The 72,089-nt window shown below is 40.0% G+C and overlaps 2 protein-coding genes across 2 annotated transcripts; one reads left to right on the top strand and one right to left on the bottom strand.

Annotated features, from left to right (window-relative positions):
• Positions 1 to 35,842: 35,842 nt before the first annotated feature.
• LOC120851305 (lithostathine) lies at positions 35,843 to 38,381 on the top strand. The gene is made up of 6 exons (XM_040223992.1): positions 35,843 to 35,862; positions 36,159 to 36,266; positions 36,817 to 36,935; positions 37,147 to 37,284; positions 37,891 to 38,017; positions 38,314 to 38,381. The coding sequence occupies exons 2-6, from the start codon at positions 36,191 to 36,193 to the stop codon at positions 38,379 to 38,381; spliced, it is 528 nt and encodes a 175-aa protein (XP_040079926.1). The 5' UTR covers positions 35,843 to 35,862; positions 36,159 to 36,190.
• A 2,906-nt stretch (positions 38,382 to 41,287) lies between these two features.
• On the bottom strand, positions 41,288 to 42,874 carry LOC120851304 (elongation factor 1-alpha 1-like). The gene has a single exon (XM_040223991.1). The coding sequence runs from the start codon at positions 42,810 to 42,812 to the stop codon at positions 41,424 to 41,426; it is 1,389 nt and encodes a 462-aa protein (XP_040079925.1). The 5' UTR covers positions 42,813 to 42,874; the 3' UTR covers positions 41,288 to 41,423.
• Positions 42,875 to 72,089: the final 29,215 nt, after the last annotated feature.

The raw sequence follows: 72,089 nt of genomic DNA, 5'->3' as shown, positions 1-72,089 counted from the left end.
TCCTTAGGTGAAAAAGAAAAAGCTACATTAAACATTATGAAATCAGAGGAAAAGGGTAATCTTACTGGTAAAAGAAAATAAATACTACACTGTGCAACAACCACAAAGGCTAATGCATGTGTGCATGTGCCTGGTGGGTCACTCAGTCATGTCTTACTCTTTGCGACCCCATGGACTATAGCCCACCATGATATTTTTCCCATCAAGAATGCATTCAGTCAGTCAGTTCAGTCGCTCAGTCACGTCCAACTCTTTGTGACCCCATGAACTGCAAAATGCCAGGCCTCCCTGTCTAACACCAACTCCCAGAGTTCACCCAAACCCATGTCCATTGAATCGGTGATGCCATCCAATCATCTCATCCTCTGTCATCCCCTTCTTCTCCTGCCCTCAATCTTTCCCAGCATCAAGGTCTTTTCAAATGAGTCAGCTCTTCGCATCAGGTGGCCAAAGTATTGGATTTCAGCTTCAGCATCAGTCCTTCCAATGAACACCCAGGACTGATCTCCTTCAGGATGGACTGGTTGGAGTCTCCTTGCAGTCCAAGGGACTCTCAAGAGTCTTTTCCAACACCACAGTTCAAAAGCATCAATTCTTCAGTGCTCAGCTTTCTTTATAGTCCAACTCTCCTCCAACTCTCACATCCATACATGACCACTGGAAAAACCATAGCCTTGACTAGAAGGATGCTTGTTGACAAAGTAATGTCTCTGTTTTTCAATATGCTGTTTAGGTTGGTCATAAGTTTCCTTCCAAGGAGTAAGCGTCTTTTAATTTCATGGCTGCTATCACCATCTGCAGTGGTTTTGGATACCAGAAGAATAAAGTCAGCCACTGTTTCCACTGTTTCCTCATCTATTTCCCATGAAGTGATGGGACCAGATGTCATGATCTTAGTTTTCTGAATGTTGAGCTTTAAGCCAACTTTTTCACTCTCCTCTTTCACTTTCATCAAGAGACTTTTTAGTTCTTCACTTTCTGCCATAAGGATGGTGTCATCTGCATATCTGAGGTTACTGATATTTCTCCCAACAATCTTAATTCCAGCCTGTGCTTCCTCCTGCCCAGCGTTTCTCATGATGTTCTCTGCATAGAAGTTAAATAAGCAGGGTGACAATATACAGCCCTGATGTATTCCTTTTTCCTATTTGAAACCATTCTGTTGTTCCATGTCCAGTTTTAACTGTTGCTTCCTGACCTATATACAGGTTTCTCAAGAGGCAGGTCAAGTGCTTTAGTGAGTTGCCATTTCCTCCTCCAAAAAATCTTCCTGACCCAGTGATTGAACCTGTGTCTCCTCCATCTCCAACATTGTTGGGTAGATTCTTTACCACTGATTCTAAAAGATAATTAAATTGCAAAGTCAATTATAAGTAAAATAAAGAGTTAAGTGACGTACATGAAGACCTAAAATATGACATAGAAAATGCAAAAAGTTGGGTTGGAGAGACCTTTTAGAATGAGTTTAAACTTAAATGACTATCAGTTTAAATCAGGTAGATATACTTATAGCTCAGCATATATGAACTTTATGGTAATGGCAAATATTGCATTGGCCAAAAAATTTGTTCATGTTGAATGACCTTCCAACCTAATAAAAAAACAACCTATCATAGATATACAAAAGCTTAAGAGAAAAGTAACACAAATACTAGACTAAATAAAATCACCAGGTCACAACAAAAGAGATTAAAATAGGAAGAAAAGCAAAGATATACAAAACAGTGGAAAACAAATAACAAAATAAAAATAAGTATGTTTTCTATCAATAATCACTTTAAATGTCAATGAATTGAATGCTGCAATCAAAAGATATAGGGTGGGTGATTGTATTTAAAAAACAAGACCCATAGATAGGCCGCCTACAGGAGATTCCCTTCAGAGCTAAAGACACTCATGAACTAAAAGTGAGGGGATAGAAAAAGATATTCCATGCAAATGCAAACAAAAGAAAGCTGGAGTAGCCTTACTCATTTCAGACCAAGTAAATTTAAACAAAGTCTATAATGAAGGACAAAGACAGACATTATATAATCATAAAGGAATTAATAAGAGGATACAATGTTCATAAACGTATATACACCCAGTATAGGACCATGAGGGCTTCCCAGGTGGTCCTAGTGGTAAAGAATCTACCTGTCAATTTAGGAGACATAGGTTTGATCCTTGGGTTGTGAAGATCGCCTGGAAGAGAGCATGGAAACCCACTCAAGTATTCTTGCCTGCAGAATCCCATGGACAGAGGAGCCTGGTGGGCTATGGTCCATAGAGTCACAGAGTTCATTAGAAGGACTAATGCTGAAGCTGAAGCTCCAATACTTTGGCCACCTTATGCGAAGAGCTGACTCATTGGAAAAGACCCTGATGCCATGAATCAAATGGGCTGGGATGTTATTTGTAGAGACAGAAATACTTGTAATCAAATGGACAGCTTTCTTTTTTTTTTTTTTTAATTTGAGGACTGGAAAAGTACTGCCTCATTCGAAAGAATAAGTCATTTCAAAATGAAAAAAAAAAAAAAAGAAGAAGAAGAAGAAGAAGAAAATTCACTGATGACTTTTCCTCTGAAACTTGACTTTAGAAAGAGGCTTTTTCTCTACTGGAAACCTTTGATGATAAATGAGTTCAAATTTCACTGTGGAGGGATCATATTAATCAGGAGGAAGAATCTGCAGGTAGTGCTAGTGGTAAAGAACTGCCTGTTAATTCAGGAGACATGAGAGATCTAGCTTCGATCCCTGGATTGGGAAGATCCCCTCGAGGAGGGCATGGCAACCCACTCCAGTATTATTGCCTGGAGAATCCCATGGACAGAGGAGCCTGGCCAGCTACACTCCACTGGGTTTCAAAGAATCAAACAGGACTAAAGCAACTTAGCATACATGAATCAAATGAGCTTTGCTCTTTTTTGTCTCCCTTCTTGCTTTGTTCTTCATTGTAGGAAACAAATTATGAAAATGTGTAATTTATCCACTTTGTTCATCATGCTTAATTGATTTTCAGCATGTATTTTAAAAAAAAAGGATAAGTTAGGAAAAGGAAACCTCAAGCCTCATGAATATCCTCTTAATAACCATTTAATCTTAAGTTGCTTTCACAACTGCTAATTATAAACACGTCTAATTGTACATGTCACCCACCGTGGTTGAGTGCACATCCATTTCTTGGGCTTTGACATAATGCTCTATTACTACCCAGTCTGCCAAGGAGCTGGCAGGAATTAAGCCTTTTTACTTTCTACTTGAGAAAGCAAAATTGGTCAGCTGTTTAAGCCTTATTAATCAGCATTCATCAGTGAGGAATGTGTGTTTGGATGTTGGAGCCTTTGCCAGAGCATAGGATAGGACCCCTGCAGCTGTAGCTCAATATTAATTAATAAATCTGTGGAATTAATTAATTCAGTTACCAACTACAAAGAGCTGCATGTAGTTTTGGAGACTCAGAGATGAGTTAAGATAAAGTTCCTGAGTTTTAAGTCAGTTTTTTGACTTTCCTCTTTTACCTTCATTAAGAGGCTCTTTAGCTCCTCTTCACCTTCTGCCATTAAACTGGTGCATATCTGAGGCTGTTGCTTATTCTCACAGCAATCTTGATTTCAGCTTGTGATACATCCAGCCTGACATTTCACGTGATGGAATCTACATGCAAGTTAAATAATCAGGGTGACAATATACAGCTTTGTCATACTCCTTTCCCAATTTTGAACCAGTCAGTTTTTCCATGTAAAGTTCTAACTCTTGCTTCTTGACCTGCATACCAGTTTCTCAGGAGACAGGTAAGGTGATCTGGTATTCTCATCTCTTTAAGAATTTTCCACACTTTGTTGCAATCTACACAGTCAAAAGCTTTTGTGCAGTCAATGAAGCAGATGTTTTTTTCTGGAATTCCCTTGCTTTCTCTATGATCCAACAAAAGTTAGCAACATGTTCTCCAGTTCCTTTGCCTTTCCAGTGTGTACATCTGGAAGTTCTTGATTCCCGTACTGCTGAAACCCATCTTGAAGAAGTTTGAAGATTACCTTACCAGCATGCAAAATGAGTGCAATTGTCAGGTAGCTTGAAAAAAGTGGCTTACAATTTGACATCAAAAAAATAAGATCGTGGCATCTGGTCCCATTACTTCATGGCAAATAGAAGGGGGGAAAGTGGAAAGAGTGACAGATTTTATTCTTTTGGGCTCCCAAGTCACTGCAAATGTTGACTGAAGCCATGAAATTAAGATGACTGCTCCTTGGAAGGAAAGCTATGGCAAACCTAGACAGCTTATTAGAAAACAAAGACATCACTTTGCTGAAAAACATCCATATAGTCAAAGCTATAGGTTTTTCCAGTAGTCATGTATGGATGTGAGAGTTGGACCATAAAGAAAGCTAAGCACTGAAGAATTGATGCTTTTAAACTGTGGTGTTGGAGAAGACTCTTGAATGTCCCTTGGACAGCTGGGAGATCAAACTAGTCAACCCTAAAGGAAATCAGTCCTGAATATTCGTTGGAAGGACTGATGCTGAGGCTGAGGCTGAAGCTCCAATTCTTTGACCACCTGATGTGAACAGCTGCTTCACTGGAAAAGACCCTGATGCTGGGAAAGACTGAAGGCAAAAGGAGAAGGGGGCAGCATAGAACGAGATTGTTAGATAGCATCACTGACTCAATGGCCATGCATTTGAACAAACTCCGACAGGGAAACCTAGCATGCCGCAGTCCATAGGGTTGCAAAGAGTTGGACACGCCTTAGCCACTGAACACAACACACCTAGTTCCTGACATCAGAGACAATTCACACTAGAAAGGGAGACACTTTTTCCAACTTACCAAGGCAAGCTTTGTCAATAGTCGTGATGCTGGCTCAAGCAACCATTGGTAGAGAGCAGAGAATTCTTCAGGCAGTAACTAATCAGAAGGAGAAGGAGAGGCTGTTCGAGGCAGAGGGATGTCCAGAATCTTGGAAATGTCAACTGGTTCAGGGTAGATCTATACTAGCTTATGATGGGGTTACATCTTGATAAACTGGCTCATCATAAACTGAAAATATGATAAAATGCAGTTGATGCACCAAACACCATAGCTTAGCCTAACCCACCTTCAACGTGCTTCAACTTATGTCATCCTACAGTTGGGCAAAGTCACCTAGGACAAAGAATATTGTACGATAAAGTGTTGAATGTCTCATGTAATCTTTTGACTATTGTGCTGAAAATGAAAAATACAATGGTTATCTGAATAAAGAATGGTTGCGAATCTATTGGTCATTCACTCTCCTGATTGCATGGCAGACTGGGAGTCATTGCAGCTACCCAATATCATAAGAAAATATCATACCACATGTCACCAATTTGAGAAGTGATCAAAATTCAAAGTATAATTTCTTGAACTATATCACTTTCACACCACCATAAAGTTGAAAAATCATAAGTTGAACCATCCCAAGTCAGGGACAGTCTATATCCCTGTGAGGTTGAATATAGAGCTATGCCAGGGAGGGTTCCAGCAATGTCAGGGTAAGATCCAGGTAGAGAAGACCAGAGGTGTTTCCCTAATGGGTCTGGAGTTCATCCATTAGAGAGGGAGTCATTTATTCTGGAGATAAGAATTAATCTTACCTGAAATTTGATGAAATCACACTCCCATGGCAGATTTATGTTGATGTATGGCAAAACCCAGGGACGGGGGAGCCTGGTGGGCTGCCGTCTACGGGGTCGCAGAGAGTCGGACATGACTGAAGCAACTTAGCATGGCAAAACCAATACAATATTGTAAAGTAATTAGCTTCCAATTAAAATAAATAAATTTAAATTAAAAAAAAATAAATAAACACAAAAATTCTGTGGGCAAGTAGAATGTTCAAGGACAAAAAGGAATGATAGAATATTTCCAATTATTAAAGATGAACTGATATATTAATAATGAAGGTTATCAAAAAAAAAAAAGAAAGAAAGAAATCACACTCCCATTCACAGATGCTTCAGACTGCCCTGCGGCTCATTTGTGTAGGTGATGCTTGTCACTGAAGCCTCAAGGCTATTGTTCACATCTTCTCCTCCCAGTTCTCAGACCTGGCACGCTTGCCTCCTTGTGGAAGTCCAGCTGGGGCCCCTTTCAGAACATGCAGGTTCTCAGCAGACCCTGGTTCATCACATAACAGCAATAGAACACAGCTCAGGGGCTCTTAACCTTCTCTGTTTGCAGAATGCTTTCATTTTGGACTTACCTGGTGGCTCAGATGGTGAAGAATCTGCCTGCAATGCAGGAGACCCGGGTTCGATCTCTGGGTTGGGAAGATCTCCTGGAGAAGGGAGTGGCTACCCTCCAGAATTCTTGCCCAAAGAATTCCATGGACAGAAGAGCTTGGCAGGTTATAGTCCATGGGGTTGCAAAGAGCTGGACATGACTGAGTGACTTTAACTAACTTTTCATTTTGGAAATGAAATGGGTGTAAGTCAACAGCATGGGGAGCTGTTTGTGTGAAATCAGAGGGACATAGTCCACCCTCCATCTCCAAGGAAGAGTCAGAAGTGAAGCCAGACTGCTGAGGTCCTTGAGCAGGTACTATCTGTCACCAGCACAGCAAGGGAGAAAGGACGATGCAGGAGGCTGAACACAAACCGAGTCCCAAACTCTAAGAGGCAAGGGACTTCAGAGAAGGAGAGGTACAGAAAATTAGGTCATGGAGCAGAGAGATCAATTTCCTAGATACCGTTCTGCTTGCAAATTGTTCTGGTGACATTCTATGAACTAGAGCTCAGAAGTAGAAAATCAAGTAGCTTTCTTTGTCTGTAAATCTCATCTTGCTCTTGAACTCTCATTCCTAATGAGGGCAGAAAAGAAAAATAAGGGAAAACTTAAATGTCACAAAGATATTACATTTATTCCTAGTGTAAAATTTATGTTTGAGGTAAATAGATAACCAACTTGTAATGATGTAAAAATACATTTGTTTTTAGAGAATGTTCATTTCTTTTTTTTTAATTGAAATATAGTTCATTTACAATATTGTGTAAGTTTCAGGTGTACGGCAAAGTGATTCAGGGTTTTTGTAGATTATATTAGTTTCTATCATTGAAGATGAATTTCTGTAAGACATTCATCTTTGATAATAGAAATAGTTTTGTTAAATATACTAATATTAATGGACATGAGTTTGAGCAAGCTCCAGGAGTTGGTGATGGACAGGGAAGCCTGGCATGCTGCAGTCCATGGGGTCATAAAGAGTTGGACACCACTAAGCAACTGAACTGAATAAAATATTAATAGATAATGCTTGATAAATAGAGCATGTGTGTGTTAAAAATGGATAGGAAGAGATGGGAAAAGTAAAAGATACCTAGCAGTCATGAAGCACCTGGGTAATAATGACTGTTGCACACTAAGTATGTATCAGATTTACAAGGTACTGAGTAGATTTATAAGGTAAATGTATTGAGACACTAAGTATACATGAAGCTTTGATTCAGTTGCCTACTGGAGATCTCCATTCTGGTTCTATGTGTCCTGTTCCCAAGAAACAAACATGAAACTGTTCATCTGGCTCATTGCCAAGCCGCAGTGGTCAGCCAGGTATATTGTCCCAAGTCTTTTAGTCTGTGTTGTTGGCCTAGGGCCACTTCTGTCCATGGCCTCTTACTTGAATGTCAACTCTGATCCTTGTAATGATATCATCATTGGGGGAGGTTGAAGGCCATAGACAAAGACAGGAGATGCAGACATCCTGGGTCCCAGGATTCAAGTAGTGTGGTTGGTCCTTCCACCCTGCCTACAGCATCTCTAAACTGTATTAATTTGCCGCATATTTTCCCTTCGCTTCATTCTCACTGGCAGTTTCCATTGACTTAATGAAGACTGTGATTCAAGCATTTCAATTTGCTCTGAGTTCCTATGTTCCATGGGTTTGGGGATAGCCTGGTACTGAAGTTAATGCAGCATCAAGTTGACTGTCCACATGGTACAAGTCAAAGTTTAAATGGCATTTTTTTTTCAATACTGTCTGAAGTAGTCACTTTTTATCCTCCTCAGGTGGAAGCAAAGATTAAGCAGCATCATGGCTATAAGTAAGGGCTGCTGGTTCATAAATGCCTTTGGATCTGTTCTTCCCACCTTGTCTGGACACTGAGCATCCTTTCCTTGGACTGAATAGGTATGGCTGCCTCTGCTTGGTTTCCCTACAGTTAACATGGTTCCTGCTGTTAAAGACCACATTCTGGATTTGCCATTTTCCCTCAGTCACCAGGTTGTCACACACACCAACCTCCTCATCCCAAACCCAGGCCTCTTACACACCCTGTTCCTCCCACAGACATATGAGTAGCATTCTATGGGCTCCCTGGGTGCCAATACAGACTGAGGAAATTAGGAGAACCACATGAGGGTCACTAGGGGCAGAGACTGGTGCCAAGTGAAGAAAAGTCCAAGTAGACGTCACTGAATAAGCCACATTTAAGTGCAAGTCTGAAGGGTTCAAAGGAGAAAGTCATGCCAAGAGCAAGGGGAGGGCAGGACAGCCCAGAAACAAAAGGCGGCAAAGCCTAGACATGGGATCCTGCCTTTCTCAGGATCCAGGTCTGAGATATGATCAGGAGCAAGGTGATGTGAGGTGAAGTTGAAGACTCAGGTTAGGAACAAGCTAATTCAGGCAGAGAGTTGTTGTTTTTGGTTTTGTATTTTCCTCAAGTGCAGGCAGAAGCCAAAGAAATGAGGTAGCCAGTGGGGCTGATCTAGTTTAAATCTTTCAGAGGTCATTTTAGCTTCTGTATAAAGAACAGAGAAATTATGAGTAGAACTAAAAGACCTCATGGGGGGTTACAGTCCAGGTTCCAGTAATACTGGCCTGGACCAGGATGGTAGCATTAGAGATGGGAATAGTAGTCTGATTCTAGATCTATTTGGGGATGAGGGTGTAGTTGACCTTGAGTGAAGGAAATAAGGGCCTCAGGAGCCCTCTCAGGTCTTGGTTTGGCAACTAGGTAGACAGTGATGTCACTTACAGAGATGAGGAAGACTCATTTGAAAGTACTGCAGTGGTGGGGGGTCAAAGTGTTTCAGAATGACATCTTAAAGATGATCTTTGTACATCATGTTCTGGCGAGACACTGTGTGAGGAGACTTTCTCACATGGAACTCCATAGGCCCCTGCACATAAGCAATGGCCCCAGCCCTCCAGGAGTTGTTTGGACATACTGTTCTATCCTTCCTCTGAGGGCAAGTCAGCCAGCAGTTTGCACAGCCTCTCCTCCTGTGGCTTCTCCTGAACTTGCCCACTACTTCTTCATTATCTTACACATTTTTTCCTTCATCTCTGTAAGAGTCGTCCATGACCCATATGCCATCCTGGGAGTGGGGAGGCCCCTTGTCTTCAGGCCTTCAACTAAAAGCAAAGGCGAACAGCAGCAATCTGAATTGTAATTCATTCCTCTCCATCTGCAAGCTGGTCACCCGCCCTATCTTGCCTGGCCTTGCCCAGAACAAGTTCCCAGCAGAGGACTGAGGATATATTTTAAACCTAAACCTGTTTTCCCAGTTTCTTTCCAGGATCCGGGAAAGGGAGTGAATGATTCTGTGATGGAAATTGATAAAGAAATTGATTACCACACACACTGTATTTATCAGCTTCCTTCTGCCAGGAATTCCCACAGAAGGTTCTCACCTCCCCTTAGGTGACCCCCTTATGATCTCAGTGACCCAATGGGGCCACTCACCTGTGTCGGGAAATGTGTTGTTAATTACTCTTTGATTATTTTCCAGGTGAATGCTTTCATTTATTTAAATATATTTACTGAATGTCAGCACGTTCAAAGCAAACATTTCAGGCTAATGACACAGCACTGAACTCGCAAGGCCAGGCCCTAATCTCTTGGGGTTCTCACTCTGCCAGGAGTCAGGCCATAGAGAAATGAACAAGCAATCAAACCAGCAAATAAAGGTAATCTCAGATAGTGATAAGAGTTTCCAGGAAAGTAAGGCAGCAAAATGTGAAGTAGACAGAAGGTTAGAGCAGGTGAGGGTCATATGGGGAGGATGAGGAAGGGTTGCTGAGGAGGTGAACTCTGAATTAAGAATGAATTAGCCTGCACAACTCTAGGCAAAGTATGTTCCAAGTCATAGATCAGCAAGGGCAAAACCCGTCAGAAGAGGTTATAATCAGAATGACGGTGGTCTGCAGCCTGCTGAGGTCTGGTCACAGCCCTGGTGAGCCATCACCCTGGACTCTGCATGTGCTCAGGATGCCCTAAAGCAGAAATCACATCTCATGTATTAGCTCTTTTCCCCATAGAACTGAGCATGGGGTTACACTTAGAGGAAGTAAAAGACACAGTTTGGGGGAAAATGAAGCAGGTCAAATGGAATTGTAGAGGACCGACTTAGGGTCTAATAGCAAGTTACACTGGTTGTTTCTCCTGGCATCACAGTTATCCTAAAGCTTCACCAGGCAGCTTGTCACCCCCTGCACACACCTACTTTGCTCTTAAACCCCTGTTTCAAATGTTTCCCTCCTCACCCCTCGTGGGTGGCTAGCTCATCTTCACTCTTTAAAGCTTCTCTCAATGTCACCTCCTCCAGAAAGTGGCAGCATCACTGCTGCTTTAGTTGTGACAACCAAAAATGTCTCCAAACATGGCCAAAAGTTTGCAATGGGGGTTTGTGGGGTGAGTCTCCACTCCATTCTTCCTTCTTCCCTCATATTCCTGCTTCTCTCCTTAGGGAGAGAAGTAAAACAGGAAGAAGCAAGGTGCTGGGACACAAGCAGCCGCCCCACATCAAGTTTTGTCATTACAAAGCAGTTCTGGGTTAAGCCCACCCACAGCCTGCAACATTTCCAGAGCACAAAAGATACCACCGATTAAAAGAAAAAAAAGAAAAAAGAATCAGAGAAAAAGGGAGCAGTTTACCCAGATCTACTGAGATGCTGTCTCCTGGACTCAGAGTCCTAAACATTCCCACCAAATAAAATAATTCTACTTTCAGATTATGACTATATTTTTCAGTAGACAGTTTTGGTGACCAACACAAAGGGACACAGAGCAGAATTCTCTCCTTCACCTGAACTTCACAAGAAACTTGATGGGGGTATCAGCAGAGGCCCCTTGTGCCCATCCGCTTCATCAGGAGTTCGGGACAGATTTATTGTTCTACTCTGTTGCTTTTGCAAAAGTGAAATCCATAAAAAGGACCCTACCAAGTACTCTTGATCTCTGTTCCGACTGACAAAGCACAGGGTGAAAAACCTCCAGTGCATATTTCACCAGTGAACAAGACTTCATCTGACATCTAATCCCAGGCAAACACTGAAGTCTCAGAATCAAATGCACTAGGAAGAGAAGTAACTGATATGAAGATTATCTCTTGACTAAACAAGGATGTGTCTGCGCTAAGGTCAACACCACTTCTATTTGCATTAACATTTCTGCGACGTCATGTTTCAAATATATAACTTCTAAGAAGCCCGTTGGCTATAGCAAATGCAATCAGCTTCATCTTGGAATTTTGATTTATTTAGCTGGTTATCTACAGGATTGGGCTCAGGGTTTAGATCTATACTTCAATTTGGTCTCTCTGTTCTATTTTCAGTTTATTTTGTGTTGTGGTTTTTAACGTATTCAGTTTTTGTTTATTCAGACTTTGTAAAAATAATAAGTCTGACACACTGATGCCTGCACCCATGCTTTTGAAATGATATCTAAAACCTGTATCTTTGACAAAGTCTTCCAGCTTTGACCCTCCACTTTGACTCAATATAAGAAGTTGTTCAAATATGGCCTTTTGGTTGCTTGTAACTTCAAAGCTTCTCTCAGTCTGCAGAAAGATGTCTAATTGTGTCAAGATGTAGAAAAAGAAACAAACAAGATGATCAGTCAAATAATGTAATCTGGGCAGAAGAAACACTTAGCAATATGTTGGGTTATCAAACCCCCTAATGGATACTTGCTCAAAAAGGGGAAAATGAAACCAAACTGAAGTGGAGTTACGTATGGCAGGAAAAAAAAATGAAGTTGGTCAAGGCAAGCTCATAAAGGAAACTTAATCTAGCCTTATAGGAATTTGCAGCTCTTCTCAGTAAACAGCAAAGGATACCAACCAACTCCCGACTGCCAAGTCTGTTCCTGCCACCTCTGGACTTCCTTGTTTCTCTGATTCAGCTATCCTGATTCAAGTTGATGTTTAAATTTGTTGTTTCAGTTCAGCTCAGTTCAGTTGCTCAGTCGTGTCTGACTCTTTGTGACCCCATGAATCACAGAATGCCAGGCCTCCCTGTCTATCACCAACTCCCGGAGTTCACTCAAAGTCACGTCCATCGAGTCAGTGATGCCATCCAGCTATTTCATCCTCTGTCGCCCCCTTCTCATCCTGCCCTCAATCCCTGCCAGCATCAGGGTCTTTTCCAATGAGTCAACTCTTCCCACGAGGTGGCCAAAGTACTGGAGTTTCAGTTTTAGCATCATTTCTTCCGAAGAACACTCAGGACTGATCTCCTTCAGAATGGACTGGTTGGATCTCCTTGCAGTCCAAGGAATTCTCAAGAGTCTTCTCCAACACCACAGTTCAAAAGCATCAATTCTTTGACGCTCAGCTTTCTTCACAGTCCAACTCTCATATCCGTACATGACCAATGGAAAAACCATACCCTTGACTAGATGGACCTTAGTCAGCAAAGTAATGTCTCTGCTTTTCAATATGCTATCTAGGTTGATAGTAACTTTCCTTCCAAGGAGTAAGCATCTTTTAATTTCATGGCTGCAGTCACCATCTGCAGTGATTTTGGAGCCCCAAAAAATAAAGTCTGACACTGTTTCCACTGTTTCCCCATCTATTTCCCATGAAGTGATGGGACCAGATGCCATGATCTTCGTTTTCTGAATGTTGAGCTTCAAGCCAACTTTTTCACTCTCCTCTTCACTTTCATCAAGAGGCTTTTTAGTTCCTCTTCACTTTCTGCCATAAGTGTGGTATCATCTGCATATCTGAGGTTATTGATATTTCTCCTGGCAGTCTTGATTCCACCTTGTGCTTCTTCCAGCCCAGTGTTTCTCATGATATACTCTGCATATAAGTTAAATAAGCAAGGTGACAATACACAGCCTTGATGTACTCCTTTTCCTGCTTGGAACCAGTCTGTTGTTAAAGGGAAGTCAATAAAATTCAGTTGTCATTTCCCTCCATGGTGGGACAGGGCAATTGAAATTGGTTTTCCTCATTCTCAAGAGCTATGTACTCAATATAAGAATGTCTTTGATGAAAACAAATTAACAAAGAAGGAAGGAAAACAATGTCTACACTAAACATTTGATCAGCAATGTCTTCTGTGAAAGCTCTTGATCCAATGGGGAAAATGTAGAATGATTTCAGCCTAGAATTGAACTTGAGAATATGAAATGGTAGAACGTCATGTATCTGCCCTCAGAAGAACAGAACATGAGACTGATCTCTGTTAAATACCTAATTTACAGAAGATCAAGCATTATTTCCTGATCCATGGACATTCACCAAGAATCTCTCTCCATCTTCAAGCCCAAGAACTTACTGCTTGAACTCTGGTCAGACTCCTCACTCTTTGTACTCCTTGACTGTAAATACAGCCCAACCCAAATCCTAAAAAAGACTTTACTATAACATGTGTTTCCCAACTTTCAACCCCTCTGCTATTCCCGAATGATGTCAACTTCAAGTAATTAGAGCTTGCCTCAGTTTACTACTACCCAATTGCAGGAAGAGTTCTGAGATACTCATTCCCTAAGGAATTAAGCACTGCTGCTGGCATAATATACTGTGCCACTCAAATGAACTCACAAAGTAATCTTCCATAGTGTAAGCTGGGGAGAGGAGAAACAAGTTCCTTTTCATTTTTTTTTTTAACAACCTAAATGTCCATTGACAGATGAATGAATAAAGAAGTTATGGTGCATATACATAATAGAATATTACTCAGTTATAAAAAGGAACAAATTTGAGTCAGTATAACTGAAGTGGATGAACCTAGAGCTTGTGAGTTAAGTGAGTCAGAATGAGAAAAACCTAGAAAAACACTACTGATGAACCTATTTGCAGGGCAGGAACAGAGACACAGACATAAAGAATGCACGTGTGGACACAGCAGGGGAAGGAGGGGAAGGGGACAAATTGAGAGTGGCTCTGACATGTCTACACTGCCATGTATAAAATAGACAGCTAGTGGGAAGCTGCTATAGAACACAGGCAGCCCAGCCAACGTGCTCTGTGATGACCTAGGGGGTGGGAGGGAGGCTCACATGGGAGAAGATATATGCTTATGGCTGGTTTCACATTGTTGTACTGCAGAAACCAACACGACATTGTAAATCAATCATCCTCCAGCTGAAATTTTTTTTAAAATCTACATGATATTGTCACTGTTTCCTCCATTGGTAAGCCCTTACCTTGTTTTCTTTTAAAGCACTGTTAATAATTATGTATATAAATAGCTGTTCTCATCCACATTGTAGCCTCTAGGCCCTAGTGAGTAACTGAAGGTGACTAGTCTGAACTGAGACATGCTGTCGGTATAAAGTGCAACCGAGGTCTTGAAGATTTAGTGTGAAAAGCTATAAAATAACTCATTACTAATTTTATGTTGATTACATATTGAAAGGATATTTTGGATATATTAGAGTAAAATATATAATAAAAATTATTTTCACCTGTTTCTTTCTGCTTTTTATGTAGTCACTGGAAAATTTTAAATTATGTATGTGATTTATGTTTAATTTCTATTGGATATTGCTTATATAAAGATGTGTGCCTCATTAAAGTAATTTTATCCTCATTTAATCTGTAAGAGACTGATCATTCACCCCAAAATATTGAAACTGAGGTTAACAATTGGCTCTTGATCACACTAGCAGCAAAAACAGATTCAGAGTTTGCTACCTACAAGTATCCTCTATGTAAAAATTCAAGGATAACATCAATCCCTTTTGATAAACAATGGACTTTGGTCTCAAGCAGGCAAACTTTAACACAAAGCCCCCCTCCTTTTTTTTTTTCTAAAACTTTATGTTCCTCTTAAAGCAATTTTTCAATTTTTAAGTTAGAACAGCAAAGACAGATTGAAAGATAAGGAAATCTCACTGCTCAGAAGGCTCAGTGGGGCCCATCCTAGGAAATAAACGGTGCTGCAGGAGAGTGAAACAAAAAGCACTGCGAGAGAAGGCCCTATTGTAACAAACCAAAGAGGGAAAAAAAGAAAAAAACAATTAAGTCCTTTTCTTCAAAGAAAATAAAGTACTTGAGCTGACTGTCTGGTAATTTGCTTCAAACCCTCCTTCCCTTCCCGAGCTTGGCAGAGACTAATTACTCACATCTTGCACTTTGCTATGACAAACTGAGGGGAGACAAGCTTTGCTTTTCTTCCCCAGAACACCTGCCACATCCTTCTTGCATCAGCAGTGATAAAGTAAGATTAGGCTGTTGTCATCCTATCCCAAAGTCACCCTATCCCAAAGTCATCCTCCTGTGTCCTTCATTCCTGGCCAGAACTCTTGATGTCCTGTCTCATTGTCCTGGGTGAACCCAGAATGTGGGGCAGACAAAAAGCTGGGGCTGGGATCAAAATGTTTGTCTCAGGAGACTAAGTTTCCCCACAGATGATACTTAGATTTTACACAGAGTTGCTTTGGATCAAATTTAGTGTATCTTCCAATCTTGTGTGTGTGTGTGTGTTACTCAGTTGTGTCTGACTCTTTGCTACTCCATGAACTGTAGCTCACCAGGATCTTCTGTCCATAGCATTCTCCAGGCAAGAATACTGGAGTGTGCTGCCATGCCCTCCTCCAAGGAATCTCCCCAATCCAGGAATCAAACCAGCATCTCCTGCATTGCAGGCTGATTCTTTACCCACTGAGCCACCTGGGAAGCTCTAATGCTAAGACTCAATAAATTTATGGCAAGGAAATTCAGCAGAGGAAAAACAACCTTTCAAACTTCCAGATGGTGGGCCTATCCATCCCCCACTCCTTCTGCCTCTGGCCATTGCTTCTGAGATGACTATTCCATTGCTGATGAGGTGTCCTTTCCTGGTTCTGAGATAATAGAGTCTCAAAGGCTGAAGATAAAACAGCAAGCTCGGGCTATAAAAAAGCAGCCTTGATAATGGTGCTCAATGGAGATAGCTGTGCCAAGAAATATTTAGGTGTTGAATGTGATTTCAAAGGTCAATAAATATGCCACGTTGATGCATCCTGACACTGAACCCACAGTGATAGCAGAATGAGGAACCCCTGCCTCTGTGCTAAAAGAGTTTAAGTGTCCCTTTGTGTTATTCTTGTATTTGGACATTTTTGCAGCAAGTTAACATTCTTTAAACTTTTGCTTCTTTTTTTTTTTTTAATAATTGAAGATTTTCTCTGAAGCATGACAAGGAGCAATAAATCACACAGTCTTGATATTTATTTACATTATTTTACTTGTCATAGACATTTGGGGCTAGAGAATTCAAGTTGTTATCTGGAGGCCTATTTTCCTCTCATTTTGAAGTCCTCTGTGCCCAGCCCAGTGCTAAGTACTATGGTATATGAAAAGTAAGGCAAAGACACAGCTCCTGCCCTTGAAGAGCCTTGATATGGTTGAAGAGACATGTGGATTCACGAATAGCTCAGCATTTTGCCCACATGGCAAAAGGCGTTATTTGCCCTGCCTTTGCTTGCTTTGCTATCTTCCTTGCCGTCTCACAGACACTCAGGCTTTGACCATTTCAGCACTATAGGTTAGCTCTTTCCTTCAGTCACCCACACCAATGGATTCAGGAATCTTGTCAAGTAGATGCTTCACTGTGAAATCTAAACCTAACCATGTTTCTGACCTTCAGTATCACATGTCCTCCTGGAATTCCTACCAACACACCTTAAACTAGCATATCCATAACCAAAGTTCTTTCCACTTTTAATCTTAATTGTCTTCTGTTGTTGTTCAGTCACTAAGTCAAGTCCAACTCTTTGCAACCCCATGGACCGCTCAAATTCATGTCTAGTAAGTTTGTAATGCTATCTAACCATCTCATCCTCTGTCGTCCCCTTCTCCTTTGCCTTCAATCTTTCCCAGCATCAAGGTCTCTTTCAATGAGTCAGCTCTTCACATAAGGTGGCCAAAGTATTGGAGCTTCAGCCTCAGCATCAGTCCTTCCAATGAATATTCAGGGTTGATTTCCTTTAGGATTGACTGGTTTGATCTCCTTGCTGTCCAAGGACTCTCCAGTGTCTTCTCCAGCACCACAGTGCAAAAGCATCAATTCTTTAGCTCTCAGTCTTCTTTATGGTCCAACTTTCACATCTGTACATGACTACTGGAAAAATCATAGCTATGACTATTCAGACTTTTGTCGGTGAAGTGCTAGGTGTATATATCACTGTTACCTAGCTTCTGAGTGTGCTTTATATCTCACCAGATATGTACACTTGAACAAGTCATGTTTCCTCTCTAAAGTTCAGATTTGTCACAGGAAATTTGGATTACTAGCATCCATTTGACCCTATCCCTCCTTTAATCCACTTTCTAGGAAACCAATGGAAAATAATAAGACAGTGAAATTAGGTACAAGCATCATTACTATTATTGTGACGGTAGATACACATTTGTCCACAGAGCATTTTTCAGCTCCTAACTCGTCTCCCATCTCTAGAAGATCTGACACATTTTAACTCCTATTCATATCACTCCTCTACCAAGGTAACTACACAGAATTTATCCTGGATTTCAGCATTATCTCCCAAGTATCAGACTGAGCCTAAATTGTACCTACAGATTGGCTTCAGATGTGTCTCAGCATCTATATGGAAATGCTCAGGCCAAACAATCTTATTTATTTATAGTAGGGTAAGAAGAATTGATGATGCTTTTGAACTGTGGTGTTGGAGAAGACTCTTGAGAGTCCCTTGGACTGCAAGGAGATCCAACCAATCCATTCTGAAGGAGATCAGCCCTGGGATTTCTTTGGAAGGAATGATGCTAAAGCTGAAGCTCCAGTACTTTGGCCACCTCATGGGAAGAGTTGACTCCTTGGAAAAGACTCTGATACTGGAGGGTATTGGGGGCAGGAGGAGAAGGGGACAACAGAGGATGAGATGGATGAATGGCATCACTGACTCGATGGACGTGAGTCTAAGTGAACTCCGGGAGTTGGTGATGGACAGGGAGGCCTGGGGTGCTGTGATTCATGGGGTCGCAAAGAGTCGGACACGACTGAGCGACTGAACTGAACTGAACTGAACTGAACTGAAAGAGTGTTTTGGGAAAGACTTACCAAGAAGAGAGGATCAGGCAGACACATCTGACTCTCACAATGCCTTCACCATGAGAGCAAAGGAGGGACGCTGAATACAGCACCATGATCATCTCACAAAACCTGCCCCAACCCTGTCACTCAGATTCTGAGAAAGAGAAAACTGTCTAGTCACACAAACTTCTTGTTCAGTAGAAAAGCATTGGAACAGTATGTCTCAAGCAGGGGCCACCTCAATGAAGTAGGCGCCTTGGCATTCCTTTGCAAATCCTCTCACAGGATGTAAGTTGGAGTAGGGAGATCCATCTTTCTCTCATCTTCCCTGCACGTGCTTCTACACAGTCCACATCCAGGTCTAGAGGGCTGTCATGTGAGCACTGGCGACCTTGTCCATTTGCAAGCTATATATCAACGGTAATGCCCTGTTGCAGACTTCAGTGGACTCCTTACTAGAAATTGGAATTGCAGCATGGGCCTACCCACCGGCCCTCATGAGGTACCCCTTAAGCTTGCAGAAGCTCTTGAGGTGGCATGAAGGATAGGGAGTTTGCAGAAAGCCCTACATCAGCAGAGGTGGTCAGAAATTAGTGAGATGTAAATTTTTATTTCTAAAGGGAATCCACAATTATAACTCAAATGCATGATTAAAGATATCCAGGTTGCAGTTACAGGTCCTCCAGTCACATCCAGAAATTCCCATGTACAAAAACACAGTTTAAATATGATGAGCTACACATATACTAGCCAAATAAATGTTGAATGAACTCCAGATTTCTGATGTCATATCAGCATTCTGTGTGGCCCATTTTAAAGGTCCATGGAAAACCATCCCCTTCATAGGTACCTAAAGTCTAAATACGTATACACAGAGAGAAAGAAAGAAAAAACTTCCCAGGTAGTTTGCCTTGGAGGATAAAATGAGCACACTTTGAGACTGTTCTTGCATAAAGAATGATGTCTCCATAAAGAGCTTTTGATTTTTTTATTTAGTCTTATAATATCTTTTTAGCATTTAATCTGAAAGAATACTTAATTTTTACCTCAAAGAAACAAAAAGGGGTCTATAATTGGGACCAAGAATAAACAAACTCTGGTCCCAGAGATAGATTTCAGCTGGAGAAGTTTAGACGAGATGGTGGGATGTGACAGATGGCCATAGGCCTCAATGAGGCAGCACAAGCACCTAAGGCTGATGGTCCAAAGGGGTATGGGAGGAAAGAGTGGGCAGAGCATGCTTGAAGATGAGTTATGATTCGAAAGCTGTTAGGTGGCAGCAAATGTTTGTTCGTCCTAAAAAGAAGCCTGCATGGTAGATGTTATCATCACCATTTTATGGAGAGAAAAAAAATTAAAAACTAAAATTGAGATGACATGAGCAGCACTCAGACATGCAGTCGGCAGTGAACTAGCTTGTGAACTTCAGAATAATTTGATCCAAAGGACTGTGCCACCTCATTGCCCTCATGCTGTGCCGAGAAAGTCAATGTTTCTCTTTAATTCTCAGAGGAATCTTGAGATATTGACTCTATTTTATCGCTAATGAAACAGATGTAGAGACATCAAGTTACTTGCTTTATCTCACATAACCAGAAACTGGAAAAGCTTACATTTAAACCCATCCTTGACCTGAAAATCTCAGTTCTTTATTCTTCCTCAAACCTTTGTTCTATGTTAAAAAACAGCGTGCAATAGACTGCTCCCCTAACACCACATGCATGCCTATCACTAGCTGGTGGGAAAAGTTTAGTAAATAAACTTTTCACTAAAATAAACTCCATCCAATAACTTCCTCCATGGCTGCTTTTTGCTGCTTTCTTGATTTTATGAAGTGAATAAAAGAACCTTAATACTTTATTTAAAGCATATATAAAGTATATACCCAGAGGTACAAAGCTTCTTAGTTTATCTTCAACTGTCCCCCTGTGAGAAGGTTAAAATACATTTTAGAGTATCATTGAGACATAGCTTATATGTGAGAAAAAGGGTGATTAATAGTTACAATCACTGGTTGGAGAATCTCTGCTTTTGCCTTGAGCTTAAGCCAAGAACACCAAGGTAAGCATGTTCTGCTACATAATTCAAACACTTGGAGCTTTTCCTGCTGCCTTCTCCATTTGAAATCAATGTCCCTGACCACTCGTTAGTACCCATTAATAGTACTGAACTGTGAGTCATCTCCTTGGCAGAGGAGAAAGTTTCACTGATGCCCATTCATGCAGCTTGAGGACCTGCATTTATGAGCTGCTGGTGAAATTCAATGTCAAATTCTTGACTTTCCCCAAACCAGATATTAAGACACAGGAGGCTAGAGAATAAATATTCAAGAACTCAAGCCCTTACTGGTCTTTCCTCTTAATAAAATAAAGTGGAGCTTTCCACCTCTTTCACTTAGTAGAAAAATATAAACGTTCACCACAATGAGTTAGACTAAAATTTTATACATTACCATATGTAAAATAGACAGCCAGCGGAAATTTGTTGTATGATGCAGGGAACTCAAACTCGGTGCTCTGTGACGACCTAGAGCAGTGGCATGGGGTGGGAGGGAGGTTCAAGAGGGAGAGGACATACGTATACGTGTGGTTGGTTCATGTTGATGTATGGCAGAAACCAACACACGTTTGTAAAGAAATTATCCTCCCATTAAAAATAACCAGATTATAATTTTTATATTGTTTTGAAGAAACTAGAACTCAATTTCAGTTCTGCCACTGAACTTGAGTGAGTCATGAGTTGTTTCGACTGCAACTTTTGTGTGTATATACATATATATATATATACACACACACACACACACACACATACATATTTATATGCTGCTGCTTGGTCACTTCAGTTGTGTCCAACTCTGTGAGACCCTAAGGACTGCAGCCTGCCAGGCTTCTCTGTCCACGGGATATGGAATTCTCTAGGCAAGAGTACTAGAGTGGGTTTCCATGCCCTCCTCCAGGGGATCTCCCTGACCCAGGGATTGAACTTGGGTGTCTTGTATTGCAGGCAGATTCTTTACCACTGAGCCACCAAGGAGTATATGTGTATATATATATATATGTGTGTGTGTGTGTGTGTGTGTGTGTGTGTATACACACACATACATACATACACACACACACATACACACACACACACACACACACACACACCTGATCTCATAAAGTGCAGCTGAAACCAGATGTAAAGAACTTTGTAAAGGATAATGTTAATGACATCCATATACTCCTAAAAGCATTTTTGCAGCATTGATCCCACTAGATTTTCATATCAGTCCTCTGAACTACAAAGGGTCATGAGAACACTATATCTCAAGAAGATAACTTCTCAGTTACCAAAGAAGTTAAATTTTAATTCATTGCTTATCTGTGCAAGCCAAATGGTATTCTGGATTTAGAACACCAGTCTTCTACTGGAGAATTCTTTTTGCTATCCAGACTGAATCTCAAGTAGATAAGAAATCAGAAAACCCGGGTTCTAGCTTCATCTCTGATAATTATACCCACAAAGCATTAGAAAAATCTCTTAACTTATGGCTGTTAGGTGGCTCAGACTCAGGCCAGACCCAATGCTAAGGATTGAGGCATAGCAGTAAGCAAGACAACTGTAGTCTCTTCCTTCACTGATCCCATGGCCCAGAGGGAAAAATATTAATAGGTATAGAGTAAATACTCCAATACTCTGGCCACCTGATGCAAAGAACTGAATTACTGAAAAAGACCCTGATGCTAGGAAACATTGAGGGCAGGAGGACAATGGGACAACCAAGGAAGAGAAGATTGGATGGCATCATAGACTGGAAACGAGTTTGAGTAAGTTCCAGGAGTTGGGGATAGACAGGAAAGCCTGGTACACTGCAGTTCATGGGGTCACAAAGACTGGAACATGACTGAGAGACTGAACTGAACTGATAGAGTAAATGATTGTAATAAAGCACAAAGAGTCTACATGCTATGGGAATGCACAGCAGAAGAACACCATTTAGACAGGACTTCAGGAAAGATCTTCCGAGAAAGTGATGTTTAAGGTAGACTTTAATGATAACTGGAAACAAGCTGGGGAAAGAATGAAGGAAGAAGCCAATGAGTGTTTCGTAAGAAATGAAAGACCCGTGTCAAGTGCCTGAAACGGGAGAGGACGTGGCAGTTTCAAAAGAGCACTTTCTCCACTCTGATTCTTTCCATCTCAGACTCAAGACCAATCTAACAAAGGCATCCAGTGTTTTAGTAGTTCTATATACTATCTTCAGTTCAGTTTAGTAGCTCAGTCGTGTCTGACTCTTTGCGACCCCATGAATCGCAGCACGCCAGGCCTCCCTGTCCATCACCAACTCCCAGAGTTCACTCAGATTAAATTCCATCGAGTCAGTGATGCCATCCAGCCATCTCATCCTGTCATCCCTTTCTCCTCCTGCCCCCAATCCCCCCTAGCATCAGAGTCTTTTCCGATGAGTCAACTCTTCGCATGAGGTGGCCAAAATACTGAGTTTCAGCTTTAGCATCAGTCCTTCCAATGAACACCCAGGAATGATCTCCTTTAGAATGGACTGATTGGATCTCCTTGCAGTCCAAGGGACTCTCAAGAGTCTTCTTCAACACCACAGTTCAAAAGCATCAATTATTATCCATTCATCTGCTGATGGACCAAAAAGAATACATTTGAATCAGTTCTAATGAGGTGGATGAAACTGGAGCCGACTATACAGATTGAAGTAAGCCTGAAAGAAAAACACCAATATAGTATACTAACACATATATATGGAATTTAGAAAGATGGTAATGATAACCTTGTATGTGAGACAGCAAAAGAGACAAAGATGTATAGAACAGTCTTTTGGACTCCGTGGGAGTGGGAGAGGGTGAGATGATTTGGGAGAATGGCATTGAAACATGTATAATATCATACAAGAAACGAATCGCCAGTCTAAGTTTGATGCAGGATACAGGATGCTTGGGGCTGGTGCACTGGGATGACCCAGAGAGATGGTATGGGGAGGGAGCAGGGAGTGGGGTTCAGGATTGGGAACACGTGTACACCCGTGGCGGATTGATGTCAGTGTATGGCAAAACCAATACAGTATTGTAAAGTAAAATAAAGTAAAATAATAATAATAATAAAAAGCATCAATTCTTCGGCGCTCAGCTTTATTCACAGTCCAACTCTCACATCCATACATGACCAATGGAAAAAACCATAGCCTTGACTATATGGACCTTTGTTGGCAAAGTAATGTCTCTGCTTTTTAATATGCTATCTAGGTTGGTCATAATTTTCCTTCCAAAAAGTAGGCATCTTTTAATTTCATTGCTGCAGTCACCATCTGCAGTGATTTTGGAGCCCCAAAAAATAAAGTCTGACACTGTTTCCACTGTTTCCCCATCGATTTCCCATGAAGTGATGGGACCGGATGCCATGATCTTCATTTTCTGAATGTTGAGCTTTAAGCCAACTTTTTCACTCTCTTCTTTCACTTTCATCAAGAGGCTTTTTAGTTCCTCTTCACTTTCTGCCATAAGGGTGGTGTCATCTGCATATCTGAGATTATTGATATTTCTCCCGGCAATCTTGATTCCAGCTTGTGATTCTTCCAGTCCAGCGTTTCTCGTGATGTACTCTGCATAGAAGTTAAATAAGCAGGGTGACAATACAGAGCCTTGATGGACTCCTTTTCCTATTTGGAACCAGTCTGGTGTTCCATGTCCAGTTCTAACTGTTGCTTCCTGACCTGCATACAGGTTTCTCAAGAGGCAGGTCGGGTGGTCTGCTATGCCCATCTCTTTCAGAATTTTCCTCAGTCTATTGTGACCCACACAGTCAAAGGCTTTGGCATAGTCAATAAAGCAGAAATAGATGTTTTTCTGGAACTCTCTTGCTTTTTCCATGATCCAGCGGTTGGCGATTTGATCTCTGATTCCTCTGCCTTTTCTAAAACCAGCTTGAACATCTGGAAGTTCATGTTTCATGTATTGCTGAAGCCTGGCTTGGAGAATTTTGAGCATGACTTTACTAGCGTGTGAGATGAGTGCAGTTGTGCAGTAGTTTGAGCATTCTTTGGCATTGGCTTTCTTTGGGATTGGAATGAAAACTGACCTTTTCCAGTCCTGTGGCCACTGCTGAGTTTTCCCAGTTTGCTGGCATATTGAGTGCAGCACTTTCACAGTATCATCTTCCAGGATTTGAAATAGCTCACCTGGAATTCCGTCACCTCCACTAGCTTTGTCCATAGTGATGCTTTCTAAGGCGCACTTGACTTCACATTCCAGGAAGTCTGGCTCTAGGTGAGTGATCTCACCATCATGATTATCTTGGTGGTGAAGATCTTTTTGTACAGTTCTTCTGTGTATTCTTGCCACATCTTCTTAATATCTTCTGCTTCTGTTTGGTCTATGCCATTTCTGTCCTTTATCAAGCCCATCTTTACATGAAATGTTCCCTTGGTATCTCTAATTTTCTTGAAGAGATCTCTAGTCTTTCCCATTCTGTTCTTTTCTTCTATTTCTTTGCATTGATCACTGAGGAAGGCTTTCTTATCTCTTCTTGCTATTCTTTGGAACTCTGCATTCAGATGCTTATATCTTTCCTTTTCTCCTTTGCTTTTTGCTTCTCTTCTTTTCACAGCTATTTGTAAGGCACCCCCAGACAGACATTTTTAGGTAATCCAAATGTACACTTCCAGCTTTGAGCCTAAAAGAACTTGTAATAAATCTTCAGATTGCACTTAAGACAAATTACCCTTGCTTTGACCACTGGACTATTATTAGAATCACCTGAATTTCAACTTTTGCTTCATGATTTGCATCTGAATTTAGCAGAGATTCTTATTTCAGTTTTGATAGTCTATCCCTTATGACTGATAACGCTTTTCCCCAAGACCGGTGGCATTTTCTTACATTATTTCAGATCCTCTGAATTCAGTACAAATTCCTTGGGTCTAAAAGCACTGCAGATCCCAACGTATTGTGTTGGTCATTCAGTTGTGTCTGACTATTTGTGACCCCATGGACTGTAATCTGCCAGGCTCCTCTGTCCATGGAATTCTCCAAGCAAGAATACTGGAGTGGTTAGCCATTCCCTTCTTCAGGTTATCTTCCCAACCCAGGGATCGAATCCAGGTCTCCCGCATCACAGGCAGATTCTTTACCATCTGAGCCACCAAAGAAGCCTGAATTGACATTTATACTCAATCTGTCCTCTTGGATGAAGAAAGTGAAAGTCGCTCAGTCGTGTCCGATTCTTTGTGACCCATGAACTATACAGTCCGTGGAGTTCTCCAGGCCAGAATACTGCAGTGGGTAGACTTTCCCTTCTCCAGAGGATCTTCCCAACTCAGGAATCAAACCGGGGTCTCCTGCACTGCAAGGGGATTCTTTACCAACTGAGCTATCAGGGAAGCCCTGGATAAAGAAAGCTGCATCTAATGGATCTCTGTTTGCACCTATCCCTTGGAAGTACTGTCCTGGATTTGAAAGCCTGGCCTCTGTGAGTTTTTCTATGTGTTCTGTAGGCATGCTATTTCTTATATTTCCCCACTACAGAAAGATTCCCTAGATACATTGTAATCGAGCTCTTGTACAATGATACCTAGAAAGTGAAAGAAAGTGAAAGTTAGTCTGACTTTGGGATCCCATGGACTGTAGCCTGCCAGGCTCCTCTGTCCCTGGAATTCTCCCAGCAAGAATACTGGAGTAGGTTGTCATTTCCTTTTCCAAGGGATCTTCCCAACCCAAGGATTGAACCCAACTCTCCTGCATTGCAGGCAGATTCTTTATCAAGTGCACTACTAGGGAAGCCCAATAGTACCTAAAGCTGGAACAATTATAGAGAAATGTATCACTTGAAAAAAATTGAAACACATGCCTTAATTTCAACAAAGCAAATCCAGTATTCTGAACCTATGTCTGGATACATATGCACCTAAATTCACATATGTGGGCACCTATAATTACAAAAAATCTGAAGGACATTGTTAAGGCTTATACTGTAACTGCAGACAAAAATAACAGAACAATTCCTAGTTGCTCTCAAGAATTAATTAGACCAATATTCCATGCAGTAAATATCTTTACATAAAATGACACTTAAACTATGCATGAAGCTTAGAAAAGATAACTATCTGCTGAAAATTCCATTAGCAGAAAGTAAATAAGATGTTCTAAAATTAATGAATCCATCAACCAAGGTGAAACCTTTCAAAAATGTATCATGTATCAGAGAGCAACTAATTGGTTCTTTCAGCATTTCAGTCATTGCTGCTGAATGCTTAAATATTTCAATTCAAGTGAAATAGTGTGGGGTCTAGTACTGAGAAGGAAGAATCCAGGAGTAGAATTCAATTCTCAACCTGACTTGGTCACTAATGTGCAATGTGACATAGACTAAGTTGGGCTCCCTCCCTGTCCCTGAATTTCCTCATTGTTGTGTGGAGTTAATTGAGAGCTGCCCTACCTAATGTACATGGTACATTTTAGGATAAAAGAAAATAATGGATGCTTTGGCAATTTTGACACTTGTCTAAATTAGAGAGAAGTTGGGACTGCAGTCTTTGGATGCCTTATTATAGGGAGAAAAGGAACAGTAGCAGTCTTTTTCTAGATCAAGGAATTGATGGTATTGTATTTGAATAAGTAAAGAGACTGTGGTAACTCTCCTGAAAGCATTCTTTCTCTTAGTGTCCATTAAGTTAATGTAGCTTAGCAAGGAACCCACACAGCCCTTAGTCACAGATTTTCCCTTGTGTTTTCAACCCTCTTTATGTTTATAAGAAATAAGACTTTCTGGGCTTAGGTCTTCTAACTGTCAAGTTCATTCCAATGGTAAATTAAATATCTTAAAAAAAATATCTCCTCTCCCATGGTACAGAAATTAGTGGCTTTGCAGCAAAGACCAATACACTAAGAAAAAAATCTCTCCATGGAAGTGGGTAACAGTGATAAAGAGCAGAACTTTGGCTTTCTGGATTTTAATCCTCATATAGTTACTTTAGAGAAACCATGAACAAGTTATTCAACCTTTCCAAAGTTTCATTTTATTCTGTGAAAAATGAGGGTAAGCATAGCTGTTTCATAATGATGATCTGATATTAAATTGACCATTTGCATAGAGCTCTTAAGTCCAGTCCCAGGCACAAAATTACTGCTGAATAAATGGTAGTTAGATGAGGGCTTCTCAGGTGACTCAGTGGTAAAGAATACACCTGCCAAGCAGGAAACCCAGGTTCAATCCCTGGGTCAGAAAGATCCCCTAGAGAAGGGAATGGCCATCTTCTCCAGTATTCTTGCCTGGGAAATTCCATGGACAGAGGAGACTGACAGGCTACAGTCCATGGGGTCATAAAAAGTTGGACATGACTTAGAGAATAAACCACCACCCACCAGAATCAATGAGCTTCTGCATTAAATAGTTTGCTAATTCTCTGGTAACAATGAATTTATGAGTAGAGTGCTTTCCTGAGCTAGTAACTTCTGAATACTTCTACAAAACAAGCATTGTTTCATTGCATTTAAGGATATAAAGAAACTACAAAGGCTGGAAAAGCATTGGTAGGTTGATGTCCTCTAGAGAACACTGTTGAAAGTTAAAGAATAAATCAACTAACTGGGAAGCTACAGAAATGATTCAGTGAAGTCACTTCATAACCTGTATCTGTAGATCATATATATGCATTTACATCACTCCACTGAAAATTATTGAGCATCTATTATGACACTACCAGGCACTGAAGATAACATTATAATTAGCTGCCATTCATTACGTGATTGTATGTGCTAGGCACTAAGCTTAAGGATTGCTGTACATTATTTTATTTAATTCCTATCTCAACTCCATGAGATGGGTCTGTCTGATTTAAGAACCCAACTAACTGTTTAAGGTCCACTGTCTGGGCTGGCCTGGCAGCAAACATGCATGGGGGTGGGCATCTGGATACCCAGACAACTTTATGAGGTCAGAAAGATAGCTCCACTAACTTAAAGCATTCATCCTGTCTCAGATAGCTTCCAGCCTAGGAGTCTTATTGGGAATCTTAACTCCATGTTCCCTCCCTGGCCACTCCACACACCCAGGTTCCCTACTCTGGTAGAGTCATGTAATTCCAAGTACTGCCTGAGGGCAGGGGCTGGCTTTTTTCACCACAGCATGAAAGTATTGTCCACTTAATTTGTCTCAGGAGTTTTCTGGCTCAGAATGAAACAACCGCTTTCTCCTGACACCCCTCAGTTGTCTTGGATCGATCCCAGATTTGAGATATGCTATTCCTGGAGATGGCAACCCACTCCAGTACTCTTGCCTGGAAAATCCCATGGACGTAGAAGCCTGGTGGGCTGCAGTCCATGGGGTCGCTAAGAGTCAGACACGACTGAGCAACTTCACTTTCACTTTTCACTTTCATGCATTGGAGAAGGAAATGGCAACCCACTCCAGCATTCTTGCCTGGAGGATCCCAGGGATGGGGGAGCCTGGTTGGCTGCCATCTATGAGATCGCACAGAGTTGGACACGACTGAAGCGACTTAGCAGCAGCATTCCTTTTCTGTTTACAACTTAGTTTAGGGTGCCTGTGTGTATGCTAAATTACTTCAGTCCTGTCTGACTTGGCAACCCTATGAACTGTAGCCCAGCATGATCCTCTGTCCATGGGATTCTCCAGGCAAAAATACTGGAGTGGTTGCCATGCCCTCCTTCAGGGGATCTTCTCAACCCAGGGATAGAACCCATGTCTCTTATGACTCCTGTACTGCCAGGTGGGTTACTTACCATTAGTGCTACCTTGGAAGCCCCTGACCTTATTTACTTCTTCTCACCCTAGACCTCAGGTTGGTGTCTCCATTTTGCTTCTGATCTAACTCTGGATCCTCCTTCAAGTACAGTAGAAGCTTATGCCTCCATTCTCCGCTAAGCAACTAAGGTGGATCTATGAAGCAGGAAGTGAGGAAAAAAAAAAAAAGAGAGAGAGAGAGAGGGCTTTGATGTCACACACTGTGTTTTGAGTGGAATTTTCTATGAAATGAGATTTTTCTCTATTCTTCCCACTTCACACCATGAAATATGAAGCTAAGGAACAAATCTTTCCTCTAGTCTGAGTTTTTAACTCCAACTGGATCAGATATCTTGAGGGGTTTCAGGTTATCTGAACTGTGTTCTTTCTGTTCTTAATCCTTCTTTGTTATTTTCTTTTTTATTTTCTTTTAATAAAATAGTCTCTAAAAATTAGAGCAGTCTCTTCCATATAACATATTTATGCATTGACCTATAGTGCCTCTTCTGTTCTTGATTTAGCTCAAATTCTAGTGTCTTGATATGTATACACATATGTATGTATGTATGTGTGTATGTATATATATATATATATATATATATATATATAAAATATCACCCTCCTTATTGGACTCAAATTAACTCTTAGAACAAAAAGGAATTGAAACATACAGCAGTTATCAAGCTCTACTAATTTCTGAAATATATCCTGAAAGAATGTGTCCTTTGATACTCAGATTTTTCCCTGCTAATTTTTCATATACATGTCAGTTCCCATGTAAAATACTTCAGGCAGAGTGCTCTTTCTTCTAAAACTCCATGGAGGTTAAGCTCACAAAATTTAACAAATTACTACACTTTGAATAAAATTATTTAGTTGAAAATATTATGTAATGCTTCTATAAATACATTCCATTTATGCAAATTTGCAAGGGGAGCCCAGCAGGTGTCCACTTGCATTTTGGAAATAAGTTGTTTCTAACAGCCAATACTAAATATCAGAGTGAAAATAATCTTCAATGTCTCCATTTCCAGACTGGTTTCAGGATAGTATATTTTTCCCAAAGCTTGCTCAAAAATGATTCCTCTGGTGCAATAAGGGAAGAAGATGGCCACCCTAAAGAGTCCCTAAGGTTTTAATATGAGAACAGTAAGCATTTTTCAGTGGGTTTTTTGACCCATTTTCATGCTATTACAGTATACCAACCAAAAAAAGAATTATATAACATACATTAGAGTCCGCTTCATACAAAATCTTCACTAGAAAACAGAAATACAGATCCAAGGAGAGGAGAATAAAACTGCTTCCTTAAAATAAAACATTAAAGATGTAAAATTAAAATCCAGGTCTTCTGCACCTGTAAGGTGTTATTATGAAGAGGGAGAGGATGGGATGATTTGGGAGAATGGCACTGAAACATGTATAATATCATATATGAAACGAATCACCAGTCCAGGTTTGATGCATGATACTGGATGCTTGGGGCTGGTGCACTGAGACGACCCAGAGCGATGGTACAGGGAGGGAGGAGGGAGGGGGGTTCAGGATGGGGAACATGTGTATACCTGTTGCAGGTTCATGTTGATGTATGGCAAAACCAATACAGAATTGTAAAGTAAAATAAAAAATAAATAAATAAATAAAATAAAAAAATTTTTTAAATAAAATAAATAAATTTATATTAAGAAAGAAAGAAATTAAATGCAGCTGCTATATTTATCAAAATCTTTATGAATAAATATGTTAACTTATTCAACAAGCATTATTGAGTGCTTAATGTTCCAGATGCTGGGAATGCAAACCCATGCTTGACCAATAGAATATGGTATAAGTGGCATAATGTCATTCCTCAACCTGTTCTAAGAAACTAGCCACTTCTGTTTTGCCCTTAAAGAGTTCTGATCATCAATGAAAGTCCTTCTAACCTGGTACTTTCAGGCTATAAGAGGTCCAAGCCACGTAGAAAAGCCCTGTGTTGACATGCTAGTTAATAGAACCAACTAAGGTCTCAGCCAATAATAGCTCCAAGTTTATTCAGGTATGTGGTCATCTTTGAGGTCCAGTCCTCCATGTGACTGACACTGATCCTTCATATGACCCAGCTCCAGTTGCTATCTGTATGAGAAACCTCCAGGAAGAACTGTATAACTAAGCCTAGTTAACTTTCAAAACCACAAGAAATAATAATAAATTGTTTTATTAGATAGTGCTTTAAGTCACTAAACTGGGATAGTTTGCTGTGTCATAATAGCTAATCACAAAAAGAGATAATGGAGAAATTATTGAAAGGTTTTAAGCAGGAGAGGAATGATAAATTCAGTTCATAACTGAATATTTTGAATAGGTAGGTCCTTGGGCATCAGATTCTGTAGCTGGCACAGATAAACACCATGACTCCTACTCTCACACTTATCCAAGTTTATTTGAAGCTTGAGGAATACTGGATGGAATTGAGTGAAGTTCCTCCTCCCAGATAAAAATGGTCTCTATTACATAGATTCAGAAGTATCTTCTAAAGGAAAAAAAAAAAAAAAGGAATGGACCAGACCTCTTTTATAGGACTTCTGACTGATAAAGTACCAGGTCCCAACTCGGTTAGCAATCTACTATGATAAGACCTAATGATCTCCTAGTATCTATACCCTTATATAATCCCATACCATATGGGACTAGACTAACCCATGAAGCCAACAAGATACTGCAGAAATGACCACATGCAACATCAGAAGCTATGTTTTAAATAACATTACAGCTTTTTCATTTCTCTCCCTTGGATCACTTGTGCTGGAGGAAGCTAATCACCACATTGCAAGGACCCTCCAGGAGCTCTATGTAAAGATCCAAGTGCCGAAGAACTGAAGCCTTCTGCGAAGAGCCAGCACAAATTTAGCAAGTTAACGAGCCGTCTTGGAAGCGGATAGTCCATCCCCACTCAAGCCTGCAGATGACTATAACTTGGCCAATATGTTGATGAAACCTATATCTGAAGTTCAACAATCATTTTAGACTGATTTCTATGGACTAACTCCAATAATTTAAAAAACCATTTAAGATCATTTCTGATCTTCTTACATTACTTAATGCCATTTTCTTTCATTTCCAATATCACATATTTTATAGAGAAGACAATAAAAATATCATATATCATATATATGATTAAAAGAACAATTTAAAAAGTTTAAACTACTATATTTTTCTTTCTTTTTTATTTTTTTAAATTATGAAAGTATGGTAACATATTTACAGGAGACTTGAAAAATACAGAACAAAGTTACATGTAAACTACTACTATATTTTAAAAGTACAAAACTGCTAATATACTTAAAGCTTCCTGTGTCCAGTTCCAACAATTTTCTTCTCCCTACATTCAGAGGTAACAATTCAGAATTTTGAGTTTATCATTTCCCTCCTCTTAAAATATTTTAACATGTGTGAAAGAAAGAAAGTGAAAGTGAAGTCACTCAGTTGTGTCCGACTCTTTGTGACCCCATGAACTGTAGCCTACCAGGCTCCTCTGTCCATGGGATTTTCGAGGGAATAGTATTGGAGTGGATTGCCATTTCCTTCTCCAGGGGAATTTTCCCAACCCAGGGATCGAACCCAGGTCTCCTGCATTGTAGACAGACGCTTTACCACCTGAGCCACCAGGGAAGTACATGTGTAAGTATGCCTAAATCATACATAATCCATTTTTAATTTTAATTTTTGATGTTTAAAACAACAAAATTACACAGCTTGTAATCGTCTATATTTTGATATCCTTTTCTCAACCTATTATAAAGCTTTGAGGTTAAACCATGCTGATGCCTGTAACTGTGGTTCACTCTCACTCAGATATATTGCTTATTTAAACCACAAACTATTCATCCAGCTTCCTGTTAATGGACATTTGGCTTTTTTTTTTTTTTTTTTGCTCTTATAAATAATGATGCTATTAGCATCCTGTGTATGCATTCTACCTGGCATTTATATGCAAGCTGTATATTCCTAAAAGTGGATAATCTGGGTGTAAGAAAATGCCAGTGCAGGAGACTCAAGAGAGCTGGCTCCATCCCTGGGTCCAGACAATCCCCTGGAATAGGAAATGGCAACCAACGCCACTATTCTGGCCTGGAAAACTCCATGGACGGAAGCCTGGTGAGATACAGTCCATGGGATCACAAAGAGTTGAAAATGACTGAGCAATTAAGCATGCAAGAAAATTCCAGTTTTCCCAAAGGGTTCTATAATTTTACACTACCACGAGCAGCAATCTGGTAGGGGTGAAATTATATTTCATTTTGATTTTAATTTAATTGATTCCTAATGAGGTTGCCATACTTTCACGTATGTATTGATCACTTTGCTTCTTCTTTACTGAAATACATACTTATGCTTTTTCATTCTTCTAATGAATATTTTTTTTTCTTGTTGATTTTTACTGTCATAAACATATTCTAGAAATAAATTCTTTGTCAGATATCTATATATAATATAAAGCATTTGACATATTAACTTTGCTATTTTATTTATTAACTTTGCTATTTATTCATACTTAGCAATATTTTATTTTATAATTTGTGCATTTTGTTTAATACATGCTTTCTTAAATCAAAGTCAAAAACACATTTTTAAAATATTCTCTTCTAATTTTAAAATGCTGGTTTTTATATTTCACATCAGTTCTTCTGGAATGATTTTGTTTTATTTTGGTTGTTGTTATTTTTTATATTTTAAGGGGTATGAATCTGATTTATTTTTGTCCATATGGCTAACCACTAAAACCAAATCCTTCAGTTTATACTTTCTAATCGGCAATGACCCTTCAGTTTCCCATTTCCACATATAATAAGTATATTTCCTGGCTCTCTCTTTCATTACACTACTCAAGTTTGCTCTCCCTGCAGTTGTACTCCTTTATAGTAAGAAGTTTTGAATCATGGCCAAATAAAATTCTTCATTGTTTCTCTTCAGAAATGTGTTGACTATTCTTATTTTTCCTATGAATTTTTAGTTTATCAGATTATCAGAAAAATTCTGTTAGTATTCCAATTGCACTCCATTAATCTATACAGGAACAAAGTACATCCTGAGGGTATCGAAACTTTCTAAACATGATTAATTTCAGCATGTTTTTAGTTCTTCTTTATAGCTTGAAAAACTTGTTATGAGATCTTGACTACCATTATCAGATATATTCTTATATATTTTATACTTTTCTTCCTATTTAAAATAGTAAACTTGCTTAAAATTACCTTTGTTGGAATATAACAATTCTATGAGAATTTCTGTATTGAGCTCACATTCTTCATGCTTACTAAATTCCCCCGTTGTTGTTGTTTGTAAGTCACTAAGTCATGTCCTTTGTAAGTCACTAAGTCATGTCCAACTCCTTGCAAACCCATGGTCTACAGCATGCCAGGTTTCCCTGTCTTTCACTATCTCCCTGAGATTCCTCAAACTCATGTCCATTGAGTTGGTGATGCCATACAACCATCTCATCCTCTATCGCCCCATCTCCTGCTGCCCTCCATCTTTCTCAGCATCAGTCTTTTCAGTGAGTTGGCTCTTTGCATCAGTTGGCCAAAGGACTGGAGCTTCAGCTTCAGTATCAGTCCTTCCAGTGAATATTCAGGGTTGATTTCCTTTAGGATTGATTTGTTTGATCTCCTTACTGTTCAAGGGACTCTCAAGAGTCCTCTCCAGCACCACAGCTTGAAGCAGCATTTCTTCAGCACTCAGCCTTCTTTATGGGCAAACTCTCACACTCCATACATGACTACTGGAAAAACCATAGCTTTGACTAGATGGACAGCCTTTTGTTGGCAAAGTTATATCTCTTCTTTTTAACATACTGTCAGGTTTGTCATAACTTTCATTTCGAGGAGAAAGCATATTTTAATTTTATAGCTGTAATCATTGTCCTCAGTGACTTTGGAGCCCAAGAAAATAAAATCTGCCATTGTTTCCATTCTTTCCCCATCTATTTGCCATGAAGCAATGGGACCAGATGCCATCATATTTGTTTTCTGAACATTGTCTTTAAGTGAGCTTTTTCACTATCCTCTTTTACGTTCATCAAGAAGCTGTTTAGTTCTTCTTCACTTTCTGCCGTTAGAGTGGTATTATCTGCATATCTGAGGTTATTGGTATTTCTCCTGGCAATCTTGATTCCAGCTTGTGATTCATCCAGTCTGGCATTTCACATGATGGACTTACTCTACATAGAAGTTAAATAAGCAGGGTGACAACATACAGTCTTAACATAGTCCTTTCCCAGTTTTGAACCAGTTCATTGCTCCATGTTGGGTTCTAACCATTGCTTCTTGACCTGCATGTAAGTTTCTTGGGAGACAGATGAGGTGGTCTGGTACTTCCATCTCTTTAAGAATTTTCCACTTTGTTGTGATCCACACAAAGACTCGTTAGTTCAAATAATTTTTTCAAAGTTATACTCCCCCAACTTTTACTTAATAGTTTCTTTTTTTAATCTTAAAAAATAAGGATTAATGAAACTCGTATATATGCCAACAAGAGTCAGTTCTTGGCAGATTGAACTCTCCAATGTCACATACTTTCTAAACTATTAAACATTAGAATTCATGCCACCAGGTTCCCTTCATTCCTGGAAGTTTTTCTGACCATGATAACTGGGCAAGGATAAAAAAAAGCACAAACATCTCCTGTTCCTGGGAAATTACTGGTCTGATAAAGAAAAAGAAGCAACAGCTGTGGCAATTCCCAGCCTTTGGAAGGATCTCCTGCCTGTGGTGGAAATCTCCACAAGTCAAAGCCAGACACGTCTCCCTGACCCCTGTCCTGGCTCCTTTTTCCCGTTATTCATTTCAGTGCCCTCCCTCAAATCTTCTTATAAAAGCCCAATCTTTTTGCCCTGACAAGCCAGTGCAGATCCCTGCAAGAGAGGTAAGTGGGAGTCGAGACTAGATGAGACCCGTGACAGGGGTTTCACCGTGCACATTTCAGGGACGGTGTACAAGGATCCTTGTCCTCAGAGAATGTGGGAGCTCTGAGACCAGGGGAAGCCAGACTTGGGAGAGCTCAGGTGCATAGGATGTATAGATTTTCTAATTTTTTCCAGCACCATGGAAGGGGAGGGATGCTACCAAGATGGATTTATTCCTAAGGGACTAGATGAAGGAAAAGACAAGAGGTACAACAGGGTGTCTCTCATACCTTCTCTCTGACCACCCTCCCTTTAGTCCTCTAGCTGCCTCCACACCTCACAGACACAATGCTGCCTTCCCTGGGCCTCCCCAGACTGTCCTGGATGCTGCTCTCCTGCCTGATGCTCCTGTCTCAGGCCCAAGGTAAGATTTCTCTGCCTCTAGCACTGGGTTCCCAGTGTCTGCTCAGGGCCAAGATGAGGAGGAAAGCTCCTGTGCCTCCCCTGGTAATGGAATATCCTCACATAACATAATTGCCTGGAATTCCTGAGTCATCACTCCTTCCTTCAGGTAACCAGTGGTGGGAAGCACCCTAGTGTTTCAGTGACAATGGGATGAGGTGATTTCTATTTTCTCAGTAATTTATGAGCATAGATGAAGTAGAAAAGTATAGAGTGTCATTAATAAGATGAGTAGAAGGAAAATGATTGGAGGATCTATCAACTCAGAGGAGAAGGACTGGACTTTTGAATAAAAACAATGAATAAAAAGAAGAGAGATCATCATCCAGTTAGTAGGTCTAGTTCATGATTTATAAAAAATCCTGGAGTGTTGGCAATGGTGAAAGGCAGTCAGAAGTTTGGTATCACCGCCCCAAGCCCTGGCCTCATAAATATTCCCCAAGGTCACCTTCCCCCTCCAATCCCCTCTCTCCATTTCACCCCATCCCTCTCCCTTATTTCTTCCTCTCCAGGGGAAAATTCCCAAAAGGAACAGCCCTCTCCACGGATCAGCTGTCCCTCAGGTTCCATGGCCTATAGGTCTTACTGCTATGCCTTGTATAAAACAACCAAAACCTGGATGGATGCAGATGTAAGTGTTGGGATCTGCAGTTAAGGGAGATAAGCAGAAGCAAAACAGAGACTGGGTTTGGGGACCAGGGGGTCTCCATTCTCAAGAGTTTCCTGAGGATGAGGATGAGAGACTCATGTTTTACAAACATACCCCTTCTCACCTGCATTGGCCCTTCCCTTCCCCTAGTGGTGTCTCAAGCTCCTCCTGTGTATTTCCCTTCCCCACACAGATTGCCTGCCAGAAGAGGCACTCGGGACATCTCGTGTCTGTGCTCAGTGGGGCTGAGGAATCCTTTGTGGCCTCGTTGATTAAGAACAACTTGAATACCCAATCAGACATCTGGATTGGGCTCCATGACCCCACAGAGGTACACTTACATCTCTCTAATCTGTTACTTCCAAAGGTGCTATGGCCACCCAGGTCCCTCTTTGTCCCCTTTTGCCAGCCCAGAAAAGACCTGGGAGATCCCTGGGGTTCACAGGATAACTAGGGAAAGTGAGAGCCATTAGTCCTGGGCAGGTCCTAGTCCCCAACTAAAAGTAATCTGCCTTTTGTCAAGCTTTTACACAGTTCACACAGCATACCTTGTAATTCAATTCATTGTGCCTCCCTGAGTCCGCACATGCTGTGCTTATCACATCAATGAACATTTAGGATTGATGCAGTTTTCCCTTTTATAAAACAGACACTATCTTGGAGATTCAGAGGGTAAACATAAGTGAACCCTAAGTGTAGTTCAGATAGGGCCATGCTCCTCTGAGACATTTAATTGGTCTTTGTGATTATTGGCTTTGACATTAGCCAATAGAGTTAGGGAGAGTTTCCCAGAGAAGAGCTGTGGGGCCTCATCTTGAACAGCAGAGCTAATTCCGTGATGCTGGGGAGGGGAATCAATCATTCCAACAGACAGCATCAGACCAGGAGAATTCTAAAGGCCTTTCTGTCTCCCCCAACTCCATCCTCTGCTCCATAGGGCTCTGAGCCCAATGCTGGTGGATGGGAATGGAGTAGCACTGATGTGCTCAATTACGTTGCCTGGGAGACAGATCCTGCTGCCATCTCAAGCCCTGGCTACTGTGGGAGTCTCTCAAGAAGCTCAGGTAAGAGACATAGAAGGTCATTTTTGTCCAGCCTTTTCCATCCGCTCACCTGCCATTTCTGGGTCTGATCTTCAGGGAATCCTCCTGGGCTGGAACTATAATATTGGTTTGTCTTCTCCCATTCCCTCTCATCTCTTCTTACTTTCTATCTTCTTCCCATGGAGTGGGACACTGGTGAAGATGAGGGAGGGCCTTTGAAGCCTAAACCAGGCTTCAAAGAGAGAATCTGGGATTCCTCTCCATTGGTTTCTCAAGTTCCACCAGCCCCGTTGACTTGAGCACTTCTGTCTCTCCAGGATATCTCAAGTGGAGAGATCATAACTGTAATTTGAACTTACCCTATGTCTGCAAGTTCACGGACTAGATCAGGTGAGATGTCAGCAGCCTGACTGGTGTGCAACTGGTGTGCAACTCATCATGAACTTGGAACTAGGGATTCAGATCCACTATGGAAGGGGATATTCTCCTCTCACCCCCAACCCAACCACCTCATTCTGACCTTCCCTCCTCCCCAGACTCAATTCAGGCTCTTTTGTGTGTTCCCCAACCTGACTTTGCAAAATTCACAATAAAAATATTAGTCTTCAATTGCCTGTCTTCTCTTCCTCATTCTCATAGACAAATTGAGAAAGATGAAGTGGGTGGTCAAGAACTTTTGGTCAGTCTCTGCCTCATTTCACCCAGGTTCCTGGGGAAATAACCACATATACATATTTGTGTGTTTGTGGCTAAGTACATCGCCGTTACTTCTGTAGTATGTGGGCTGTAGACACATAAAGACATCGCTCTTCCATTCACACATTCCCCCAAGACAGGTTTCTGATGGTATAAGGAAACCAGTCTTAAGGTGTTATGATGTTTAGAACTGTACTTTCTCAAGTATTAGTGTGAAACATAATCAGTTCAGTTCAGTCATTAAGTCATGTCCAACTCTGCAACCCCGTGAATCACAGCAAGCCAGGCCTCCCTATCCATCACCAACTCCCAAAGTTTACCCAACTCATGTCCATTGAGTCAGTGATGCTATCCAGCCATCTCATCCTCCACCGTCCCCCTCTCCTCTTGCCCTCAATCTTTTTCAGGGTCTTTAACAATGAGTCAACTCTTTGAATGAGGTGGCCAAAGTATTGGAGCTTCAGCTTCAGCATCAGTCCTTCCAATGAACACCCAGGGCTGATCTCCTTTAAAGTGGACTGGTTAGATTTCCTTGAAGTCTAAGGGACTCTCAAGAGTCTTCTCCAACACCACAGTTCAAAAGCACTGATTCTTCAGCACTCAGCTTTCTTCACAGTCCAACTCTCACATCCATACATGACCACTGGAAAAACCATAGCCTTGACTAGATGGACCTTTGTTGGCAAAGTAATGTCTCTGCTTTTCAATATGCTATCTAGGTTGGTCATAACTTTCCTTCCAAAAAGTAAATGTCTTTTAATTTCATGGCTGCAGTCACCATCTGCAGTGATTTTGGAGCCCAAAAATATAAAGTCTGACACTGTTTCCACTGTTTCCCCATCGATTTCCCATGAAGTGATGGGACCAGATGCCATGATCTTCATTTTCTGAATGTTGAGCTTTAAGCCAACATTTTCACTCTCCTCTTTCACTTTCATCAAGAGACTCTTTAGTTCTTCTTCACTTTCTGCCATAAGAGTGGTGTCATCTGCATATCTGAAGTTATTGATATTTCTCCTGACAATCTTGAGTCCAGCTTGTTTTTCCAGCCCAGCGTTTCTCATGATGTACTCTGCATATAAGTTAAATAAGCAGGGTGACGATATACAGCCTTGATGTACTCCTTTTCCTATTTGGAACCAGTCTGGTGTTCCATGTACAATTCTAACAGTTTCTTCCTGACATGCATATAGGTTTCTCAAGAGGCAGGTCAGATGGTCTGCTATTCCCATCTCTTTCAGAATTTTCCACAGTTTATTGTGATCCACACAGTGAAAGGCTTTGGCATAGTCAATAAAGCAGAAATAGATGTTTATTTGGAACTCTCTTGCTTTTTCAATGATCCAGCAGATGTTGGCAATTTGAGCTCTGGTTCCTCTACCTTTTCTAAAACCAGCTTGAACATCTGAAAGTTCACAGTTCACATATTGCTCAAGCCTGGCTTGGAGAATTTTGAGCATTTCTTTGCTACCGTGTGAGATGAGTGCAATTGTGCAGTAGTTTGAGCATTCTTTGGCATTGGCTTTCTTTGGGATTGGAATGAAAACTGACCTTTTCCAGTCTTGTGTCCACTGCTGAGATCTCCAAATTTGCTGATGTATTGAGTGCAGTACTTTCACAGCATCATCTTTCAGGATAGCTCCACTGGAATTCCATCACCTCCACTAGCTTTGTTTGAGTGATGCTTTCTAAGGCCCACTTGACTTTACATTCCTGGATGTCTGGCTCTAGGTGAGTGATCACACTATCGTGATTATTTTGGTCATGAAGATCTTTTTTGTACAGTTCTTCTGTGTATTCTTGCCACCTCTTCTTAATATCTCCTGCTTCTGTTAGGTCCAGACCATTTCTGTCCTTTATCGAGCCCATCTTTGCATGAAATGTTTCCTTGGTATCTCTAATTTTCTTGAAGAGATCTCTAGTCTTTCCCATTCTATTGTTTTCCTTTATTTCTTTGCATTGATCATGGAGGAAGGCTTTCTTATCTCTCCTTGCTATTCTTTGGAACTCTGCATTAATAAATAGACTTTATTAATATTCATAAAATGTACACAAACAAATTAATAATCTAATTAAATAGATAAAACATATAATCCGAATGAAAACCTATTTTGGTTGTTGGTGGATTTGGCAGATGTAAATATGATCTGTCAAACTGAGCACAGTTTTCTAATACCTATCAAATTCTGTACTTATACCTCACCATGTTCAGCCAGCTCTGGTCCATCTAACTATATATTGGCTCATTTCTATAGGGCACTGTATTAGAAAGGACCCAGTATGTCCTCTATCCATCTTAAAACACTGTGACCTCAGTCATGACTGGAGTTCATACGACTTTAATGTCTAGCAGGATTTTTCTTAATGTTCTTTTGAATCGAAAATAATGTCACTCCTAACTGAAGGCAAGAACTAGATTCTTTGTGTATCTGCAGATTTTTTTTTTTTCTCATTAAACTTTTTTTAATGGGTCTCAAATTCTGTGACAGATTTTTGGTCAAGTTGTTTTCATTAAAAAGTACTGATTTTAAAAACTAATAACTTAAACTGCCACACACAAAACATATGGTCCACAAAAACATTTTCCTTTCCTTCTGAAGGTTTTACGATGCATTGTTATCATTAACCAGTCTTTTACTATTAAACTTAAATGGCCAATTGAGACAAACAGTTCTGAGACCGTTCTTCCACCACTGATTAAGACTGGGGTGGCAGGTATTGGGGATAATATTCATTTAGCCTTCTGAGCTTTCTGGGCAGACTTGGTGACCTTGCCAGCTCCAGCTGCCTTCTTGTCCACTGCTTTGATGACACCCACAGCGACTGTCTGTCTCATGTCACGCACAGCAAAATGGCCCAGGGGAGGATAATCAGAGAAGCTCTCGACACACATAGGCTTGCCAGGAACCATATCAACGATGGCAGCGTCACCAGATTTCAAGAATTTAGGGCCATCTTCCAGCTTTTTCCCAGAACGACGATCAATCTTCTCCTTCAGCTCAGCAAACTTGCAAGCAATGTGAGCTGTGTGACAATCCAGCACAGGTGCATATCCAGCACTGATCTGGCCTGGATGGTTCAAAATAATCACCTGAGCTGTGAAGCCAGCAGCTTCCATGGGTGGATCATTTTTGCTGTCACCAGCCACATTGCCACGACGGACATCTTTGACAGACACGTTCTTGACATTGAAGCCCACATTGTCCCCAGGAAGGGCTTCACTCAATGCTTCATGGTGCATTTCTACAGACTTCACCTCAGTTGTTACATTGACTGGAGCAAAGGTGACCACCATGCCAGGTTTGAGAACACCAGTCTCCACACGACCCACAGGGACAGTACCAATACCACCGATTTTATAGACATCCTGGAGAGGCAAACGCAAGGGTTTGTCAGTTGGGTGAGTTGGTGGCAGGATGCAATCCAGAGCTTCAAGCAGGGTGGTTCCACTGGCATTGCCGTCCTTACGGGTGACTTTCCATCCCTTGAACCATGGCATATTAGCACTTGGTTCCAGCATGTTGTCACCATTCCAGCCAGAAATTGGCACAAATGCTACTGTGTCGGGGTTGTAGCCAATTTTCTTAATGTAGGTGCTGACTTCCTTAACAATTTCCTCGTATCTCTTCTGGCTATAAGGTGGCTCAGTGGAATCCATTTTGTTAACGCCAACAATTAGTTGTTTCACACCCAGGGTATAAGCCAGAAGGGCACGCTCACGGGTCTGCCCGTTCTTGGAGATACCGGCTTCAAATTCACCAACACCAGCAGCAACAATCAGGACAGCACAGTCAGCCTGGGATGTGCCTGTAATCATGTTTTTGATGAAGTCTCTGTGTCTTGGGGCATCAATGATGGTAACATAGTACTTGCTGGTCTCAAATTTCCACAGGGAGATATCAATGGTGATACCACGCTCACGTTCAGCTTTCAGTTTGTCCAAGACCCAGGCATATTTGAAGGAGCCCTTTCCCATCTCGGCAGCCTCCTTCTCGAACTTTTCAATTGTTCTCTTGTCGATCCCGCCACATTTGTAGATCAGATGGCCAGTCGTGGTAGACTTCCCTGAATTTACGTGCCCAATGACAACGATGTTGATGTGGGTCTTCTCCTTTCCCATTTTGGCTTAGGTTTAACGGTGGTTTTCACGACACCTGTGTCCTGGCGGCAAACCCGTTGCGAAAAGCTATCTGCAGATTTTAAAACCACTAATCTTTCATTCACCTTATCATCACCTCACCCTTGTCACAAGCTTCCATTGTGGAAAAAAATATTTGGACCAGTTCCCTAATTTGGAGAAAAACACTTATCATATGAGACCACTGACAAAATTTTCCATATGGACAAATAACACTATGAAATGGTCATGAAAGGGTATTGCTTCTCAAATAAAGAGATAAAAATGAATGATCAATGTCTTTTTTTATGTTTCTTAAATTTCATTTCCTATTTCTATGATAAACTGTGCATGCATGCTAAGCCACTTCAGTCATGTCCAATTCTTTGCGACCCTATGTACTGTAGCTCACCAGACTCCCCTATTCATGGGATTCTCCAGGCAAGAATATTGGAGTGGGTTGCCATGCCCTCCTTCAGGGGATCTTCCCAACCCAGGGATGGAACCCACGTCTCTATGTCACCTGCACAGACAGGTTCTTTACCACTAGCACCACCTGGGAAGCCCTAAAATAGATTACCTTAACTAAATATTCCTTTAGAAATTTTGGTCGAAATCTTCTCCAACAGCTTAAATGAATTGAGAATTGCACAATGCTAGGGCTCTTGATTTTCTTCCCTAATTAAAGTAACAACACAGGTTTGAAAAGTTCACAGTGATTGGTCTTGTGCCAGTTTTCATTTTAGTTGAGTTCCCCCTTCAATGGCAGGTGAGCCACCACAGCTGTGGGGGCCAGATCCTCTTCCTCTTGTTGGAAGACTCATTATGTTAGATAGGACATTTGTCATGGAAAGTAAGAAAAGTCTCAACATAATTTAGCTCATAAAAATAAAGGTATTTCCTGGATATATAACTGAAATGTAACAGTAAGGAGGACCTTGAGGTCTGTTTGTCCAGGACTCAAGTGTCATTTCTCTGGGATTCTATTGTCTGAATCATCTTTTATCTATATCCCTTATCTTTTAACTGCCTTCCTTAGTTATAGCACAGGAAAGTTGCCATCAGCAACTTGGGCTACTGATTCCTCCTCAATATCAAAAGGGGGCTTCCCAAGTGGTGCTAGTAGTAAAGAACCTGTCTGCCAATACAGCCAGATGTAAGAGACACAAGCTTGATCCCTGGGTCAGGAAGATCCCCTGGAAGAAGCCATGGCAACTCACCCCAGTATTCTTGCCTGGAGAATCCCATGGACAGAAAAGTCTGGCTGTCTACCGTCTGTGGGAACTCAGAGAATCAGACACGACTGATCGATTAACACTTTCACTTTACAGGTCTCCAGAAATTGTCACTACACACACATTCAGAGAATTGGAAGTAGGTTAAACTTAAGGTTATAAGCAATTGGGATTAAGGGATGTGAAAAAGTATTAAATTTTCTTTTTTTTCCCCTTACTAATGAACAATTGCCATATCACTACCATCAAAAGAATAAAAATACAGGTCTCTCCAGTAAAGAGGGGCGTCCTAACTTTACAGATGCCAAGCCACAGAATACTCACTTTCTCATGGTCAGTTTGCTGTTGATGCCCAAATCATGAAATATCACCCTTCCAATTTTTTCAGTTCTTCTGCAAACTCATGTAGTGAATGTTCCTTTGTAGTTTACTTCAGCACAGATTATTATGTAAATGTAAAAGTGAAAGTGATAATCGCTCAGTTGTCCTACTCTTTGTGACCCATGGACTGTAGCTTGCCAGGCTCCTTTTCCATGGAATTCTTCAGGCAAGAATACTGGAGAGGATAGCCATTCCCTTCTCCAGGACATCTTCCTGACCCGGTGATCAAACCTCAATCTCCTGCACTGCAGGCAGATTCTTTACCTTCTGAGCCACCAGGAAAGCTCTATTACATAAACAGTTCATGGTTATTCTCAGTTTTCCTTTGAATGTAAACAGCTCCAGTGACACCTTAAAATTTAGATGGCATGATTTTTTAAAATCTATTTTCATCGCATATATTTTCAAAAGACAACAAGTCATCTGGTTAAGATAAAATCAAAACATTGCCATCCCCACAGAGTAATGAAAGAATAGAGAATTAGGACACTTGGAAAAAATTGTGATGTTGTGTTTATTAAGTCTTTTGAAATGTTTCTCTCTAAACCAAGTTTAGACTGGATATTGCTGTTCTCCCAAGGATGTGTTAAACATTATGATATCTAGATTACTTGAAACTCAAGCAAGTCCTCTTGCGTATCCATATTCTTGGTTTATAAACCAAGTGACTGCTTAGTGATTCCTTACATATACCAGAAATTCATAACCAGTTCTTTGTAGTCAGCCACTGTTACAGAAAGAAGTACCTTCTGATGTTTCTTAAAATGAGGGGGAAAAGTCATTTAAAATAATCATGAGCATTTTTAATCCTTGATTTAAGAGATTATTTATTCTTATCTTGTCTTAAATGAAAATAAAAAAGACAGTCAATAAATGAAATTAGTTTAATAAATTGTGGTACCACTATTGAATTGAATATGAACTATTGTAAATTGCAATGAAATGCTTAATTTTACAAGATTATCAAATGTGTATGTGGAAGAAGGTAGAGGCAACGAAGGATCTCCTTTTTTATTCCCCCAATTACTATCCAGCTTGAGTGACTCCTCTGTCCATGGAATTCCCCAGGCAAGAATACTGGAGTGGGTAACCATTTCCTTCTCTGGGGGATCTTCCCTACCCAGGGATTGAACTCCCATCTCCTGCATTTCAGGCATATTCTTTACCATCTAAGCCACCAGGCCAGCTCACCAGAGTAAATGAGGAAGATTTATTAAAACAGGACATGAGGAAAAAACAGAGGCAAAATCAAAGCCTCCCAAATGAGCAGAACAAAACCAGGACCTGAGAAGGGACAGAGGTGATGTAGGCTCAGAGAGATTCCCAGAAAGGTAGAGGCCCTTTCCGGCATGGGCTGGAACTGTCCAATGTAAGAAATCCTCCCCACAATCAGTCCCACTTTCCTTCAGGCAAAGATGGAGTTTTTTATCATTATCTGAGTGCTTCCAGGTGCCCAATTCCCACATCCCTGAAAGGCAGGGGGAGCAAGAAAAGATGTTCCAGGAAAGGCTGAAAAAAGGAAGCAAAGAAAGCCCAGAAGGGATGCAGGAGATCAGGCCTCTTGGGAATATTTGGGAAGATGCTTGAAAAAATATTCATGGAAGAGAGAAGCAGGGAAGTGTGGAGAGACTGTTTCACCATCTGTCAGCCCACCTCATCTCTTGATTTTGTCCTTTGCCTCAAATATAGGGAAATGATCAACGCTTGATATGTAGAGTCTGATGGTAGCACCTGAACTGATTAACTCTCCCAACTGAATCCAGTTGCAAATATCCCTGAAAATTCAGTTCAGTTCAGTTCAGTTGCTCAGTCATGTCCGACTCTTTGCTACCCCATGAATCGCAGCACACCAGGCCTCCCTGTCCATCACCAACTCCCAGAGTTCACCCAAACTCATGTGCATTGAGTCAGTGATGCCATCCATACATCTCATCCTCTGTCGTCCCCTTCTCCTCCTGCCCTCAATCTCTCCCAGCATCAGGGTCTTTTCCAATGAGTCAACTCTTCGCATGAGGTGGCCAAAGTACTGGAGTTTCAGCTTTAGCATCATTTCTTCCAAAGAACACACAGAACTGATCTCCTTTAGGATGGACTGGTTGGATCTCCTTGCAGTCCAAGGGACTCTCAAGAGTCTTCTCCAACACCACAGTTCAAAAGCATCAATTCTTCGGCACTCATCTTTATTCTCAGGCCAACTCTCACATCCATACATGACCACAGGAAAAACCATAGCTTTGACTAGATGGACTTTTGTTGGCAAAGTAATACCTCTGCTTTTGAATATACTATCTAGGTTGGTCATAACTTTCCTTCCAAGGAGTAAGCGTCTTTTAATTTCATGGCTGCAATCACCATCTGCAGTGATTTTGGAGCACACACACAAAAAAATAAAGTCTGACACTGTTTCCACTGTTTCCCCATCTATTTCCCATGAAGTGATGGGACCAGATGCCATCATCTTCATTTTCTGAATGTTGAGCTTTAAGCCAACTTTTTCACTCTCCTCTTTCACTTTCATCAAGAGGCTTTTTAGTTCTTTAGTCAAAAAAGTTGAATTTGTGAGCTTATATCTCACCATTTTAAATGAAAAAAAAAGAAAAAAAAAAACCCCATAGTACAGTAAGTTTCTACCCCAATCCCCCAAACAATGATCTAAAACCCATGAATACCCAGGTTTAAGTAGGAAACTGTAATGTTAAAATAGAAAATTTTTTAAAACTTGATTTTCTGATTAGCACACAATGAATGTGTTGTTTAAAACTTTTTTCTCTTATTGTATGACATACATAACCCAGTGCTGCCTCTTTTTACACCTGCAACATCTGTGACCTGTGCTCTCTTTGAAAAAATATACGATTCTCATCTTTTACCAATAGTGCTTAGTATGTCACTAGACTTAGCCCATGTGTAGTTTTATAAATGGATTCATATTGAGATTTGGGAATGCATATATCAATTTTTCTTATACAAAATTTGGCTGAAAAATGTTGCACCAATTGATGTACATATTTTCTGGAGATTGGATCATTAAAACCCAAGAATTATTCTATTAAGAAAATGTTAACCAGAGACAAAATATTTAGGATTTACCTGCAATACCTTAGGTACTATTTAGAAAAAATCATAAAGATAATAAAATGTTGCTCGTTGTATAATACAGTGCTTCATGCACATTCATTGCTCAATCCCATACTTTTAAAGACTTTTAAAAGCTCAGCATCTCTCTATAGCCAATTTCCCAGGGAATTTTCCCCAGACTGTTAAACCCATACACATGATCTTTTTCTGAAAGTCGTTGACTACCACAAGTAGTCATTTTTTAATTGAGAAAGAAAAGAATTTTTCAGAGCAGACGTGGGAAACAGTTCTATGTGGAGCTCTGGCATTTCTGAACTTCATGTAATCAGAAACATTCACTGCCCTCTCTTCTGGATGACCATTGCAAGGAAGTCTGTAGTGAAGAGCCTTTAAAAACAGAAAGCCCATCTCTCTCCAAAGCAATGACAGGTTTGCTTACAGTTTTGAAAGATGGAGACAGTGCTTCCATCTAGAGCAAAGTAAGTCAGGCCTGGCCACTCTCCAATACAAGAAAGATGTCTCTTTCTGAAGTGAGGAGTAGGCTAGCTTACAGCCCATCAGAAAGATTCAGATTGTTTGTGCTCCTGTAGCATAATTATAGAGGATATTCCTCTCCTGTAAAATAACCCACTATGTGTGAAAGCACCTGTTTGGGTCCATCTATATCCACATCATGGGATAGGGTTTAAGGGGAATTGAGCTGAATATTGTGAGACTCATAATGCCTCAAATATTATGCTAAAGTTCTTTGTCTTCTTTCTATGCAATCGCAGGGGGCAACAAGGCTACTAGGAAAAATTTGACACAGCTCATGGTCTTTGACATGAAATAAAGTAATTTTTGTAGCATATTGGAAGAAAATAACTTTAACTGAAGGGTCTTAAGACTTATTTGCTGATTTCTTTATATTGTTGTTTCCATTCTATTTTCCTTTACAAGAAATAGATTCCTTGTTCTTTTCAAAATTACACCTGTCAGACTTGCTATCCTGCCCTTTTCCTCTAGAAGTCCTCCCCTCCCATCCTTCCCTTCATCTCATACAGTGTCTCTCTTTCCTTCTCCCTGCCCTTAAAGGTCCACAGACTGCAGCCTGACATGTTGTTTATCTACATTGTACCAGGGAGAGTCCCATCATTCTTACCTTAGGGAAAGTTGAGCATTCCAAGAGGCTCTAACAGAAAAATAAACTTTAGCCAAAGACTCTACTGCAATATCTGTTAACATGAAATACTGTGGACTTCAAGAGGTCATAGATTAGGAAATCCTGTAAGAAAACACATCTGGAAAAAAATCAACCAGAACTCTTAAACTATGTGGGTTTGGTACATATAGACAATGAAATTTATTGTATACATATTGTATACTTATTTGCTCAGTGACGTCTGACTCTTTGTGACCCCATGGACTGACTATAGCCTGCCAAGCTCCACTGTCCATGGAACTTTCTAGGCAAGAATACTGGAGAAGTTTGCCATTTCCTCCTCTGGGGGATCTTCCTGACCAGGGATCAAATCTATGTCTTTTGTGTTTCCTGCATTGACCCAGGCAGTCTTTACTACTGTACCACCATACTAAGCCATAGAAAAAGAAAGAAAGAATGCCATTTGAAGCAACATGATGGAACTAGAGATTATCACACTAAATGAAATTAGTCAGAGAAAGATAAATATCATATGAAATCATTTATATGTGGACTCTAAAAAAAAGATACAAATAAACTTATTTACAAAACAGAAACAGACTCACAGACAGACAAAACACTCTTATGGTTACCAAAGGTGGAGAGGAGGTATAAATTAGGAGTATGGGTTTAAAGTATACAAATTACTGTATATAAAATAGATAAGCAACAAAGGCCTATTTTATAGTATGAGGAACTCTACTCAATAATCTGTAATAATCATATGGGAAAAGAATCTGAAATAGAATGGATACTAAGATCATGGCATCCAGTTCATCACTTCACAGCAAATAGATGGGAAAACAGTGGAAACAATGGCAGACTTTATTTTGGGGGGCTCTAAAATCACTCCAGATGGTGACTGCAGCCATGAAATTAAAAGATGTATGATTGTTGGAAGGAAAGTTATGACCAACATAGCATATTAAAAAGCAGAGATATTACTTTGCCAACAAGGCTATGGTCTTCCCAGTGGTCATCTACAGTTGTGAGAGCTGGACCATAAAGAAGGTGGAGCATGGAAGAATTGATGCATTTGAACTATGGTGCTGAAAGTTCCTTGGACAGCAAGTAGATCAAACCAGTCAATCTTAACGGAGATCAACCCTGAATACTCGTTGCAAGGACTGATGCTGAAGCTGAAATTCCGGTATTTTGGTCATTGATGCAGAGAGCTGACTCATTGGAAAAGTCCCTGATGCTGGAAAATATTAAGAGCAGAAGGAGAAGAGGGCATCAGAGGATGAGATGGCTGGATGACATCACCAAAGCAATGGAAATGAATTTGGGCAAACTTGGGGAGATGGTGAGTGACAGGGAAGCCTGACAGGCTGCAGTCCATGGGTCACAAAGAGTCAGACATGACTGGGCAACTGAACAACAACAAGACTGCAGCCCATCAGGCTCCTCTGTCCATGAGATTCTCCAGGCAAGAATACTAGAGCGGGTTGTCATGCCCTCCCCCAGGGGATATTCCTAACCCAGGTATAGAACCCGAGTCTCCTATGACTCTTGCATTTCAGGTAGGTTCCTTACATGCTGAGCCATTAGAGAAGCCTGACCTACAAAACATTTTAGAACTATCACCAAAAAAAATGATATCCTTTTCATCATAGGAGATTCTAATGCATAAGTAAGAAGTCAAGAGATACCTGGAGTAACAGGCAAGTTTGACCTTCAAGTACAAAATGAAGCAAGCAAAAGCTAACAAAATTTTGCCAAGAGGACACACTAGTCACAGCAAACACTCTCTTCCAACAACACAAGAGATGACTCTACATATGGACATCACCAGATGGTCAGTAACATAATCAGATTGATTACATTCTTTGCAGCCAAAGATGGAGAAGCTCTACACAGTCAGCAAAAACAAGACTGGAAGTTGACTGTGGCTCAAATCATGAATTCCTTATTGCAAAATTCAGACTTAAATTGAAGAACATAGGGAAAACCACTAATCCATTCAGATATGACCTAAATAAAATCCCTTATGATTATACAGTGGAAGTGACAAATAGATTGAAGGGATTAGATCTGATAGACAGAGTGCCTGAAGAATTATGGACAAAGGTTTGTAATATGGTACAGGAGGCAGTGACCAAAACCATTCCCAAGAAAAAGAAGGCAAAATGGTTGTCTCAGGAGGCCTTACAAATAGCTAAGAGAAGTGAAAGGCAAAGGATGAAAGGAAAGATATACCCATCTGAATGCAGAGTTCCAAAAAAGAGCAAGGGGAGATAAGAAAGCCTTCTTAAGTGGACAATGCAAAGAAATAGAGAAAAACAATAGAATGAGAAAGATTAAGGATATATTCAAGAAAATTAGAGATACCAAGGGAATATGCAAAAATGGTCACAATAAAGAACAGAAATGTTATGGCCCTAACAGAAGCAGAAGATATTAAGAAGAGGTGGCAAGAATATATGGAAGAACTGTACAAAAGAGGTCTTTATGACCCAGTTAACCACAATGATGTGACCACTCACCTAAAGCCAGACACCCTGGAGTGTGGAGCCAAATGATGAACAAAGCTAGTGGAGGTAATGGGATTCCAGCTGAGCTATTTCAAATCCTAAAACGTGATGCTGTTAAAGTGCCACACTCAATATGCCAGCAAATTTGGAAAACAGCAGCAGTCATGTTTGGATGTGAGAGTTGGACCAGAAAGAAAGCTGAGAGTAGAAAAATTGTTGCTTTCAAATGGTGCTGGAGAGTTACTTTAGAGTCCCTCAGATAGAGAGGAGATCAAACTGGTCAATCCTAATGTAAATCAACCCTGAATATTCATTGGAAGGACTGATGCTGAAGCTCCAATATTTGGCCACCTGATGCAAGGAGCTGACTCATTGGAAAAGACCCTAATGCTGAGCTAGAATGAGGGCAGGAGGAGAAGGGGACAACACAGGATGAGATGGTTGGATGGCATCATTAATTCAATGGAAATGAGTTTGAGCAAACTCCAGGAGATGGTGAAGGATAGGGAAGCCTGCTGTGCTGTAGCCCATTGGGTCACAAAGCATTGCACACGACTGAGTGATTGAACAATAAAATCTGTATCAGATCATGCTTAAGGAAAACATTATGAAATGGAATTCTCTGTCTGGACCTGTTGTACTCTATAGTTAGAAAAATATGAAAAACACCAGAGTTGAAAACATTCACTAGACAGCAGGGTCTGAGAACCACAGCATCAGGGTCCCATCAGGAAGATGTTTAAAGGTTCTGGGAAGTCTGTTTAAGGAATATTGTATGATCCTGATTGACATTAAAGTGTGCTGAATGGTGGAAGTGCAGTGTGGACTTTTAGTCCACTGGTGAGACAGTTACCGTCAAATAAAGGAGTGGTTTGGCCAACCCACTGAAATCATATCAGGGCAAGGTAGGCAGAGGACATATCATCAAACTGATGGGAGGAGAGAACCAACAAAATAGTACCTAGGAGGAATCCACGTGTGTATGAGAGGTGTTCAGAGACAAAAGAGGGGAAAAAAAGCATGAATTTTGAAAGAAAGCAAAAGAAGGAAAAAATCCTGGAAGATAGAAGAGGTGAATTTTAGCCTCTCTTTCTTTGATAGTACAATACTGGACATATCAGTTAAGTCTTGGGATTTCAATGTTTTCACACCTGCCCCAAGTCGAGTTGCTCCACATGTTGCCCACTGCTTCCCTGTCTCTGTGCCCTCAGACTATCCCATTACAGCTCACACTGTCTGTCTGACTCCTGCTGCCCTCCTCTCAAACCAGCCATCAATATTCTTGGAAAAATTCACTTTCTTCTCCTTGTGCTCAAGATCGTGGGAACAGAACATCTAGTCGCTGCTGGGAAATGGCAAACCCCACCTTTGACTTCAACAGTTTGCCGACTTGCCTGGTGGGAAGGGGACCTTGTCTGTGACAATTCCCAGGGTGTTCCAGGAACAGGCTATCCCCCATGCTGGGATTCCCTGGTGGCTCAGAGGTTAAAGCTTCTGCCTGCAATGCAACTGTGCTTGTCTGCAACCCAGGGAGACCTGGGTTTGATCCCTCAGTCGGGAAGATCCCCTGGAGAAGGAAATGGCAACCCACTCCAGTATTCTTGCCTGGAGAATCCCATGGATGGAGGAGCTTGGTGGGCTACAGTCCACAGCATCACAAAGAGTCAGACACGACTGAGCGACTTCACTTTAATGCTGGAATTCCCTTTTATCAGAGCTTCTGTAGGGCCTTAGCTTCTACCTTTTCCCTCCTCCTTGTAACTCAGATTCAAGGTTTTATAGAGGAGGAATCTAGAAGAAAGAACTGTTTCTGAATGTGAGGAATTTATAACATTTTTAGATACTTCATCCTCAAATTTAATAAAGTAAATAATTGGAGGTTTGATGGAGAGTGTGTTTTTGATCATTCAAAGGTAATATGATTTACAGGAGGGAGAAACCATGGATGCTTTTCTGTAATACCTGGTTCTTTTCCTAATGCTTTCATGTCCTTTATTTCCATGGACACACACAGAGACATGAGAGAATCTGGGGGCTCTGTCCTTGATTTTAATTTATCTGGCCCCATGTGTTTGTGACCATGGGTGGGGCTTCATTACACCTATGTTGGATAGGAATATACAATACCCCTCTTTTCCCCACTTGTTTGTGAATCTGCTATACGTAAATCTATCAAGTGTGAAAGTGTTAGTCGTAAAGAGTCAGATATGGAAATATGTAAAAGACAAATTAAAGTCTGCGCCAAAGGACTGAATACTTGATGCCTCACAATTATTCAATTTTTAAGCTCTTCTTATGGGGTCTGTAACTATAGCCATGATCAGTGAGTGGATATTTATTAAAATCAGCTGGCCCTCAGACAGTTGGTGGTATTGACTAAAAAGGTACTAAAGAGAAGGGAAAGGGAAAATTTTATTAATATAAAAAAGTGACCCTGAAGAAAAACATCTTGGGTTCATATTATCCAACTCTAACACTTAGTAGCTATTTGAACTTAATTTTGTTAGCCTCTGTGATCTTCATCTGTTATATATGCTTATAATAGCACCCATTTATCAGATGTGATGGGGATTAGCTAGGCCACTATTTGTAAAGCACTTAAGAGAGCAAGTGCCAAAAGAACATGCCTTAAAAGTGTGTGTTAAATACACTAGCCTTTACCTTTGAAGTAAAAAAATGCTGCATTATAAGCAGACAAAGAATGGGTCAGTCCATTGCATGCTTTTTAAGCCTCTTTTCTCTTCAGCCTAATATTTGAAGATACATTGTTACTCACAGGACTGCCAAGAATTAAAGAAATTTGGAGGCAATCTCTCAATAGAAAGTCTTCAATATCTAGTCCAAGGGGGTGGAACACTGAGGCTCCTGAGGGCAAGGACATGTTGAAGGGATGGGATTAAGGCTTCACTGAAAAAGCCATCACTTTGAACACAGCAAAAGTCCTCTATTTTATTACCTTGCATATGGAATTTCTCAACCATATATGTAAGCAACAATGATAACTATCTCAATAAGTATGCAGCTATTTGAGGCTTTAAAGGCTTTATGAGGCAACTGTGTTAACTGTTGTTTTAAATCTCCTTGTTTCTCACAGCTTCTCCCTCTCAGTATCACATTAGCTACAATATATTTAACATGTGTTTTAAATTATTATGTCCTCTATACCTGAAAGTCATTGTGTGTTTAAAGTCTTCTTTTAAAGTATAGTATCCCATTAAAAAATATCCTGTAAGTATTAATGTTCAAAAATTAATTTCTAACTTACTTTCGTCAAGAGATACCAAGCTGGTACTGTTGGGGATGGGGAAATCTCCCCCTCTACAATTCTTGATTCTTGTGGCTGAAACAAAGCTGAAACAAAACAGATTAACTGGAGGAAAATAGACAAATTTTAATTCATGTACATGGAGGTTTCATAGAAATGGAACCTAAGAAGTGGTCAAAGCAGGCAGCTTTTATACTTTTAGACAAATAAAGAATAAATTTATGAGGAATTGACAGAACAAAAAAAAAATGTAGGCTTTGGGTGCTTACTTAGTGAAGTATCTAAATAAAGTTTGGTCTTGGAGTAGGAAATATAAGAAGGAACAAGGTTTGTTTACATGGGTTTTTCAGCCCAAATTCCCTACTTTGGGTGATAAGAGTGTCTTTCTACCTCCAGAAGCAGAGAATGCACCTTCACATGAGAGATAAGAGAGATATATGTCCTGCTTTCAAGGAGACAGAAAGGAGGATCAGTGTCTCCCTCCTGTTGGCAACTTAAGTAACTTTAATTCAATGCAATCAGTATACCACTGAGGCACATTTAGGGGCAACCTACTCTGGACTCAACAGTTCCTTTCTCTGAAACATAGAAGTTTCTCATGTTAAAAGATGAGCTGTTGACTATATAGAGAGATAACAGGTTAGCAGAATCCTCTATTTCACTGTAGCAAATTTTTGTTTCTAAGAACAGATCAGTTAAACAGATGTATTTAATTTAGAAGACTGATGCCGATGGGCTCCAGTCAAGTATTTAATAAGAGACATTTCTGTGGGAACAAAATGAAAACAAAGATTAATGATACAGTAGATTATATTCCAGTTGCTGATCCTAGGGTTCAGTCAGTCAAGCCAATTTTTAGATATTGGGACAAGGCACATTTTTCAGTTTGAAATATCTCTGGTGAAGCAATTGGGTGTTTAGGTAAACTTTCTGAATGGTTCCCACATAGACAGCCACAAGGATTATTTAAGCTTGAACTGTTGGGGTGATTTCTCTGAAGTTTATATCAAGTCAACAAACTTCAATCTTCAGGGCTTTAAAAAATAGCAATTTTAATTCTCAGTGATTCCAAGACAAAAGGATGGGATAAAAATTGGAAACATTAGTTTAGAGAATTGTGGTTGGATACTGGAGAAAACCAGGAAAATTCAGCATCCAGTCTAATTTTCAGCTAAATAACAAAGACTCAAGGAAAAATAATAGCATTAGAATTTAATATCTATAAGTGGATATTAAAATTTAATTGAAGCATATTTTTTCCTCTCTAAAATCACCCTCATTTTTATCAAAGACAGCCAAATTAACACCAATCTGTTTGCAAAACAGGTTTTAATTTAATAAACTTGGCCTGGTTATTTTCATAAATCCAGCAAGAATGACAATTGATTATATTGGCTCTTTTAAGTATGTTTTGCTAGAACTTGTTATAAGATTAAATTTGTAATAGACTCTCAGGGCCAGTAAGCCACACCTGAGACCTGTCAGAAGGGTTGCCTGTAATACTTATAGATTTTGGTGAATTTCTCTTCTCTTATAGTACCCAAAGTATCCTAAAATTCCTGGGCCATCTAGGAAGGAACTTTCTTTGTTTACCAGGTAAGGCTGCTGAGAATTCTGTTGACAAGGTACAAGGATGTTTTTTCCAAGGGGCTTTATTTATTGGGCCCAAGAAGTCAACCTTAGTTTCTTCAAACTCCCTGGTCATATTTGCCTATAAATCTCTCTTTCAAATATAACATTTCAGTGAAAGCCTTGGTGATATAATCAATGTTTCTAATTGTATCCTATTACAAGGAGAACAAATTCTTATTGAATTTATGCAAATAACTATATTGCCCAGAAAATAAGTATGCTCACTGAGAATTTCTGAATTCTGGAGGGATAAGTTAAGGAAGGAAAGATCAGTGTTTCAACTCTGCTTATAAAAGTCTGTTTTACTAAATTGTTATAAATCTTTTAAAAATTTTCCTTGTATTTTAAAACAAAAAATTTAAAAAACAGTAGTATTTTAGACAAAAGTTATAAAAATTATAATCGTTCATCAGTTCATTCGTCCCCATGTAATTAATTCTTGTTCTTTTTAGTCCAGTTTTCCATTAGTTCTCTTGATCCTGCCTGATAATTGAAGGTGACAAGGACAGTGATAATCCCAAGTTTGCAAGTTTTCTGTAAAGTATTTGCCCAGTGAAGTGTCTTGGCCACTGGAGTTTGTGTAAGGTAGACCCCACATGGAAAGCACATTTTTAAAAGTTTCTTTACAATTAAGGGGGCATCACCTTTGCATCAGGGGAAGGATTTAACCTGTTGCAAAAAAATAAAAAGACAAGAACATTTGAAGTCCAGCTGCAAGAATTCAAAGGTCCAGGAAATAAAGTCTAGGGCCCTGAGAACAACTTTTTCTTCCCCCCAGAGTATAAACCCAACAAGTCAGATATTGCAAGTAGACAGCTTTTTTCATTTTATAGAAATCTTCCTGCCAATGTCTATTTACAATTTGCATCATCTTTACTGCACTATGGAGAGTGAGAAATGCAAAAAAAAAAAAGTTTTCCAGAAAGCCAGGAGAAGCCAGGCCATTTGTTTTCCCATTGCCTTGGCTGTTTGCTTAATCTACAGCTACTGTTTATTCATCTTAATTTCTTTCATTCAGGCACAGTCTATTGCCTTTTTACAAGCACCTTAGGAAGGCAAAAGTCTGCCAAGAAACATTCTTTGTTTGTTTGTTTGGCTTGGTTTTGGTTTTTTTCAGGAGCAGAATGGACTTCAACCACATGTACCACAAAGTTTACAGATTCTATTGTTGCTGAATCTTCCTGGTACTTAAGGTCAGGCCCTTTAGTGTAAAGAAAGTGTTACTAGCTCAGTCATGTCCAACTCTTTGCACCCATACAGACTATAGCCTGCTAGGCTCCTCTGTCCCTGGGATTCTCCAGACAAGAACATTGCAGTTGGTTGCCATTTCCTTCTACAGGGGATCTTCCTGACCCAGAGATCAAACCCAGGACTCCTGCATTGCAGGCAGACTCTTTACTGTCTAAGCCCAGTTTTAATGACAGATAACACCTTATGTCAGGACATATATGCCTTCCAGGAATTGTACATAATTTCTGGGAACACATAATACATATCTATACAGACACAGCATAATTTGATGTTACTTATTTGACAATGTGGCCTTTGTAATTTAACATATCAAATATACTTAGTTTAATATTTCTTTTCATAAAGAGAAAACAAATTTTTGAGATACTTCAGGTACCTTCTAAAGTATTTCATGTCTCAAAGTTAATTCCAACTCAAAAAGACTTTGTGTTGAATTTAACTTGAAATCCTTATTGCCAAACTCAGACTTAAATTGAAGAAAGTAGGGAAAACCTCTAGATCATTCAAATATGACCTAAATAAAATCCCTTGTAATTATAAAGTGGAAGTGACAAATAGATTCAAGGGCTTAGATCTGATAGACAGATTGCCCAAAGAACTGTGGAAGGAGGTTTATGACATTGTACAGGAGGCAGTGATCAAGATCATCCCCAAGAAAAAGAAATGCAAGAAGGCAAAATGGTTGTCTGAGGAGGTCTTACAAATCTTCAAGAAAATTAGAGATACCAAGGGAACATTTCATGCAAAGATGGGCACAATAAAAGACAAAAATGGTATGGATCAAACAGAAGCTGAAGATATGGAGAAGAGGTGGCAAGAATACACAGAACTATAAGATCTTCATGACCCAGATAACCATGATGGTGTGATCACTCACCAAAAGCCAGACATCCTGGAATGTGAAGTCAAGTGAACTTTAAGAAGCATCACTATGAACAAAGCTAGAGGAGGTGATGAAATTCCAGCTGAGCTATTTCAAATCCAAAAAGAAGATACAATGAATGATAAAAGATGATGCAGTCAGTATGCTGCAAATTTGGAAAACTCAGTAGTGGTCACAGGATTGGAAAAGGTCAGTTTTCCTCCAATCCCAAAGAAAGGCAATGCCAAAGATTATTCAAACTACCACACAATTGCACTCATCTCACATGCTAGCAAAGTAATGCTCAAAATCCTCCAAGCCAGGCTTCAATAGTATGTGAATCGTTAACTTCTAAATGCTCAAGCTGGATTTAGAAAAGGTAAAGAAACCAGAGATAAAATTGCCAACATCCATTGGATCATCAAAAAAGTGAGAGAGTTCCAGAAAAACATTCTGCTTTATTGACTATGCCAAAGCCTTTGGCTGTATGGATCACAAAAACTGTGGAAAATTCTGAAAGAGATGGAAATACCAGACCACCTGATCTGCCTCTTGAGAAATCTGTATGCAGTTCAAGAATCAACAGTTAGAACTGGACATGGAACAACAGACTGGTTCCAAATTGGGAAAGGAGTATGTCAAGGCTGTATATTCTCACTGTACTTATTTAACTTATATGCAGAGTACATGATACGAAATGCCAGTTCAGATGACGCATGAGCTGGAATCAAGATTGCCGGGAGAAATATCAATAACCTCAAATATGCAGATGGCACCACACTTATGGCAGAAAGCGAAGAACTAAAGAGCCTCTTGATGAAAGTAAAAGAGGAGAGTGAAAAATTTGGCTTAAAACTTAACATTCAGAAAACTAAGATCATGGCATCTGGTCCCATCACTTCATGCAAAACAGATGGGGAAACAATGGAAACAGTGAGAGACTTTATTTTGGGGGGCTCCAAAATCACTGCAGATGGTGACTTCAACCATGAAATTAAAAGACACTTGATCCTTGGAAGAAATGCTATGACCAACCTAGACAGCATATTAAAAAGCAGAGACATTACTTTGCCAACAAAGGTCCGTCTAGTCAAGGCTATGGTTTTTCCAGTGGTTATGTATGGCTGTGAGAGTCTAAATATAAAGAAAGCTCAGCACCAAAGAATTGATGCTTTCGAACTGTGGTGTTGGAGAAGACTCTTGAGAGTCCCTTGGACTGCAGGGAGATCCAACCAGTCAATTCTTAAGGAAATCAGTCCTAAATGTTCATTGGAAGGACTAATGCTGAAGCTGAAGCTCCAATACTTTGGCCACCTAATGAGAAAAACTGACACATTGGAACAGACCCTGCTGCTGGGAAAGATTGAAGGCAGGAGAAGAAGGGGACAACAGAGGATGAGATGGTTGGATGGCATTACCAACTTGATGGACATGAGTTTGGGTGGACTCCATGATTGGGGGATGGACAGAGGCCTGGCATACTGCAGTTCACAGGGTCGCAAAGAGTCAGACACAACTGAGCGACTGAACTGAACTGAACTAAATACCTACTTTTGATCTCTTAGTACAGAGAAACAATAAATATGTTTCAATTCATTAACAATTATATGTTGTGTTTTACTGAAAGATTGTACTATGAAATAGCATATATTTCTGAAAGTTATAAAATGTATTTGTGTTTCTAAGACACAAAATATTAATATAGTTCACAATTTCTTTTACTTCTTTATATTCACTAATGAAATTAAGATTTCAAAGGTTTAAGATATGTGGTTAAAACTACCAGATATAATGATAGAAAATGGATGTGTTTGGGGATAAGAAGAAATATAAGAAATGGAGATGTTTTTTGTTTAGGAAATGTCCCAAAGTTGGCTATTTCTAAATAGGAAGGAAAATCAGGGACAAGCTAAAATGGACATAGAAAACTGTAAAATGTTTATAAATGAAGGAATCTTAGGAAAGAAATTTTATGTCTGGTCAGGACTGGACAAGACTAGAATGAATTAAATGAGGTAGGTGATTTTTAATATCAACATTAAACTAGTAGAAAAATAGGATTTTCTTTTTGGTTCAAAATACAAAGTTTCTTTTTTCTATTGGTCTGCTTTTGATAACATGAGGTTATGAAAGTTTTTTATACTTGTTTAAGAGTTAAATTTCAGTATTTATCTTATATAGAAATAATCTAGACATTTAATGAATTTCCATAATTTAACTTAGCAAAATCTAAGGATGTAAATTACCAAAGAGACTAAGAAGCTATTTAAGTAGATGTTTTTAAAACGATTGCTAAGTTCATCTAAAAACTCTTATTTGCATCTATTTAATCTACTTGTTCTTAATAATCATATGTAGATTACTTATAAAAAATTCATGAGACATTAATGCAGTTAGATATTATTTTTTTCATTTGTTTATTTGTTTTTATAACAAAGTTTACAGCACAGACAGCATTGGCCCATTTGATAAATAAACTTAGATGGAACAAAAGTTATTTGCATTATATTTAATGCTAACTCTGAAGACATGCCTGTATTTATTGAACCAACAAATTTAAAATTAGCTTTTATTTGCTAAGATTTTCTCAGATGATGTGAATGTGAAAAGCATTCAAGTTAGTCTTTAATATCTTTTTGATAATTTTTATAAAGGCACTTGTTTGTTAAAGCCAACTAAGTAAAGCTCTTTGCCAAATTAAATTTGACAATCCTATCCCTAATCCTATCCCCTATGTTAACTCTATGTTAGAGTTAACATACACATATAGACATATAAATAATCACAGCAAGAGAAGTAACAGTTTTCAATTAAAGTTTTATTCCTTACACAGATCCAATAAAAATCTCACTAATTTATAAAAAAATAATTATTAATTTAGATTGCTAAAGTCCTTAATTATTTCAGAGAAGCAGTTTAATATCTGTATGTGGCCTAGACATGCAATTTTAAGTAGGTTGTGATTTAAAAGAGTTTGGTAATAAATCTTTTTAGCAGTTTGTGTTGAAAAAGTGCTCTTTTTTGTTGTTGTTGTTTGTTTCATAATCTACCTTTTGAGTTAATAAGGGCTCATCTCAAGCTATGTGAGGTACCTTTGCATTTCAAAGACATAAGATTTATAACTTTAAGAGACAGAGAAGGAGAATGTAAGTTTTCTCAAGAGTTTTGGAATATATATGTCTATTATAAATCTTAGGGTAATTATTGTTAAAATATTTTTTTCTTAAATACAGGACAGTTTTCATCTAATACCCTGATCTTTTACAACATCTGAAAGCACTTTGAGAAAATAGATGAGACCTTGGGACTATTAAGATAGATGGGCCTTGATTTGTTTCCAGAGGTGTACTTCTGGTTTTATAGAAATTTGTAAAAAACAGACAGTTGTTTCTGTTGCTGCTGCTGCTGCTGCTGCTGCTGCTGCGTCACTTCAGTTGCGTCCAACTCTGTGCGACCCCGTAGACAGCAGCCCACCAGGCTTCCCTGTCCCTGGGATTCTCCAGGCAAGAACACTGGAGTGGGTTTCTGTTAGCCATTGATTATTGTCCTCCAGCTGAATTACTTCTGGCTTTTTTGTAGAAGGGTCAGGTAAATTACTGAGGTATTGGGGCAACTTTTAAGATGAGGAGCTTATATATTAGCTTTTATTTAAGTGAGATTTCTGTTCTTTTAATAAAAAGTTCTTTAAGACCAGTCATATTTTCCCCTTACGATTTGATCTCTCATAAGTACCAATGGGGCAGCTGTTTATGATGAGAGCTTTCAAAAAATATGTTTCCTTTTAAATATTGTCAATTTAAAAGATCCATCATTAGGACATTGATGAGGAGGCTAATATGTTAATTTCAACTTGGAACTCAAACCAATAAACATTTTAGTATGGCCTAACCAAAGAAGCAAGACAAGTCTCACAAGCTAGTACTCTTACAAGATTTAGAAAGTTTACTTTCAATATTAGTCTAAGAATGTAAGAGTCATTTATTGATGTAGGTGGTGAGAATGGTGCCGTGAACAGAGTGTCTCTGGTGTCAAGCAAAAACATGGGGTGCCTCCAGGGATAAAGTTGCTAGTTAATGGCATCGTGGAAGTGCAAGAGGAATTGGACTATTCTAGCACTAACAAGCAACAAATGTTGAGATAACAAAGGCTCCTTAAGAACCGGAACCCCTTATGACAAGCTCCTCTAGTAATTGACACAGCCAGACAAAAAGAGTGCAGCTTATGACTTCATGTATTGGAACTCCAGTCAATTTCTTTGGCCAACACATACACCCCAGTAAATACACCTTCTGTAATGCAGAGACGAGAGAGAATATTTTCACTAGACATAAAGCCAAGCCCTCAGAGCATAAAATAACACTGAAGAAAAAAACTTTATCTGGCTTTTCATAAAGGACCCACAGTTAAGTGTGTTTAATTGATGCCAGTTTGTTGAGACCATTGATTCAAAAGTTGGTGTGATCAGCTCCAAAGGCAGACTTAGAGGGCCTCTGCCTGTGTTCTGCCCTGTGATTCTTGCTCCTTATGAAAAACATCTCAAGAGAGAGAGAAACAAAGAAAAACAGTGACCATCTCTGATAGATGATTCAAAAGAGTCACTCATAAAAGGATCTGGCTCCACTTAAATTTTCTCATGCCTGTCTAGATTGAGAGCAAGAGAAAATGGACTCTTACCTCTTCCCTCCCCTCAGATTCTGCAGGCAGAGATCTGGGAGGCTGACACGATAAGAAATCACAACTTCTGTAGGGCTTTATCGGGAGAAGACAATGGCGACCCACTCCAGCACTCTTGCCTGGAGAATCCCAGGGATGGCAGAGTCTGGTGGGCTGCTGTCTATGGGGTTGCACAGAGTCGGACACGACTGAAGCGACTCAGCAGCAGCAGCAGGGCTTTGTCAAGTGTGCCAGGATTTCTCATTTGTAGTAGAATGAGGGTGGGAAGCAGGGCCCAGCCAGCCTCTTGCCTGGTTCAGGTACCTGGGAGGAGCACATTTTTCCTTTTACCACTTTGGAATTCTTGCACCTGGACTAGTAATAAAGTTGACATAAAACAGATTAACACGAGAAAATGAAACAAGTTTTAATTCAAGTATATAGAAGTCTGATAAAAGACATAAAAAGAGGCCAAAGCAGGCAGCTTTTATACTTTTTGACAAAGAAATAAATAAACTTTGAAGAGTTGACAGAATAAAGAAACTTCAGTTCAGTTGAGTTCAGTTCAGTTGCTCAGTCAAGTCTGACTCTTTGCGACCCCATGAATCGCAGCACCCCAGGCCTCCAAGTCCATCACCATCTCCCGGAGTTCACTCAAACTCAAGTCCATCGAGTTGGTCATGCCATCCAGCCATCTCATCCTCTGTTGTCCCCTTCTCCTCCTGCCTCCAATCCCTCCCAGCATCAGAGTCTTTCCCAATGAGTCAACTCTTTGCATGAGGTGGCCAAAGTACTGGAGTTTCAGCTTTAGCATCATTCCTTCCAAAGAACACCCAGGACTGATCTCCTTTAGGATGGACTGGTTGGATCTCCTTGCAGTCCAAGGGACTCTTAAGAGTCTTCTCTAACACTACAGTACAAAAGTATCAATTCTTCAGTGCTCAGCTTTCTTCACAGTCCAACTCTCACATCCATACATAACTACTGGAAAAACCATAGCCTTGACTAGACGGACCTTTGTTGGCAAAGTAATGTCTCTGCTTTTGAATATGCTGTCTAGGTTGGTCATAACTTTCCTTCCAAGGAGTAATCGTCTTTTAATTCCATGCCTGCAATCACCATCTGCAGTGATTTGGGAGCCCCCAAAAATAAAGTCTCGCACTGTTTCCACTGTTTCCCCATCTATCTCCCATGAAGTGATGGGACCAGATGCCATGATCTTCATTTTCTGAATGTTGAGCTTTAAGCCAACTTTTTCACTCTCCTCTTTCAGTTTCATCAAGAGGCGCTTTAGTTCTTCTTCATTCACTGCCATATGTTTGGTGTCATCTGCATATCTGAGGTTATTGATATTTCTCTCAGCAATCTTGATTCCAGCTTGTGCTTCATCCAGCCCAGCATTTCTCATGATGTACTCAGCATATAAGTTAAATATTAGCAGTGCCCAATTAGTGAAGAACCAAAACAGTACATTAAAGAAGAAACAAGATTCATTTACACAGGCTTCTCATTCTGAATTCCCTGTCTTTGCCATCAGTGTGTCCCTCTACTTTCAGATACTGGGAGGGCACATTTCATATGAGATTTATTTCCTGCTTTCAGCAAAACAGAAAGGAGGATCAGAGTGTCCCTTGTGCAGCATTAGTTGAAAATAATCAGTATTCACTGATGCACATTTTGAGATAGCCTATTCTGAACCCCAACAGTACCAAGTACTGGACATCACCCTCTGATAACTCTGAAGAATATGACTGAATTCTTATTTGTTGAAAATAGAAAAAGTTTTCTTTTTCTGATTATAAGCTCTTTAGAGAGTATTAATACAACTACTTTTACTAAATGTGGAAATAAATATATTAATTAAATGAACACATATAAATCTACTATTCAGGGGGAAAAGTATCATTTTATTCCTTGTTTTAAATCTTCAGTCTCTATAAAAAGAGAAAAAAAACTCATCATAAATTCTCTAAGCAAAAATAACAGTGTTTCACTTTATATTCTTACATTTTGTGTATTCTTCTATTATTTTTTAAGCTACATTGGAATCAATCAATACATAATACATTGTATTAATCTATGTTCTATAAAAGCATATATACATTTTATCAAGTAGTTTATACTCTTTCTGCATCTAGCATTTTATTATTAAGGTTTAATTTATTTGATTGAACTTCTTTTTGTTTAGTAATCCATTATGTTTTATTTATCCATTATCTCAGCATGCAAATACCTCTTTCTGTACACATTTAGTTGAATTATTTTCTCTCTAAATTTTCATTCAGTAATGACTTGTGTTTCTTAGACTCCAAATGGATATTTCTCAGTGATTCTTATAAGTATTCTATGTCACTGCACCATCTCAGAGGCATTTGACATCAAACCAACAGCTTATATGAACCTAAAAACCCAGCATCATATCTAACTATTTTAACATAGCATAGCCTCCAATATTTGGCCACCTGATGCAAAGAGCTGACTGATTAGAAAAGACCGTGATGCTCAGAAAAATTGAAGGCAGGAGGAGAAGGGGATGACAGAAGGCGAGATAGTGGGATGGCATCACTGACTCAATGGATGTGAGTTAATAAGCTCCAGGAGAGGGTGAAGGACAGGGAAGCCTGGCATGCTCCAGTCCATGGGGTCGCAAAGAGTTGGACATGACTGAGAGACTGGACAACAACAACAAATAAGCTCCCTACAGTTCCCATCTGTTTGGAAGTTTTTTGTGATGCCAGCCCAAGTGGCACAATGGTAAAGAAACTACCTGACTATGCAGGAGACTCAAGAGACGTGGGTTTGATCCTTGGGTAAGGAAAACCCCTGGAGCAGGAAATGGCAACCTGCTCCAGTATTCTTGTTTGGGAAATTCCATGGACAGAGAAGCCTGTTGGGCTACAGTTCATGGAGTCACAAAAAAGTCATACACAACTGAGTACACATGCAGCTACTTATTTAGCATGTTGAAATGAATGGAAGTCTAACCTTTGGCTCCTGTAGTGGGTCTTGAGAGGTGACTGAGCCTGAAACAAAATGCAGGAATCACCTAAAGCCACCAGAACCAGAAGTGGTACTTAGTCATTTGGCTTTGGCCATCTCCTCATCACCCTTAACCACACCTGGCACCAGACAGGACTTCATATTTACAGAGAGTAGAATGAACCTACCAAACTATTATACTATTGGAAGAAATTAGCTCGATTTTAAGAGGATGACATCTTTGAATGAAATGTTTGTATCATCTGGGTTTATGCTGCAATCAATGTACTGAATCATAAGCAACCAATCCTTGATAGACTCACCTTACTATGATTCAACCATTTTCTTTTTGCATAAACAACTCAAGTTGGGTGTGGTTTACACTGAGGAATGCTGTCGCTAGTAAAGAATTCTAAAATGGTATAGTGTCCTATGACAGCTGTAATAAATTTCCACAGTCCAGGCACCTTAATGTATGACAAATTTATTTTCATACAATTCTGGAAGCCAGAAATCTAACATTAGTATCACTGGGACAAAACCAAGCTGTTGGCAGGGCCAAGTTCCAGTAGATTCTCTAAAGAAGCCCCCTTTTGCATATTTTGTGCACATTGGGATAGTCAACAGCAATTCATTGATAGAGTTGGAAATTATGATGTTAATACAAGTAGAAGCTATATAAAATGGCTGACACGTGGGAAACTCCTAATAAATGCTGATTATTATTATTTGCATAAGAACAATATCCATCCTTAAACATTATTCAAATGAATACACTTCTCATAAATTATTGTCAAGTGTGTCCAAAGTCAAAAGCAATGTGAGGGACACTCAGTTCTGAGGATAACTGAAAACAAAGGTGAAAGTGTTAGTCACTCAGTTGTGTCCAAATCTTTGGGACCCCGAGGACTGGAGCCTACCAGGCTCCTCTGTCCATGGAGTTCTCCAGGCAAGAATACTGGAATGGGTAGCCATTCCCTTCTCCAGGGGATCTTCCCAACTCAGGGATCAAACCCCAGTCTCCTGCACTGCAGGCAGATTCTTTACCATCTGAGCCACCAGCCCCCGAGGATAAGTGCTTCATGGCAAAAAGACAACTATTGAGGCAGAACTTAAAAATTACACTGGTTGTGCTCTGTCCATAGGAGAGGCCTCATACTCTTTGTGAATAAATTACCCGAGTGGCTTTCTTTAGTCATGTTGATTCAGGGAATGTAGTCACACACGGAGGAAGGAAGGAGAGGAGAATATAAAATAACAGTATTACAAGTCCTTAAAACTCCTTTATTTAACAGTTCTTGTCCTGAAAGACAGAATTGAGGGGAGAAATTGAGCCAGTATTGACTTAGGATTTGGTGACCTTCTGGAGCAGAGAGTCTCAAGAGCCCAAAAACTTCTCCCCTGAGAGTGAATCAAAAGCAGTTTGGGAAAAACCATCTGAAGGGTAGGCTCTACTGGAGTGTCTCACGATAACCAGAGCAAGGTTGCTGTTTTCCTAAAAGATGGGTTGTAGTAATATCTTTGGACCTCATCTTTTAAATCCTCTGGATTCAGTGAAATTTGGGGGGATGCTTTTCCAAGTTCAGCCCACTCCCTGATTCCTTCTAGGAATTCATTATTGCTTAGACTCCTGTTGCCAGAGATAAGATTTTTGCACGTTTCCTCCAAGCTGCTGCTGCTGCTAAGTCGCGTCAGTCATTTCCGACTCTGTGCGACCCCAGAGAGGGCAGCCTACCAGGTTCCTCCATCCCTGGGATTCTCCACGCAAGAACACTGGAGTGGGTTGCCATTTCCTTCTCCAGTGCATGAAAGTGAAAAGTGAAAGTGGAGTCACTCAGTCGTGTCCGACTCTTCCACGACCCCATGGGCTGTAGCCCACCAGGCTCCTCCATCCATGGGGTTCTCTAGGCAAGAGTACTGGAGTGGGTTGCCATTGCCTTCTACATTTTCCTCCAAGAGAGGAAGTTTAAGCTGAATGCTGTGATAGGGGGAGGAGCATAGCAAGCAAAGGAGAGGAGAACAAGATCATGAAAACCCTGGAAACCCTGGAACCTTTATAGAATCATGAAGGGGCAAAGCAGTCAATGACTTTTGTTCAGCAGGGGAACCAGTTTTATAGTCCAAGAGAATCTACATGTTTCCACAGATCTAGAAACTTGGCAGTTGGATATGGATGTATTTAGATCTGGGAGAGAAAAATCAGCCTGTGTTGAATTTGAAATATTTCCAATGGTTGCTTCTTCCCTGTTGGAGGATGGCTTATCTGAAGACCAAGGGTGTGGGGAGAAGTCAACCTGGAGCTAGCAAGACTTGGCTGCCAGCTGTTTGCACTTCATACCAAGATTCAGAGAGTGTCTAGAATCTACTAAAAAGATCTCCCACTTCTCTTTCTTGGTGAACATTTCTGAGTACATTCCTGAGTTTGTCCTCAGGGGACAGCTGGCACTGCTGAGATGGAAAAACAGATGAACTGTGTGCTGTGCAGAACTCAGATAATGTTGGTGAGTGGGATGTAAGGGGGTCCAGGGTGCCAGAAATCTGAGTGGTGACAAGCCACATTTTGTAAGCTGCCAGCATGTACATATTGTGTTTAATTAGCAGTTTAGTAAGTCACAAGCATATGCTTTGTCACTTCTTGATGTTTTAATGGTAAGCTACTATGTTCTTTTGTGAAATCTTAAGTCTTCTCTGAATGAGATTTGCTTATCATCAGCAGCTCATCACCATATGTCATGCCAAGACTTTCCTGCATATGCCCCAGGACCTCTCTCTCCAACACCCTACCTCTTGCATCCTTCAAATATGCATCCTGAGAATACACAAAGGACAAGTATGTATGGATTCTACTTTGAGCTTCTCTATGGGAATGGACTAGATAATGGGTTAGAGAAAGCTCAAGGCCAAGAGTGAATAACAGGGATCTAAAATCAGAAATGCATCCTGTTAAATTCTGGTTACGAAAGGCAATGGAAGCCAGAGGATCACAATGGAATGGGTAACAAAGACTTAAAGAAGTATGGGATCCAAATACAAATAGAGACAGTGAACAGATCAAGGATGTCACCAGCAAAAACAGTACCTGATGCTGAATTGAAAAGTTTCTGAGGTAGAAGTTCCTTGTCTGTACTTCTAGACTGTCAGGCTCCCGGTAGTACGTAAAAATCAGTTCACCAAGATGAGCTGTCATCTCACTTAACTCTTCAAAGAGGCAAGTCTTTATAATTTTCCCTACTTGGCTTAGTCTGGGGATTCCCAAGAAAATTACTGCATGTTCCCCAGGAGGGATCACCCAGATCTTCAGGAATTTTCCATTCAGTTCAAAGCTTTACTCTGGAGTCAGAGCTATGAGTAAAGGTTTTCTAGATTTTTATCTTCTGAAAAATTTAGACTAAGATTAGCTTAGTCTGCAGCTTCTCACTGGGAGAAGCATAAATGAATTAGACAGAAGCATGCCACTTTTCTAACTTACACTACAATGAAATACTTAACTGTATTACAACACTGTCTCTGAAGACACTCACCTACCTTTCCCCCCATCCCTAAACCTTTGGTATCACTAATCTATTCTCTATCCCTATAACTGCGTTATTTCATAATATGTACCTTTTCAATATTGGATTTTTCATGTGCATCATTTCCTGGTGGTTTTCAAAAGTATTGTCTTTTTTTAACAGCTTATTCCCTAAGAGAGAACCTTGTAGATCTTGACTGTAGTAACAATACACACATGCATGCATTCTAGGTCGCTTCAGTCATGTCCAACTCTGTGCAACCCTATGGACTGTAATCTTGCAGGCTTCTCTGTCCATGGGGATTCTCCAGGCAAGAATATTGGAGTGGGTTTCCATGACCTCCTCCAGGGGATCTTCCCTACCCAGGAATCGAACCCATGTCTCTTACATCCCCTGCATTGGCAGGCAGGTTCTTTACAACTAGTGCCATATAGGAAGCCCAATACATACATATATATTTAAAATAGTAATTTAATATACAAAATTACTAATATATATAAATTTAATATATAAAATAATTTAAAATAATAGTCATATACACATGCTATATCATCACAATTTTTCCTTTATATTCTAGTAATATGGGGGACTATATTGATAATTTTGAGTAAATATTCCTTGGTCATGATGTTTTATTATTTTATATATTGCTTTATTAAATTTATTAAATTTTTATATGACGTTTGCTATCTTTGTTTATGAGGATTATTTTTGCTTGGTTGTTTAAGTATATTTTTCTGCTTTTCATAACAAGATAATGTTAGCCTTATTAAATGACTGAGAAATCTTCTTTTATCTTCCAGTTTATGAAAATATTTGCATGGTTTTGACATTGATTCTTCCTTAAATATTTGGTAGCTCTCACTAGTGAAGTAAATTGGTCACAATGTTTTCTTCATGGGAATTTTCAGTGAGTTTTTAGTTGTGTCTTTCAGAGAACTTGACATTGGCTCATATATGTTTACACTTGAAAAGAATGTGTAGCCCTCTTGATGGATATCAGTTCACTTCAGTGCAGTTGCTTAGTCGCGTCTACCTTTGCAACCCCATGGATTGCAGCATGCCAGGCCTCCCTGTCCATCACCAACTCCCACAGGTTATTCAAACTCATGTCCATTGAATTGGTGATGCCATTCAACCCTCTCATCCTCTCTCGTCCCCTTCTCCTCTTGCCATCAATCTTTCCCAGCATCAGGGACTTTTCAAATGAGTCAGTTATTGGCATCAGGTGGCCAAAGTACTGGAGTTTCAGCTTCACCATCAGTCCTTCCAATGACTATTCAGGACTGATTTCCTTTGGGACGGACTGGTTGAAACTTCTTGCAGTCCAAGGGACTCTCATGAGTCTTCTCCAACACCACAGTTCAAAAGTATCAATTCTTGAGCAATCAGCTTTCTTTATATTACAACTCTCACATCCATAAATGATTACTGGAAAAACCATAGCTTTGACTAGGTAGACCTCTGTTTGCAAAGCAATGTCTCTGCTTTTTAATATGCTGTCTAGGTTGATCATAGCTTTTCTTTCAAAGAGCAAGTGTCTTTTAATTTCATGCTTCAGCTACCATCCACAGTGATTCTGGACCCCCAAAAATACACTCTGTCACTGGTTCCATTGTTCCCCATCTATTTTCCATGAAGTAATGGGAGGGATTGGGTGCAGGAGGAGAAGGGGATGACAGACGATGACATGGCTAAATGGCATCACTGACTCAATGGACGTGAATCTGAGTGAACTCCAGGAGTTGGTGATGGACAGGGAGGCCTGGCATGCTGCGATTCATGGGGTTGCAAAGAGTCAGACACAACTGAGCGACTGAACTAAACTGAACTGAATGGTATCTGACAGAATGTGGTCCACTGGAGAAGGGAATGGCAAACCACTTCACTATTATTGCCTTGAGAACCCCGTGAACAGTATGAAAAGGCAAAATGATAGGATACTGAAAGAGGAACTCCCCAGGTTAGTAGGTGCCCAACACACTAATGGAGATCAGTGGAGAAATAACTCCAGAAAGAATGAAGGGATGGAGTCAAAGCAAAACAATATCCAGCTGTGGATGTGACTGGTAATAGAAGCAAGGTCCGATGCTGTAAAGAGCAATATTGCATAGGAACCTGGAATGTCAGGTCCATGAATCAAAGCAAATTGGAAGTGGTCAAGCAAGAGATGGCAAGAGTGAACGTAGACATTCCAGGAATCAGCGAACTAAAATGGACTAGAATGGGTGAATTTAACTCAGATGACCATTGCATCTACTACTGAGGGCAGGAATTCCTCAGAAGAAATGGAGTAGCCATCATGGCCAACCAGAATCCGAAAAGCAGTACTTGGATGCAATCTCAAAAATGACAGAATAATCTCTGTTCATTTCCAAGGCAAACCATTCAATATCACAGTAATCCAAGTCTATGCCCCAACCAGTAACACTGAACAAGCTGAGGTTGAACAGTTCTATGAAGACCTATAAGACCTTTTAGAACTAACACCAAAAAAAAGATGTCCTTTTCATTATAGGGGACTGGAATGCAAAAGTAAGAAATCAAGAAACACCAGGAGTAACAGGCAAATTTGGCCTTGGAATGCGGAATGAAGCAGGGCAAAGACTAATAGAGTTTTGCCAAGAAAATGCACTGGTCATAGCAAACACCCTCTTCCAACAACACAAGGGAAAACTCTACACATCGACATCATCAGATGGTCAACACTGAAATCAGATTGATTATATTCTTTGAGGCCAAAGATGGAGAAGCTCTATACAGTCAACAAAAACAAGA

Source organism: Oryx dammah, unplaced genomic scaffold (genome assembly GCF_014754425.2).
Source record: "Oryx dammah isolate SB20612 unplaced genomic scaffold, SCBI_Odam_1.1 HiC_scaffold_25, whole genome shotgun sequence".
NCBI lineage: Eukaryota > Metazoa > Chordata > Mammalia > Artiodactyla > Bovidae > Oryx > Oryx dammah.
The sequence above is the reverse complement of the archived record's forward strand: the minus strand, read 5'-3'. Positions and strand labels throughout refer to the sequence as shown.

Excerpts from the sequence above, each read along its gene's own strand:
- LOC120851305 (XM_040223992.1), top strand. The coding sequence starts at position 36,191 with ATGCTGCCTTCCCTGGGCCTCCCCAGACTGTCCTGGATGCTGCTCTCC. Across the intron at positions 36,267-36,816 it reads GCTCCTGTCTCAGGCCCAAG|GGGAAAATTCCCAAAAGGAA; the intron begins GTAAGATTTCTC and ends CTTCCTCTCCAG. Across the intron at positions 37,285-37,890 it reads GGCTCCATGACCCCACAGAG|GGCTCTGAGCCCAATGCTGG; the intron begins GTACACTTACAT and ends TCTGCTCCATAG.
- LOC120851304 (XM_040223991.1), bottom strand. The coding sequence starts at position 42,812 with ATGGGAAAGGAGAAGACCCACATCAACATCGTTGTCATTGGGCACGTA.